The sequence below is a fragment of the Peromyscus maniculatus genome, chromosome 1 (assembly GCF_049852395.1).
Source record: "Peromyscus maniculatus bairdii isolate BWxNUB_F1_BW_parent chromosome 1, HU_Pman_BW_mat_3.1, whole genome shotgun sequence".
Lineage (NCBI taxonomy): Eukaryota > Metazoa > Chordata > Mammalia > Rodentia > Cricetidae > Peromyscus > Peromyscus maniculatus.
The window spans coordinates 7,638,897-7,699,844 of NC_134852.1; the positions used below are offsets into that span (position 1 = coordinate 7,638,897).

General features: G+C 41.0%; 1 protein-coding gene across 2 annotated transcripts; it reads left to right on the forward strand.

Annotated features, from left to right (window-relative positions):
- Window positions 1–20,155: 20,155 nt before the first annotated feature.
- Window positions 20,156–60,746, forward strand: LOC102926513 (leukocyte immunoglobulin-like receptor subfamily A member 6). Of its 2 annotated transcripts, none has more exons than XM_076568905.1 (12): window positions 20,156–20,348; window positions 20,512–20,547; window positions 20,756–21,040; window positions 21,182–21,484; window positions 21,793–22,077; window positions 22,219–22,521; window positions 22,801–23,085; window positions 23,573–23,872; window positions 26,122–26,418; window positions 26,643–26,945; window positions 28,230–28,280; window positions 60,164–60,746. In XM_076568905.1, exons 1-12 carry the CDS (start codon window positions 20,315–20,317, stop codon window positions 60,301–60,303), a joined length of 2,622 nt encoding a protein of 873 aa, XP_076425020.1. In that variant the 5' UTR covers window positions 20,156–20,314; the 3' UTR covers window positions 60,304–60,746. The 2 variants fall into 2 exon arrangements, with proteins under 2 accessions (XP_076425020.1, XP_076425022.1); XM_076568907.1 differs by lacking the exon at window positions 60,164–60,746 and adding an exon at window positions 28,383–28,712.
- The last annotated feature ends 202 nt before the right edge of the window (window positions 60,747–60,948 follow it).

Genomic DNA, 60,948 nt, shown 5'->3' on the forward strand with positions numbered 1-60,948 from the left:
ATGAAATTCCTTACTGGTTGAGCATTATTATAACTAGGAACTGTAAAAGCAAATTTTCTCTAATGCTCTTGTAAAGGAATAGTAAAGAAGCAGTCTTGTAGATCAATAAATATAATAGACCAGTCTTTAGGAAATAAAGAAGGTAATGGGATTCCAGGCTACAATGTTCCCATGAGTTGTATTACCTTATTTATTGCTGTTTTTAAGTCAATTGACACTCTCCATTTTCCAGATTTAATTTTTATAAGAAACACAGGAGAATTCCAATAACTAGTTGTTTCCTCTAAGTGCTTAGCATCTAACTGGTGCTTCAGTAGTTCAAGTGCCTGCAAATTTTTTTTTTGTTTAAGGGTTACTGCTCTATCCATACAGGCTTCTTAGTTAGCCATTTTTAAAAGTAGAACAGTTGGGCTATGGGAATTGGCCCCTATTGAAATTTGGACAGCCAATTCCTGTCCTATCCTGCTTTTGTACAACCTGCATAGCCTGTGACCTTCCCTTAAATTTCTACCTGATGCTCTTTCCAGGAATATATCCCACATTAAACATCAACTTGTGAGCTGTTTCTGAAACTGTAGTAATATTAATTTGAGCTCCCCATTGTTGTAACAAGACTCTTCCCCATAAATCAAGGCTATATCAGTCATAAAAGACTTTAATATCCCTTCAGGTCCTGGTCCTATGCATTTAGCCCACTCTACACTCTGTTTTACTTCAGATAAGGTTTCAATGCCTAAATTGAGTGGTGCATTTGTGTAAAGCCCACATGGTATCCCAGGATTCTTGTGATGTTATAGATACATCAGGACCAGAATCCAATAATCCTTGAGGATAATGATTATTTGTAAGCATTTGCTTTATAGTTACTGGGGACACCTGTGGGGGTGTTCTTATAACCTTAGCCAACCATTCCTGAAATCCATCATAAGTTGGTGCCATAGTTCCATAATTTTTCCCTTTTTCCTAGAAGGAAAATTCCTTTTCTTTCCCCATTTCCTATAGGGAATATTTTTTCTTTTAATTCTTTCTCTTGTCCTTCATAATACTGGGAAGATTTCTTTTTTATCTCCCTTCTTTACCATTCCTCTACTGGGAAGTTTCGTTTTTCCCTTTTTAATTCTTTGTCTCAGATGCTCTTGTAGTTGTAAATATGCAGTTATCCTTTCAGCCGTTCTTATTTCTGAGTGTTTCATCTGATGGAGGAGGAGGAGAGTCATCTCCACAGTCTTGTCTTTCTCAATTTCAATATCCTCTTAAACAGCCTTCCTATCATCCTGTGAAGGAAAATTCTCTTCATCTGACTGACAATTTCCAGCCTGAATGTATTCCTTTTTACTTCATTGTTCTACTTTAGATACAGGTTTAAGTGACTCCTCACTCTGCAATGGCATCAGGTCATTTGAAATTAAATTACATAAAGATCAACTTTTTAACAGTATATATCTCCTTTTTAAGACATTCTATACATGAATTTCTAAACAGTCTTATTAAATAAGAAACACAGAGCCAAATACGGGGGTGAAAGCCATAGTGATCAGAGAAATAGTGGTGGCCACCACCTAACCTCACTCACCATGCCACTGTAGCTTCCCCAGAGAGAACCAGCTTCTTCCTCTCTGACCTGTGCCTTTATTGCCTTGATGCTCTGCCTTCTCATTGGCTCTTTGCCCAGCCACCTCACTTCCTCATCATTGCCTCTCTGTACAGACGTCCAGGTCTCTGTGGTTGGTACTGGAATTAAAGGTATGTTTTACCACACTTGGCTGTGTAGTTGAACACACAGAGACTCTGCCTGCCATGTGATTGGATTAAAGGCATGTGCTACCACTGCATGACTTCTGTTTATGGCTGGCTATGACCTCTGATCTCCAGGCAAACTTTTTTTTTTTTCATTTCTTTTTTTTTTGTAGTTTTTTTTTAATTTATTTTTTATTTTACAACAACATTCAGTTCCACATAATAGCCACAGATTCCCATGCTCTCCCCCCCCCCCCCCGCCCCCCTCTCCCGCTCCCCAGCCCAACCCCCATTCCCACCTCCTCCAGATCAAGGTCTCCCCCGAGGATCGGGATCGACCTTATAGACTCAGTCCAGTCAGGTCCAGTCCTCCCCTCCCAGACCGAGCCAAGCGTCTCCAGTCAAACTTTATTCACATACAAATAAAATATCACCACATTTCAGCACAAATAAAATATCACCGCAACATTCTCTACACAAGTTTATTTCATTATAAAGAAACAATTTGCCTAAATTAATTTTTTTATTTAATATTTTTCCTCATACAACTTCATTCTTTTTTTAAATAAAATATTTTCTGTTCATTCTACATATCAACCACAGATTCCCCTGTCCTCCCTCCTACCACACCCCAGCCTTCCCGCACAGCCCACACCTTATTCACACCTCCTCCAAGGCAAGGTCTCATATGGGGAGTCAGCAGAGCCTGGTATATTCAGTTGAGGCAGGTCCATGGCACTCCTCCCTCCACTGAGGCTGCATAAAATGTCTCAGCATAGGCACTAGGTTCAAACAGCCAGCTCATGAACTAGAAACAGGACCTTGTCCCAATGCCTGGGGACCCCCTACCCAGTTCAAGCTAAACTACTGTATTTCTTGGCCAGAATACCTAGTCTAGTACCATAGGGGCTCCTCAGCTACTGGTCCACAGTTTATGTGCTTCTACTAGTTTGGCTAGTTGTCTATGTAATTTTTAAAATCATGGTCTAAATATCTCTGGCTCATAAATCCCTCCTCTCTCTTGTCAATTGGACTCCTGGAGCTCTGCCTGGGACCCAGCCATGGATCTCTGCATCTGCTTCCATTAGTCACTGGATGAGGGTTCTGTGATGACAGGTAGGATATTCAGCCATTTGATCAACAGAGTAAGTCAGCTCAGGCACCCTCTTATCCATTGCCAGCAGTCCATGGTGGACTTATCTTTGTGGATTTCTGGGGATCTCCCTAGCACTCTGCTTCTCCCTATTCCCATGGTGCCTTCATTTATCATGGTATCTCTTCCCTTGTCCTCCCATTCTGTTCCTGATCCAGCTAGGACCTCCCTCTCCCCTAAACTCTCATTCCCCCATCCCTTGACTCCATTACCCCTCCCCATCTTCCTCAGTTTGCTCATGTAGATCTCATCCATTTTTCCATCACTGGGCCATCCCTGTGTCTTTCCTGAGGTCCTACTTACTAGCTAGCCTCTCTGGAGCTGTGGGTTGTAATCTAGTTATCATTTGCTTTCCATCTAGTGTCCACTTATGAATGAGTACCTACCATGATTGTACTTCTGAATCTAGGTTAGCTCACCCAGGATGATATTTTCTAAGTCCATCCATTTGCCTGCAAACCTCATGATGTCATTGTTATTCTCCACTGTGTAGTACTCCATTGTGTGTGTGTGTGTGTGTGTGTGTGTGTGTGTGTGTGTGTGTGTGTGTATCACATTTTCTTTATCCATTCTTCAGTTGAGGAGCATCTAGGTTGTTTCCAGGTTCTGGATATTACAAATAATGCTGAAATGAACATAGTTGAGCATGTGTCCTTGTGGTATGATTGAGCATTCCTTGGATATTTGCCCAAGAGTGGTAGAGCTGGGTATTGAGAGAGATTGAGTTCCAATTTTCTGAGAAATCGCCATACTGATTTCTAAAGTTTCTGTATAATCTTGCATTCCCACCAACAGTAGAGGAGTATTCCCCTTGCTCCACATCCTCTCCAACCTAAGCTGTCTTCAGTGTTTTTGATCTTAGTCATTGTTACATGTGTAAGATGGTTTCTCAGAGTTGTTTTGATTTGCATTTCCCTGATGATTAATTTGATTATTTATTTAAGAAAATTTTTTTATTGATTTTACATACCAACCACAGATCCCTCATTCATTCCTTCCCACTCTCCCACAACCTTCACCAGTGACCTACTCCATCCCCTCCTCCAAAAGGGTAAGGCTTCCAAAGGCAAAGCCTGGTACATTCAGAAGAGCCAGGACCAAGTTCCTCCCTCCTGCATCAGGACTGAGTGAGGCATCTCACCCTAGGCATTGGGGCCCAAAAAGTCACATCATGCACCAGCAATAGATACTGATTCCACTGCCAGGGTCCCCTCAAGACCAAGCTACACAACTGTGTCCCAAGTGCAGAGGGTATGGTCATGTTCTATGCAGGCTTCACAGCTGCAGAACTAAAGTTCATGAGTTCCACAAGCTGGTTTCAGTTCTCTCTGTAGATTTCCCCTCATGATCTTGACCCTGTTGTTCATAAAATCACTCCTCCCTCTTATCAACTGGACTCTAAAGCTCAGCCTGGTATTTGGCTGTGGATGTCTGCATCTGCTTCCATCAGTTACTCAATTAAGTCTCTATGATGACAGTTAGGGTATTCACCAATCTGATAACTAGGGTAGGCCAGTTCAGGCACCATCTTCACTATTGCTAGTGGTCTATACTGGGGTCATCCTTGTGGATTCCTGGGAATTTGCCTAGCACCAGATTTCTCCCTAACCCAATAATGTCTCCCTCCTTCAGGATATCTCTTTTCATTCCTCTCCCACTCCATCCCTCCCCCAGCTCAACCATCACATTCCCTCTTGTTTTCACCCCCTACTCTCTATTGTCCTCCTGACCCCCAGTTTACTCAGGATATTTCATCTATTTCCCCTTCCCAGGATGACCCATGCATACCTCATAGAGTCCTCTTTGTTAGTTAGTTTCTTTGGAAATGTGAGATGTAGTCTGGTTATTTTTAGCTTTACCTCTAGTATCCACGTATGAGTGAGTACATATAATGTTTGTCTTTGTGAATCTGGGTTACCTCATTCAGGATGATATTTTCTAGTTCCATCTATTTGTCTGCAAATTTAATGATGTCATTCTTTATTTACAGCTGAGTCATACTCGACTATGTATATATACCACATTATCTTCATTCATTCTTTGATTGAGGATCATCTAGGTTGCTGCCATATTCTGGCTATTATGAATCATGCTGCTATGAAAATTGTTGAGCAAATGTTCTTCTGGTATGATTGAGCATGGCATGGATATATGCCCAAACATTGTATCCTTGGGTCTTGAGGTATATTGTTAACCAATTTTCTGAGAAGTCACCATACTGATTTCCAAAGTAGCTGTACAAGTTTACACTCCCCCTAGTAGTGTAGGAGTGTTCCCCTGACTCCACGTCTTCTCCAACATAAGCTGTCTTCAGTGTTTTTAATCTTAACCGTTCTGACATTTGTAAGATAGTATTTCAGAGTCCTTTTATTTTCATTTCCCTGGTTACTGAGGATGTTGAACAATTCCTTAAATGTCTTTCAGCCATTTGGGATTCTTTTGAAGAGAATTTTCTGTCTAGATCTTTAGCCAATTTTTTAAATTTGATTGTTTGGTATTTTGATGTTTAGTTTTGTGAGTTCTTTATGTATTTGGATGTCAACCCTCTGTTGGATGTGGGGTTGGTGAAGAACTTTGCCTATTCTGTAGGCTATCATTTTGCCATATTTATCATGTCTGTTCCCTTACAGAATCTTCTCAGTTTCAGGAGCTTCCATTTATTAACTGATGCTGTCAGTGCTTGCGCTACTGGTGTTATATTTAGGAAGTGTACCTCAAAAGAACAATATCCAACTTCATATGGAAAAACAACACAAAACAACAACAACAACAAAAAACAACCCAAGGATAGCTCAAACAATCCTATATAATAAAGCAACTTCAGGAAGTATCACCATGCCTGACTTCTATCTCTACTACAGCATAGTATTGGTTTTTCCTTCTAAAGAGCTCTCCTCAAAGTTTACAATACTTGCTTCCATATCTTCAGTTATAACGGAACATGAGGAATTACCTGAAATTAATGGGCAGTGCTGTTTAATTAATAACAAAAGGCCTGTGAGCTGCTTTTTTCTTCCCTGTCACTCCATTTCCTTTTAAAGGACATTTTAATAATTGCAATACTGTTGTTCCCCAAAAGGGAAGTTTCCCATGAATCCCTGCCAATCCTGGAGTCCTCTTACAGTGAGAATGATTTCCTTCAGTCCTCAGAGATGTCTGGAATCCTTTGTCCTTCTTTAAGCTATGGGCCCTGGCCCTCCACTGTGAGTGGCTGCTGCCTTGCTTATGACCTTGACCAGATGTCCTCCCTATGCTGCTTCCCTGCTGGTTTCCTTCTTACTGAATGCTCACTGCAGATTCTTTGTTCCTGTATCCTGCATTTGGTGTAAACAGCTTAGATGCAAGAATGTAGAACATTGGGTAGGGAACTTCTGCCCTCCAGGGATCCTCCATTGTGCTGTAAGCCTATATTTAAGGTTTCCTCCCTCCTTCAATAAATGGCATTTGGCATTTGGCATTCTGCTGTGGTGAATGACTCCCTGTCTCTTGTCTGTTATTTTTTAATCCACCGCCCCTCCCTTGGACATGGTGAATGGGTGGTGGTAGAGCGGGTGTTACCGCAACAAATTGAGGTTCTTACTGAGATCTGAGAAAGAATGGAAAAGCTGATGGACACTCTTGGAAGGCTGGCCAGTATTTTAAAGAAAAAAGAAAAGGTAAGAATGAATTGTCATGGGTGCAAATAAGGTTAAGAAAGGGCAAGATAACTAAAGATTCAAAAAAAAAAGAAAAAGAAAATTTTCCCAACAGAAAAGTGGAAAGGAAAGGAACTTTCCTGTTAGAAAATTAGAAAATATCTAGACAGGAATTCCGGGGCAGGATGGGCACTCTTGTGCAGAAGGGAAGTCCAGGGCAGGATGGGTGCTCTTGTCCAGAAGGGAACTCCGAGCTTCCATGCTGCCCCATTTGTTCCCATTTGGACAAAAGAACTCCCATCTGGACAAGAGAGAGGGACTTCCAGAATCTGCCAACTCTGTCTGAACCAAGTACACTGATAAGACCAAGAACAAACTACAAGGAGATGAGCAGACATCAAGGCAGAAGTGCATACAACAAAATGAAGAGCAATACAGCATCACCAGAACCTAGCCTGCCTCCAACATCTAGACCTGAACATCAAAAATTGGAAGAAGCAGAAGAAAACAGCCTTATGAATAACATCATGAAGAAGGTAGAGGCTTGTGTAGAGGAAAAGACAAAAAAAAAAAAAAAACGGGCACTATGCTATAAACAACCAGAGAAAATGGCAAACAAATTAGAAGAAAACAATAAAGTCCTGGAAGAAAACAATAAAGTACTGAAAGAAAATCATGAAAAAGCAATGAAACAAATGAAGGATACAGTCCAAGACTTGAAAAGGGAAATAGAAAAACATGAAGAAGACACAAACAGAGGGAAGGCTAGAAATAGAAAATCGGAGTAAATGAACAGGAATTTCAGATGAAAGAATAACCAACAGAATGCAAGAGATGGAAGAGAGAATCTCTGGTGTTGATGATACAATAGAAGAAACAGATTCATCAGTCAAAGAAAACACTAAAGCCAACAAAGTCATGAACCAAAATGTCCAAGAAATTTGGGACACCATGAAAAGACCAAACCTACAAATAATAGGCATAGAAGAAGGAGAAGAATACCAAATCAAAGGCACAGAAAATATATTCAACAAAATCATAGAAGAAAACTTCCCCAACTTAAAGAAGGAAATACCTATGAAGATACAAGAAGCCTATAGAACACTAAACAGACTAGAACCCCCAAAAGTCCCCTTTCCACATAACAATTAAACAAATAAATGTACAGAATAAAGAAAGAATATTAAGAGCAGCAAAGTAAAATGGCCAAGTGAATTATAAAGGCAAACCAATCAGAATAACACCAGACTTCTCAATGGAGACTTTGAAAGCCAGAAGGACCTGGACAGATGTAATGTAGACACTAAGAGACCATGGATGCCAGCCCAGACTAATAAACCCAGCAAAATTTTCAATCATCATAGACGGAATGAACAAGACATTCTAAGAAAAAGCCAGATTTAAACAATACTTATCCACAAACCCAGCCCTACAGAAAGCACTAGAAGGAAAATTCCAACCAAAGGAAGTCAGATTCACACTCGAAAACACAGGCAATAGATAAAGCCACAGCAGTAAACCCCAAAGAAGAGAAGTACAAACACAATACCACCAAAAAATAACAGGGATGAACAGTCATGGGTAATTAATATCACTTAATATCAATGGACTTAATCCACGTATAAAAAGACATAGGCTTACAGAATGGATACAAAAGCAGGACCCATCTTTCTGCTGCATACAAGAAACACATCTCAAATTCAAAGACAGACACTACCGAAGAATAAAAGGCTGGAAAAGACTTTCCAATCAAACGGTCTTAAGAAACAAGTGGGTGTAGCCATCCTGATATCCAACAAAATAGACTTCAAACTAAAATCAATCAAAAGACATCAAGAAGGGCATTACATACTCATCACAGGAAAGATCCACCAAGATGAAGTTTCAATGCTGAACATTTATGCCCCAAACACAAGAGCACCCATATATTTAAAAGAAACATTACTAAAGCTTAAACCACATATAAAACCCCACACATTAATAGTGGGAGATCTCAATAGCCCACTTTCACCACTGGACAGATCTCCCAAATCGAAACATAATAGAGAAATAAGGGACTCAACTGATGTCATGACCCAAATGGACCTAATAGATATCTACAGAACATTTCAACCTAAAAAAGGAGAATACAACTTTTTCTTAGCACCTCATAGAACTTACTCTAAAATCGACCACATACTTGGTCACAAAGCAAATCTCAACAAATACAAAACAATTGGAATGACCTCCTGTGTTCTATCAGACCATCATGGTTTAAAGTTAGATTTCAACAACAACAAAAACTACAGAAAACCTACAATTTCATGGAAACTGAATAATGCTCAACTGAATCACCAACAGGTTAAGGAAGAAATAAAGAAAGAAATTAAAGACTTCCTAGAGATGAACGAAAATGAAGACACCACATACCCAAACTTATGGGACACTATGAAAGCAGTGCTAAGAGGAAAATTCATAGCACTAAATGCCCACATAAAGAAGTTGGAGAAATCTCACACTAGTGACTTAACAGCACACATGAAAGCTCTACAACAAGAAAAAGCAAAGTCTACCAGGAAGAATAGATGCCAGGAAATTATCAAAGTGAGAGGGGGAATCAATAAAATAGAAACTAAGAGAACAATTCAAAAAATTAATGAAACAAAGAGTTGGTTCTTTGAGAAAATCAACAAGATAGACATCCCTTATCCAAACTAACCAAAACACACACAGAACGAATACAAATTAACGAAATCAGAAATGAAAAGGGTGACATAACAACAGACATTGAGGAAATCCACAGAATTATCAGGTTATATTTCAAAATCCTCTACTCCACAAAACTGGAAAACCTAAAAGAAATGGACATTTTTCTGGATAGGTACCACATACCTAAGTTAAATCAAGACCAGATAAACTATTTAAATAGCCCAATAACCCCTAAGGAAATAGAAACAATCATTAAAAGTTTCCCAACCAAAAAAAGCCCAGGACCAGATGGTTTCAGCACAGAATTCTACAAGATCTTCAAAGAAGAGTTAATACCAATACTCTCTAAATTGTTCCTCACAATAGAAACAGAAGGAACATTACCAATCTCCTTCTATGAGGCTACAATTATCCTGATTCCTAAACCAAACAAGGATACAACAAAGAAAGAGAACTACAGACTGATCTCCCTCATGAACATTGATGCAAAAAATCTCAATAAAATACTGGCAAACAGACTCCAAGAACACATCAAAACAATTATCCACCATGATCAAGTAGGCTTCATCCCAGGGATGCAAGGGTGGTTCAACATAATAAAGTCCGTAAATGTAATACACCATATAAACAAACTCAAAGAAAAAAAAAAACACATGATCATCTCACTAGATGCAGAAAAGGCATTTGACAAAAACCAACACCCCTTCATGATAAAAGTGTTGGTGCTATCAGGAATACAGGGAACATACCTAAACATAATAAAGGCAATTTACAGCAAGCCAACAGCCAACATCAAATTAAATGGAGAGAAACTCAAAGCAATTCCACTAAAATCAGGAACAAGGCAAGGATGTCCACTCTCCCCATACGTATTCAATATAGTACTTGAAGTTCTAGCCAAAGCAAGAAGACAACATAAGGAGATTAAGGGGATACAAATTGGAAAGGAAGAAGTAAAGCTTTCCCTATTTGCAGATGACATGATAGTATACTCGAGTGACCCAAAAGATTCCACCCAGGAACTGATAAACTTATAAACACCTTCAGCAACATAGCAGGATACAAGATCAACTCAAAAAAAAAAAATCAGTAGCCCTCCTATATACAATGGACAAATAAGCTGAGAAGGGAATCAGAGGTATGTCACCCTGTACAATAGCCACAAATGACATAAAATAACTTGGGGTAGCACTAACCAAGGAAGTGAAGGACCTATATGATAAGAACTTGAAGTCCCTGAAAAAAGAAATTGAAGAAGATGTCAGAAAATGGAAAGAACTTCCATGCTCATGGATAGGCAGGATTAACATAGTAAAAATGGAAATCTTACAAAAAGCAATCTACAGATTCAATGCAATCCCCATCAAAATACCAACACAATTCTTCACAGACCTGGAAAGAACAATACTCAACTTCATATGGAAAAACAAAAAACCCAGTATAGCCAAAAGAATCCTGTACAATTAAACAACCTCTGGAGGCATCACGTTCCCTGACTTCAAGCTCTATTACAGAGCTAAAGTAATAAAAACAGCTTGATATTGGCATAAAAACTGACATGTGGACCAATGGAATCAATTGAAGACCCTGACATTAACCCACACACCTATGAACATATAATTTTTGACAAAGAAGCCAAAAGTGTACAATGGAAAAAAGAAAGCATCTTCAACAAATGGTGATGGCATAACTAGATATCACCGTGCAGAAGGCTATAAATCCATATCTGTCACCGGGCACAAAACTTAAGTCCAAGTGGATCAAGGACCTTGACATAAATCCAGCTACTCTGAACCTTCTAGAAGAGAAAGTAAGAAGTAGTCTTGAACGCATTGGCATAGGAGATCACTTCCTAAATATAACACCAGTAGCACAGACACTGAGAGAAACCATCAATCAATGGGACCTCTTGAAACTGAAAAGCTTTTGTAGAGCAAAGGATGTGGTCAACAAGGCAAAGCGACAGCCTACCGAATGGGAAAAGGTCTTCACCAACCCCACATCTGACAGAGGACTGATATCCAGAATATATAAGCAACTCAAGAAATTAGACATCAAAACGACCAACAATCCAATTAAGAAATGGGCTATAGAACTAAACAGAGAATTCTCAACAGAGGAAACTCAAATGGCTGAAAGACATTGAAGGAATTGCTCAACATCCCTAATTATCAGGAAAATGCAAATCAAAACAACTCTGAGATACCATCTTATGCCTGTCAGAATGGCTAAGATCAAAAACACTGAAGACACTGTAAGCTGGAGAGGATGTAGAACTTGGGGAAGTCTCCTCCACTGCTGGCAGGAATGCAAGCTTGTACAACCACTTTGGAAATCAATATGGAGCTTTCTTAGAAAATTGGGAATCAATCTTCCCCAAGATCCAGCTATACCACTGTTGGGCATATACCCAAGAAATGCTCAATCATACCACAAGAGCACTTGCTCAGCTATGTTCATATCAGCAATGTTTGTAATAGCCAAAACCTGGAAACAACCTAGATGCTCTTCAACTGAAGAATGGATAAATAAATTGTGGCATATATACACAATGGAAGAGTACTCAGGAGAGAAAAACAATGACATCATGATGTTTGCAGGCCAACAAATAGATCTAGAAAAATCATTATGAGTGAGGTAACCCAGACTCAGAAAGACAAATATGTTATGTACTCATTCATAGGAGGATACTAGATGTGGAAAAAGGATGACTGGACTGCTACTCACATCAGGGAGGCTACCTGTAAAACAGGACCCCAAGAAAGACACGAGGATCATCAAATGAAAGAGATATGGCTGAGATCTACTTGAACAACCTGGACATGAGAGCTGAGAGCCTGTGGGAGCGGGAGATCCCAGCTGGATCAAGAACAGAGATGGAGAACAAGGAATAGGAGACCATGGTAAATGAAGACCACATGAGAAAAGGAAGAAACAAAGTGCTAGAGAGGCCCACAGAAATCCACAAACATACCCCCACAATAAACTGCTGGCAATGGTCGAGAGACAGCTGGAAACTGACCTACTCTGGTAATGGGATGGCCAGACACCCTAATAGTCGTGCCAGAAACCCCATCCAGGGACTGAGGATTCTGGATGCAGAGATCCAAGGCCAGGCCCCAGGTGGAGCTCCGGGAATCTAATTAGTGAGAAAGAGAAGGGTTTATATGAGGGAGAATTGTTGAAACCAAGGTTGGATAAAGCACAGGGACAAATAGCCAAACGAATGGAAACACAGAAACTATGAACCAATGGCTGAGTTGCCCTCAACTGGATCAGACCTTCTGAATGTGTGAGCCAGTTGATTGGCTTGATCTGTTTGGGAGGCATCCAGGCAGTGGGACTGGGTTCTGTGCTCATTGCATGAGTTGACTGTTTGGAACCTGGGGCTTATGTGGGGTTGCTTGGCTCGGCCTGGGAGGAGGGGACTGGACCTGCCTGGACTGAGTCTACCAGGTTGATCTCAGTCCTTGGAGGAGGCTTTGCCCTGGAGGAGGTGGAATTGGGGGGTAGTCTGTGGGGAAGAGAGAGGGGCGGGAGGGGGGAGAACAAGGGAATCCATGGCTGATATGTAGAACTGAACTGTATTATAAAATAAAAAATAAAATAAAATAAAATAAAATAAACAAAAAAAAAGAAAAGGAAAAAATTTAATCAACAAAATAGGATTTTCCAAGTATAAAGGGGAAAATTTTTGAAACTAGGCCTAATGATTGGGGCCCTGTAGAGGTAGAGGAAGGATGAACAAAAGAGAGAAGCCTCTTCCCAGTGATAATGGAGGAAGAAAAGACTCCAATTGTAGAGTTTTCAGGATAGCTGAAACTCTGAGCTCTTTCTGCCTGCCAGTGCAGAGCAGCAGCATCTGAATTACAAAGAATCAACAGGTGGGCCTCATTGCTGCTGGCTGAGTAACAAGGGAGCCCAGAGCTTAAGGTTTGCTATCTGTTTGCTCATTTTGGTTTAAATGTTTTTTATTTTTCCCTCGGAGTGGGAATAATTCAATATTTAGGATTCCTTTGTGGGAAATGTTTTTCTGTTTTTCCGTTATGATGGGAATAACTCATTAAGTAGTCCCTTCATGGGAGTAGGAAGTTTAAACGTGAGTTTGTGTGTGCAGGATGCACACCCTGCGTGGTGGTAGAGGACAAAGGCATGCATGAGATAGCCCGGACCAGTGGGCAGAAAGGTACTTGCAGGTGGGAGGCAGAGCTGAGATGGAGTGCAGCCTGGACAGGCAAAGGCCCTAGAGCCTGAGCACTGGGCAGAGCCAAAGCTAAGCCACAGCCTCAGCTCGCTCCAAGCAAGCAGAAGCCCAAGAAGGGACTAGTGCTAAAAGTTTAAACAGGAATGTGTGTGTGTGGGGGGGGGGGGGGCGCATGTCCAGCATGGTTGTGGACAAAGTTGCATGCTGCAGAGGCAGCGAGATAGCACGGAGCAGCAGGTGGGCAGGTATGCACAGGCAGGAGGTGGTAGAGCCAGGAGGCCAACAGAAAAACACCAAGGAAAGCAGAGTCCTGGGAGAGGGACAGGCGCTAAAATTTAAAGGGGCCTAATTTCTGGTGAAAAATGGTTTCAGTCAGGACATGGAATGCTGTCAATATGTGAATAAAGGATGTTCTGTTCTTTTGATTGTCTTAATAAATGTTTGGATTTTATTGGTAGATAAACTAAAGGAACAAAATTCATAATTTTGAACTATATATTAGGTATGTTCTTGTCTGTTGATCATTACTAAAAATTTGTCTCTGCAATTTAAGTTGCTTTCTAGAAATTCTTGGTTTAATTCTATAGAAAAATAACACCTGAAATGGATTGGGTTATTAGCTTATTAAATAAATGTTGCTAAGATAAACCCATAAAAAATAATTTCTTACTGATAAAGAGGTTACAAAATTATTTTTCCAGTAGATAAAATACAGGTAAATTGTTGGTCCACATTGGTAATAATTGGCTATTTGTGCTAATGTGTTACTTGAAATCTATAAAAAAGGATCTTTCTTTTTTAAGATTTTATAAAAATACTCAAGAGTATTACCTAAAGTTAACTCTTCAAATCCTATGGAGATTGTATTTAATGCTTTTATAATCGGCATATGTAAAAAGGACCATAGAAATAGAAGCTGGTGATAGAATTGCTCAATTATTACTGCTTTCATATTTTAAATGCAAAATGGCACCTATATGTAGAACTGGAGGCTTTGGAGGTACAGGAAAAAAAGGTATTTTGACAAACAGTTATCAATGATAAGCAGCCTAAATTAAAAATAAAATTATATGGGATTGAGATTGGAATATTATTGGATTCTGTTGCTAGACATATCTATAATTTCACAAGAATCCTGAGATCCCAATTGGCCCCTTAAAAATTCTACCTCTAACCTACAAGGTATCGGCACAGCTCAGATGCCATTACAGAGCAGACTACATTTAAATTGGAAGGATGAGGAAGGTCATGCAGGAACTTTTCAACTCTTTGTGCTACCTGACATTCCAGTGAATTTGAGGGGATGGGATGTGTTAGATGGTATGAAAGTAGTGCTTACTAAACAGCCTGTACAACAGATGCTGAAGAGTCAGGGCTACTGCCCAGACAGAGGCTTAGGGAAAATGTTGCAAGGAGACCCACTACCTGTGGCAGACAAAAGCTGTGTCACTAGATGTCCTGGGGATACTAGAGGATTAGGGTCTTTTCCATAGGGCTCACCGTACAACAGCCTTCGATAATACAACCAATAAAAATCACTTGGAAAAATGATGACCCTGTATGGGTGGAACAGTGGCCCCTTACTAAGGAAAAATTGGAGGCTGCAAACACATTAGTTAAGGAACAGTTAGATGCTGGACATACCAATTCTTCCACTTCACCTTGGAACTCACCTATATTTGTTATTAAAAAGAGGTCGGGAAAATGGAGGCTATTACAGGATCTTAGAGCTGTAAATAAAACCATGCTTCTCATGGGAGCAACACAGCCTGGTTTGCCTGCCCCTGTGGCAATTCCTAAACATTGGAATTTAATTGTGATTAACTTATATTTTATTGGCTGCTAAAGATAAAATGCTTGTTTTTGATGTGTTTTCTAAATTACAAGAGGTTCTTAGCCTGGCTAATTTACAAATAGCCCCAGAAAAGGTACAGGTATCTTTTCCCTATCATTATTTAGTGTTGCTGGAGGGCTTCTCTCCAGGTTCCCCAAGCCCTGCAGTCCCACAATCCACGTATAAAATAATCACTCAGACGCTTATATCACTTATAAACTGTATGGCCGTGGCAGGCTTCTTGCTAACTGTTCTTTTATCTTAAATTAACCCATTTTTATAAATCTATACCTTGCCACATGTCCTGTGGCTTACCAGAGTCTTTACATGCTGCTTGTCCTGGCAGTGGCTGCAGTGTCTCCCCCCTCAGCCTTTTGCTTCCCAGAATTCTCCTCTCTCCTTGTCCCACCTACTTCCTGCCTGGCAACCTACTTCCTGCCTGGTCACTGGCCATCAGTGTTTTATTTATATAGAGCAATATCCACAGCAATTTAGGTCATGAATATTTGGTTTTTCTCATTCACCTACTGGAGTGTTTTGACAAACAGGTCCTATACTATGGGTACATTCCCCAGCTTCTCCAGTGAAAACCATTACTCCTTATCCTCAGGCTGTTGCTCAGATTATATTTAAGGGAATCAAGATCAGTGTTCAAACCTTTGGAAAGGAGCCAGATATTGTGGTGACCCCATACACCCAGTCTCAAATAGCATGATTGCAAGCTAATGATAATGATTGGACCATATTGACATGCTCCATGCAGGGTCAGTTTGATACTCACTACCCCTCCAATGATGTATGTCAATTTTTTAAATTGCATTCTGTTATATTTCCCAAAATAATACAGATGACTCCTATTCCTCAGGCCCATGTGGTATTTACTGATGGTACTTCACGTGGTTTTGCTGTGGTGGTTTCTGGTAACATAGTGAAGAGAATAAAAGTCCAGGGCACTTCTACCCAGATGGCAGAGGTACAGGCACTGTTGCTTGCTTTACAGATGTTTTCTGATGAGAGTGTAAATATTTATACAGATAGTCAATATGTGGCACATGCCATTATGCCTTTGGAGACAACAGCCTACATACCATCTATTTCTCCCATTCATGAATATTTATTGCAAGTGCAAGGACACACATGGTCCCGCTCACATAACCTTTATGTGGGCCACATTAGAGCTCATACCCAATTGCCTGGACCTCTAAGCGAAGGAATTCAGAGGGCTGATGCCATTACTCATATGGCTGTCACATTAATTTGTTCTGCCTTTGAAAAGGCTACTCAGTTGCATCAATGTTATCATCTTAATGCTGGATCTCTTCGTCATCACCTAGGCATAACCTGGGAAGAAGCCATCCAGATAGTTAAATCATGTCCTATTTGTGTTGAATTTTTACCTGTTCCTCATTTGAGAGTTAATCCCTGAGGACTTTTACCTAATCACACAGGTGCCTTCCTTTGGAAAATTACAATATATCCATGTGTATTGATACGTATTCTTCTCTAATGTTTGCTTCTGTCTATTCAGGGTAAAAGGTTAAGGATATCTTCATTTTTTTTGCCTATATGGGAGTGCCAAAATGCATAAAGACTGATAATGGTCCCGCCTACAGCAGTATGAGATTTTCAAAATTCTGCCAAGATTTTTCTATCATTAATAAGACTGGTATTCCTTATAATCCTCAAGGACAGGCAATAGTAGAATGCTGCCATCATACCTTAAAAACATATATTGCTAAAGTAAAAAGGGGGAGCTAGGGGCTCATCTCTCCTCTCCACATTCTATTCTTTCCCTTGTTTTATATATTTTAAAATTTTTATCAGTGGACTCTGCTGGAGTATCTGCTGCAGATAAGCACTGGAGGGCTCCTGTTACAAATCACCCTCTGGAGCAATGGAGGATCTTTCTACTGGCACTTGGAGGGGACCCTATGCAGTGTTGGTGTGGGCCCGGGGATCTGTTTGTGTCTTTCCTTGGACAATTAGGTTCCTCTTTGGGTTCCTGAGTGCTGTGTGCGCCCTGTGGCTGCTGCTGAATTCCACCATGGCAGAGACCTATTGGGCCTTCATGAAAAACTCTCCCCTTTTGATGCCAATGGGGATTGAGAGCCCAATATGGCCAGCCTTGGCAAGCATTAATGTAAGCCTAGGAACTGTAGCCATGAGGTTGGATTCTTCAGAAGGTAATGTATGGTAACTGCTTTTTCAAGTATGTTTGAGAATGTGTCACCCAGACACCTTGGTGATTAAGGATAACTCTGAAAGTCATTGACCTTCATTGGTTAACTATAGCATGCCAGCTAAGCCTTTCATATTTTGCACTCCTCTTCAAGCTGGTGTAGTACCTACTTTTCAGGAGTGGCTCTGTGAAACATTTATTGGTCTCCTTAAATACATCTAGCCTCTTTTGAAGATACCTTAAAATTTGTGAACCTGAATGTAGCCATTATGAGACCATTAGTTCTGTTCCTTGTTTGCTGTCTTTTTTTCTTTCTTTATGGTTCTTAGTTGTGCTTTTGCAGAGCTGCCACTTAAGTCATGCTGGGATCAAGAAAAATGGGCCTTGGTGGTTCATGTTCCTGGAGGTGTGTCCATGCCAGTGGACCATAGCAGTTAGACACAGATGGTGCTCATATGCTCCAGAAGAGAATCTGACATCGCTGTTGCAGTTGTTGCTATGATAGCGGTGGTGGCCATGCAGCTGCTACTGTTTCTGGGATTGCTATTTCATAATTGGTTGCTAGAGCTAGCACATTTATTTATTTTTATTATTTATTTATTTATTTTTAGGGTTAGGGTTAGGGTGTAGCATGAACCCTAATAAATTTAGGGTTAGTGTTAGGGTTAGGGCTCGTGCTCCTGCTCACAAAAGTAGCCACCACAGTTAGTTAATCTTTCATTCTATTGGGCATAATAAATTTAATTCTACAATTGTACATCTGAATTGGCTTTGAAAGTTGTAAAATTTGTAAAATTCAAGTTCCACTTGCCCATGGGATACCACCTTATGAGGACTCCAATTTGCAGTAAGGAACGTTAAGGAAGGGAATGACTCAATTGCCTTTAGCCTACTGGCTTATGGGTGGGTTAGGACTTCTGTTGGTCTTTCCTATGTTGCCCAGATTGCAAGCCCAGCGCCACTTTGAGATCTTTGGCAGCAGTTACTCTACAGCTCAAGTTGTTGAGTCTGTATGATAATGAGTATTCTGAGAAGGGTAATGCCTGGGGGGTGGTCATTGGTCATCAACCTAAGCCAGAGCACCTGTGTGGCTTAGGCAGGTGTCTCCATGACTTGTAAGGTGACCTGCTGACCTCCCACACAATCTAAGTCAGAAGCTCATTTTTAGTAAAAAGGGGGGACCTTTGGGCCATAGCCCCCCACTGTGAGTGGCTGCTGCCTTGCTTATGACCTTGACCAGATGTCCTCCCTATGCTGACTCCCTGCTGGTTTCCTTCTTACTGAAAGATCACTGGAGGTTCTTTGTTTGTGTATCCTTCATTTGGTGTAAACAGCTTAGATTCAAGAATGTAGAACATTGGGTAGGGAACTTCTGCCCTGCAGGGATCCTCCGTTGTGCTGTAAGCCTGTATTTAAGATTTTCTTCCTCTTTCTATAAACAGCATTTGGCATTCTGCTGTGGCAAATGACTCCCTGTCTCTTGTCTGTTATTTTTTAATCCACAGCCCCTCACTTGGATTTGGTGAATGGGTGGCAGTAGCACAGGCATTACCGAAACATTAAGCTCCACATTGGGCATTAATATCTTGTATATTGAGTGTGGGTATAGGTCCAGGCAGATATGAGAAAAGTTGTATGGAGGTACATTAAGGATGAATTCTTATCATTTTCTAGGTGCAGGGTGGATTCACTTCTATGAACTGAACGAGCCTTGGTGAGTAAAGGATCCTTTTATTGTTTTACAAATCACACCTTTAACAAGTCAATTCCATATACAAATGTCTTTGTTCTAAGCCCCCAAGAGAGATAATGCCAAACGCAATTCTCCTTTTTACCATAGGTTTTTTGGAGGGGCATTGGATTTTGTTACTAGTTTGCATAGGCTTTGATCCCCTAGAAAAACTCTCAGCTAAAACTTCAAACACAAGTTATGGAGACAGGGGTAACAATCACAAAAGGCAGATCAAGGCTAGATGCTAACCCTCCAGTATTAAACCAGATATAACTTGTGGGAATTCTTCCCTCAGGTTTCATGAGTCCAAGGTCCATCTGTTCTACAGAGTGAGTTCAAGAACACCCAGAGGTAAACACTGAGACCCTGTCTCAAAAAAAGAAACATATTTGAAAATGTTTGCTCATATCCCTCTAAGGATCACTTATAAAACTCATTGTTTCACCCACTTGATTTGGATAGAATCATGTCTTTGTCTCTGTCATTGATGTTCCCTCTTGGGGAAGTAGCCATTCAGTATTCATGTATCCCCAAGAAAATTTCACACAAAATACCCAAAGCATATCTAGGGCTGGGTGGGAAGCTGGACATGATAAGGAATCTACAGCATTATGAGTGTTGTCTGGCTGAAATGATAGAGAACCAAGCAGAAACGCTGACAGGAAAAGATCAGCTCTGAGCACCCTCATCTGAAGGTGTTGGCTCAGGAAGATACCAGGATTATTGCTAGTTAAGTCCTGGTCTTTGGTGAAGAGGATCATGCAAGCTAATGTACATGGGTATATGGGAGATGCTCTGCAAAAAGAGACTACAATCAGATATGGGTTTGTAAACCTAGCACACAAGAAGCTGACTGAGAAAGGGGAGGAGATTTAGACCTGCCCGATTTCAGGAGGCTTTCTGTCAGAAACCAAAACCAAAACCAAAGAAAACCACAGGAACAGAGACCACATGTTTTGGAGCCCCACCCTTCACAGCAGTGGGAAAACAAAAGCCACTTGCCTAGAAAGAGCAGTTCCTGATTTTGCAAGGACTGCCTGTATAACATACTCTCGACAAGGAGGCACCATACTGCACAGGCAATATACTTTGTGTCTGTTCCTTTTGCAAGAGGACGAACCATCTGCAAACTTTTGGCAACTGGAAGAGGCTATGATCCCAAACCTCACATTTCTGCTTTGTCTTGGTGAGAAATGAAGTTGTGGAGAGAGAATTCTGTACTGAGAAGTAGTCTACCTCATAATTGAGCAGTAGTCCATCAAGGGTGTTTCAGTAGCTCAGAAGGCATCTGGAAGTTGAGGTCCTGCTCAGGCTTCAAGGACATACACTCACAGGTAATTCTCTTGCAGGACTGAGTCTGGGCCCCAGGAACCAAGTGTTGGCAGGTGAGTGTCTTCCCAGCTTTTATAAACTGGACATTCTCAGTGGGAATCAAAGGTCACCTCTGAAGAAAAGAGATGGAGAAGAGCTGGTGTGGGCTGATGCTGGTGTAGCCTGCAAGGTCGTGAGACCAATAGCTTGGATTTAAACAGAATGTTTTCTGACCAAACTTCCATTTTTTGTTGTTGTTGTTTGTTTTTGTTTTGTTTTCAGGGGGCCTCTCCAAACCCACACTCAGAGCTGTGCCAAGTAATGTGGTAACCACTGGGGAGAAGGTAACTCTAATTTGTGAAGGCCCCTTAGATGCCCAGGAATACAAGCTCTATAAAGAAGGAAATCCAGATTTCCAGATACCAACAGCTAATGAAGACATTGAAAAAAATAACAAGATCATTATCTCCTCCATTAGAAGTCAGGATGCAGGCCAATATCGGTGTTATTATAAATGCCCTAATGGCACATCAGAACACAGTGACACCCTGGAGCTCTTGGTGACAGGTGAAAGGACCCTTCCCCAACACTAGGATTTGTCTTGAGTAAATGAGTGTATTCACCGTGGGGTCCCTTTGACAATTCTGGAACAGGGGTGACCAGGTGAGCAATATAAGTCCACTAAGAAGGCTTCCTCTTCTCTCCTAGGAGTCTACTCCAGCAAAGTCACCCTTTCATCCCTGACCAGCCCTGTGGTGACCTCAGGAAGTGATGTGACTCTTCAGTGCTCCTCACAAGAGGAATACAACAGTTTCATTCTAGTAAAGGAAGATCAAAAATTTTCTAGTGCCATGGCCTCACAGGACATATACACTGGTATATTCCAGGCCCTGTTCACAGTGGGTCCTCTGACTCCACAACAGAGATGGAGATTCACCTGTTATGGCTATTACCTGAACAGCTTACAGCTGTGGTCAGTACCCAGTAACAGCCTAGAACTCCTGGTTTCAGGTAAGGAAGCTTTAGATTTTGCTTGCAATGACAATTGGTCAGATATGAGGTCACAGGGAAGGACCTGATATGTGGTGGGTTGGTGAGCTCATGCTCCTGAGCCCAATGTCACAGAACTCAGGATACAGCTGTGATTAAGGTTCAAAAACCAGGATGGATATTAAAAGTAGAAGCCATTAGGTTCAGGAAAGAATTTGGTCTTTATGTGTCCTTCTGCTGCTGCAGATCAGCATAACTATCATCTGTAAGTGTGAACTTCTTTGTGCAACTGTCTTAGCAAAGAAACATTTTTTTCTTGTTCTTTGCAGGGTCCCTCCACAAACCCAACATCTGGGCTGAGCCAGGCACTCTGATCACATTAGGGAGTCTTGTCACCATCTGGTGTGAGGGGACCAGAGAAACCAAAATATATGTGCTACATAAAGAGGGAAGTCCAGATCCCTGGGACAGACAGACCCAAAGGGATCTCAACAATAAGGCAAAATTCACTATCCCTTCTGTGACAAAAATGCATGCAGGGAATTTTCACTGTTACTGTTACAACTCTGCTGGGTGGTCACAAAACAGTGATACCTTGGAGCTGGTGGTGACAGGTGAGAGGACTCATCCCTAATCTCAGAACCTGCTTTGAAAAAGGGACTACATTCACTTTGAGGTCCCTTTCTCAAATCCAAGAACAGGGGCAAATGTATACTTTAACGAATAAACTTCACAAGTTTCCTCTTCTCTCCTAGGAGTCTATCCCAGCAAAGTGTCCTTGTCAGCCCAGCATAGCCCTGTGGTGACCTCAGGAGGTGATGTGACCCTTAAGTGTTTCTCACAGCATGGATATAACAGGTTCATTCTAATTATGGAAGATGAGAAATTCTCCAGGCCCATGGTATCACAGTATACATACTACAGGGACTTCTGGGCTCAGTTCAAAGTGGGTCCTGTGAATCCCAAAAAGAGATGGATCTTCACATGCTATGGCTATTACTGGAACAGCCCCCAGCTGTGGTCAGTACCCAGTAACCATCTAGAGCTCCTAATCTCAGGTAAGAAAACCCTAGGCTTTTCTCTGAATAATAATTGATTTGACAAAAGATCTCAAAGAAGGATCTGATATATGGTGGGCTAATGAACTCAATCTCCTAAGTCCAATTTCACAGAATTCAGGAGACAAGGGTTGATAATAACAGTAGAACTTAGGAGTTCATGAAAAGATTGGGTCCTTATGTGTCCTTCTGGCTTTACCAATCAACTTGTGTCATTTTCAAGTTTAACGTTTGCACAAGTATCCTAAGAGATGTATCTCACTTTTTTCTACTTTGCAGGGACCCTCCACAAACCCACCATCTGGGCTGATCCAGGCACTCTGATCACATTAGAGAATCCTGTCACCATCTGGTGTGAGGGGACCAGAGAAACCCAAATGTACGTGCTACATAAAGAGGGAAGTCCAGAACCCTGGGACAGACAGACCCAAAAGAATGACAACAATAAGGCAAAATTCACCATCCCATCTGTGACAACACTGCATGCAGGGAAATATCACTGTTACTCCTACAACTCTGCTGGGTGGTCAGAGCGCAGCGATACCCTAGAGCTGGTGGTGACAGGTGAGTGTTTTTACAGTACTCAGGAATTGTATCCCAAGACATGACTCTTTTTTAAAAAAATTAATTTAATTTTATTTTGTTTTACAATACCATTCAGTTCTACATAACAGCCACAGATTCCCTTGTTCTCCCCCTTCCTGCCCCCCTCCTCTTCCCCCCAGCACACCCCCCATTCCCACCTCCTCCATGGCAAAGCCTCTCCCGAGGACTGAGATTGACCTGGTAGACTCAGTCCAGGCAGGTCCAGGCCCCTCCTCCCAGATTGAGCCAAGTGTCCCTGCATAAGTCCCAGGTTTCAAACAGCTAACTCATGCAATGAGCCCAGGATCTGGTACCACTGCCTAGATGCCTCCCAAACAGATCAAGCCAATCAACTGCAAGACATGACTCTTAAAACATCTAGTTTGAATGTATTCCCACTCATCAACATTTCAGGGGACAGTGCAGACTGTGAGCCCACTTAATTTTCCATGTTTATCTCTTCTAGGAGTCTCCATCAAACCCAGACTGACAGCCCTGAACAGCCCTGTTGTAACCGTAGGACAGTCTGTGAACCTCTCATGTACCTCAAATCAGAGATACAACGGGTTCAGTTTAATTAAGAACAAGCAGAAGTTTTCCAGCTCCATGGGCTCACAGAATGTATATACTGGGCTGTCTTCTGCCAGGTTCCAAGTGAGTCTCATGACCTCCAGCCAAAGATGGAGTTTCAGATGCTATGGCTATCACACAAGCAACCCTCAAGTGTGGTCAGAAGGGAGTGACATCCTAGATATTCTAGTCTCAGGTGAGGATATTCCAGCTCTCTGTTGAATGACACTGAAATGAGTTTGCCCTTGTGGGGCTAATATGTGATAAATACAGGGAAAGACAGGTTCTTGAGCTCACTGATACAGCAAGCATACTGTGGGAGTAAAGATACAGAACCCAATGAGGGTTGTTGTGAGAATGGAACTTGGAAACGTCAGGAGAAAGGATCCTCACATGGCTCCATGTGTCCTTCAGTTATTCAAGGGTCAATTCCAAGTTTTACTTTCCCTGTGCAACTGTTTAAAGACCCACATCTCTCTCACCTACTTCTTTGAAAGTAGCAGGGACCCTCCAGAAACCCACCATCTGGGCTGAGCCAGGCTCTGTGATCACATCAGGGAAACCTGTAACAATCTCGTGTGAGGGAACCATGGAAACCCAAATATAATTCCTGTATAAAGAAGGAAGCCCAGCACCCTTGGGCAGATTAACTGCACCAGTGCCTGATCACACAGCCAAATTTATCATCCCATCCATGACCGAGTATAATGCAGGACGATATCACTGTTACTGTTTTAACTCTGCTGGGTGGACACAGCACAGTGACCCCCTGGAGCTGGTGGTGACAGGTGAGTGGACACTAAGGGTCACAAAGTCCTCACATTTTCTGTGTGTTGGTCCCTGAAAGCCCTGCTGCTGACAGAATATGACCCACACGCAATAACAAGGAAAATATAGATAAGCCTGACATAGTTGTTTGCTGGTTCACACTTCTAAAAAGTATGACACCAGGTGGTTGATTGTAAGCAAATTTGAACACAGTACAAATTTGGACAAAAAGATTCCTGGTGTAATAGAAATTCCAGTGAACAACTAGGTCTAATTGCATCAAAACTCAACTCAGAAGTGACCATGAAGATGGGTTCTATAGCTAAACGGCCTTTAATCTAGTGTGGTCAATGACTGACATAGAGTAGATGTCAGCAGGCTATAAAGTGTATGTGACATCTTCCCTAAGAATGAGGTTCATTAACTGAGAGCTAATGATAAAGTCTAGGGAGATAGAGTCTAGAATAAATATTCTGGGGTATTCAGGTGAGGTTTAGAGCTACAGATTGATGGTCCCATGGCTATTAACAACATCTACTCCCAGGCCTCTTGATAGAAAAGAGGTATTTATTCTGTCAGTTGTTCAGAAACACTGCATGAATAACATTCCTCATTTCTACCATGTTATTTGTGAGATCAAGTACATCATGTTGTCTACATTTTCCTTCAGGAAATATATCTCCCAAATGTTTTCACCCATAGCCCAGCTTCTGGAGACAATGTATCATTTAACAGGCCACATCATCATCTCTTAGGATTCTACCATGGTAAACCTACTCTGTCAGCCTTGCCCAGCCCCGTGGTGACCTCAAGTGGGAATGTGACCCTCCAATGTGTCTCATCAAAAAGATATGATTGGTTCATTGTGACTGGGGAAGATCAGAATTTCTCCAGGCCCTTCAAGGCACAGTATACACACACAGGACAGTCCCAGGCTCTGTTTCCTGAGGTCCCTGTGAGATCCAGAAAGAGTGGGCCTTTTAGATGTTATGGATTCTTCAAAAGTAAACCACATGTCTGGTCAGAGGCCAGTAACCCTCTGGAGATATTTGTCTCAGGTCAGAAGACTTATTCAGTCATCTGGTTTTTGACTGGGAATCCTTTATCACTAGCTCTGCTGCCCCATGGTTCCAGCCATGATGGCTGAGGAATATCTCGACTGCTACAACTCAGATTATGAGAGAGCCTGACAGTATCAGAGCAGGGAAGGAGAGGTTATTGTCCTAGTTAGAATTGTATTACTGAAATGACATACCATGACAAACAGCCAGTTGTGGAGAAAGATTTTATTTGGCTTACACTTTTACTGCACTCTTTATCCTCAAAGGAAGTTAAGTGAGCAACTCTAACAGGGCAGGAATCTGGAGGCAGGAGATGATGCAGAAGCCCTGGAGGGGTGCTGCTTACTGCCTTGCTCAGCCTGCTTTCATATAGAACCCAGGACTACATGCCCAGGGATGGTACCATACACAATGGGATACGCCCTCCCCTGTGAATTCCTAATTAACAAAATTCCATACAGGACTGTGTGCAGCCTAATCTTATTGAGCCTTTTTCTCAGTTGGTGCTCCCTCTTCTCCAGTGTCTCTAGCTTGTGTCCAGCTGACTTAAACTTAGCCAGCAGAGGAATGTATAGCAAGAGCTGACCTGATGCCTTTATACATATCCTTCTTCCAGGGTCATCCAGGAAGCCCTCCCTGATAACCCAGCAAAGACCTATCTTGGCCCCTGGAGAGAAGCTGACCCTCCAGTGTTACTCAAACATGAGTTATGACAGATTTGTTCTTTCCAAGGAGGGCAGAAATGATGTCCCACAGATATCTGCCCATTTTACCCAGGCTGGAATGTCTCATGCAAACTTCACCTTACACTCTGTGGATTTCACCACTGGTGGCCGGTATAGATGCCATGGTTCATACAACACCTCTTCTGAGTGGTCAGCCCCCAGTGACCCTCTGGATATCCTGATCACAGGTGAGGAACATAGTGTATTCTTTCAGGAACCCAGACTCCGATCATGGTCAGCTTTGGGGAGGCAAGTGATTGATGGTCAAGATAATGAAAGTCTTCTCAGGATGAACAGATCTGTGGAGAGGGGAGTAGATGAATGGCATTCAGGGAAGATATAGAAGACTATGTAATACAAAAGGGTCTCAGAACAATGACTGTAGCCCCTCACTCACCCTTCTTCTCTCTAGGACATCCTCCTGTCTCACCCAACCTCTCAGTGCATCCAGGTACCACCGTGTCCTCAGGAGAGAAAGTGACCCTGTTGTGTAAATCATCAATCCCAGTGGACAGCTTCCTTCTGTTCAAGGAGGGTGCATTCCATTCCCACATGCATCAAATATCAAAGCTCCAAGATTCACAATATCAGGCAGAATTCTCCATGAGTGCTGTGACTCCATCCGTTGGGGGTATCTATATGTGTTTTGGTTCTCAAAGATCGTCTCCTTACCTGTTATCACAACCCAGTGTCTCCATGGAGATCATAGTCTCAGGTGAGATGACCTTGGTATATGTGAGATCAGAGGGGAACATTGGATACTTCACCTTGGAAGCTCTTGACTGAGTTGGTAGTAGACTTATCTTAAGCATGGCTAATCAGAAAGGGTTTAGTATTAGTCAATAATACAGAGGCAAACTGGGATTCCTCAATTAATTCCCATTCCGCCTTCTTGAGGAAAATTCAGAATGTTCCAGGTAGGCAGCTGCAAGGTTCTGTACAGGCTTCAGTGTGGATGTGAGACTGAGAAGAGCTGAGATAATTAGGCCACACTTCTCCCCATTGCCCTCTCCCATTGTCCTATTACCAACACTTTCCTGGATCCCCCCCAAAGCTCATACCAATAGAAGTGTTAGGTTTTCCTGTCTAGGGAGTTTGTTCCATCCCAGAGTGTGAAAACTCTGAGGTCCTGGAAGTCTTTATTTCTGTATCTGCCTGCATGATGACCAGGATGCTGGGATTCAAGCAGTATGCTCAACATGGCCCCTCTCCTGTGTGATTCCCAGTTTCTATAAGGGTAAACAGAAGAGCCCTGGCCTAAATCTTAAGGTGCTTTTAGTTCCAACTTTATCTCTGTCTTTCTCATAGAGGGGAATTCTCTAGAAACCACTTCTGCAATTGTCTTGACACATGCCACACTGCAATGGTGACATCGTGTAGGAGAATGTGACAGGATCTGGGCAGGGCATTCAGGCTCTTTCCTTCTAGGACATGCAGTGTAGTTCCAGAACAGGGAAAAAGCATAAAAGCTGGATTATTTGGGTTTAATCCTCAGCAACATGCCTTCCTGCTGGGTTACCAGCAGCTAAAATACCTGAGAGTGATGAGAGTCATTTTCACATTGCCTGGCTAAGAGTGTAAAAGGTACTGAATAAAAAGACTCAGTATGGGCCTCATACACAATTTCTCATTCATGAATTAGCTTCCATGTTCCTGTGCTCCAGACTGGCCAGAAAGCATAGAAGGGCTTTATTAATTCTGAACTGGAAATGGGAGATTATTTTCTTCACCAACCCTTAGTTCTCTACATTGAAGTAAACTTCATGCTCAACTGTTTTAGCTCAAAGCATGAACTCAATCAGCTTGATGCATGTGAATAATCCAATAAGAAGATCAGAAGGAATCAGGCAAACTAGGGAAAAAAGGATTATACTGTATCTCTCTGAAGTTATATGATTTGCTTCATATGTAATTACAGGAAATATGATTGTTGAACTTGAGAAGACACTCAACTCTCTTAAGTACTTTATAAACTGTGTACATTCTCTTCTGTTCCTAGGATCTATTGGGAATATCACTGCATCACAAAACATGTCCAAACCAAAGACAGGTGAGTAGGAATATTCTCACTCACAGAGCATGCCCAAGGGTTTGGTATCTGATCTTTCTCAGGTGATTTTTACAACTCTGCCTTCTTTGTCCACAACCATAGCCTCAGAGTCACAGGATCATCACATGGTGGAGAATCTCCTCAGAATGGGGATGGCTGGCTTGGTCCTTGTGGTCCTTGGAATACTGGTGTTTGAGGCTTGTCACAAGCAGATGTGAATGAGAGCTACAGCAATGCATCTTTTGCAGTGCCATGGACTGGAAAATAGATATAAGGACTGAGTGTGGTTTTGTAAGAAAATACAGCACTCATGTGAAAGAACTGCTGTCATAAATATACCCAGGGCTAGTGGGAATTGAGTTTAAAGGGTAAGTCTGTTTGTTGGGGTGGAGAGGTATTTCCCCATAAATTAAACTTATCCTCTTACATTTGGCTATGGAGTTTTGCTGACCAGTTCCCCCTTTCCCCTCACCTAATGGTCTTGGAGAACACCCTACACTATCAGTCATGGTTGGGCCCCCATCTTTATACATATTATGCTTTGGCTTACTTTCATGTATCCTTTTCTATTATTTTAAATCACTATTTTCCCATTTACCGTATGAACTTATTATTTTCTGCTGAAAACACAGCATTTTGCTCGATTACAATGAAAGTCTGAAGAAATAATACTCTAGGATGAAAAATTAGCATCTTAATTACAGTGATGCTTTCATGATTTATTTAAAAGGGGGAGTGGAGGTTATGTGTATGTATGTGCATATGCCATACTTGCATGTGGAAGTCAGAAGAGTCAAATCTCTCCTTCCCTCGTGTAAGATCCTTGAAACATTTCTAGGCTTGGTAGTAAGCTCTTTTATCCACAAAGCTGTCTTTAATGACTAAATGTTCTTAATGCCAATGAAATATCACATAAATGAAGTTCAGAAGAGACATGTAAAGCTGGTAATAGATGTAGAGGTAGTATCACGGATCTCTGATTTTATACTGCCTTGGTCAGAGCCCCCACTGCTAGACATGAATTTGGAGATGACCTTAGACTTTCCCATTCAGGAAAAAATTCATTTCAACTCTTAATTCATGGCCTCAAAGCTCTGTCTGCCCAGCATCATCACATAGATCTCTGTGGTACATGGGTCTCAGTAAAAATCCCAAGTTTATGTCCCTGTGCAGAGAAGATTGTAGTGATAAATAAACCTTGTCTGAAGATCAGAGAATAGAACAAGCCACTAGATTAAACATAGAGGCAAGACAGTGATGGCACACAACTTTAATCCTAGCACTTGGGAGGCAGAGATCCACCTGGATCTCTGTGAGTTCAAAGCCACCCTGGATTACATGAGATTGACTCAGTTAGGAGAGAAACAGAGCCAGGCAGTGGTAGCACACACCTTTAATCCCAGCACTTGTGATCTCATGCCTTTGCTTGATTTTAGAGAAGGAGAAAGCCACATTGGCTCTGTCCTCTGATCCTCAGGGAAGCTTTATTGGGGTACATAATGTAACACTACAGAAGATAAATCCACTCAACTCTTTCAAGTAAAATTCCAAGTACACTCAAGCCACACAAGCTTTAACCTCCACCATCAAACCAGAGTTCAACAATGCCACCCAGTATCATTGCCCACCGACAATTTTTATAAAGGTCAGTATCACTGATCTTTATTGTCTTTGTTCCCATGTTACCTCAGAAGTGAACGTATGGAATATGAAATGATGCGTTTCATTATGACATATTCAAGGAAGTATGTATGTGACAATAATAATTATCAAAGATGTCATAAATTTGGAAGGGAATGGGAGGTGCATTGGAGGAGTTGGAGGGGAGAGGAAGGGATAGAAATTATATATATATATATATATATATATATATATATATATATATACAGTGTTCACCTATGAAATGCTCCAAAAAATATAATAAAAATTTATTTAAAGATATTGCATTTAGAGATTTACTTTACATTATATATTTTTGTTAAAAAACTTAGAAATTATACATGTTAGCATTGAGGCATATATATATATATATATATATATATATATATATATATATATATATATGTGTGTGTGTGTGTGTGTGTGTGGTGTGTGTGTGTGTTGGTGTGTATATCTATAAACATATATGTGGGCATATATATTATTTTATAATAATGATTAATATTCAATGTTCAATTAGTTCTTTAAGAATTTTAGTTATGTATTTTGATCATGTTCATCCTTCTCCCTCATGTCCTCCCAGATCCAAATCCTATTTCATAATCACCCTATTATGTGTTCTCATTACTTAAAAAAATCACTTAAGACTGCATGCTTCAAAGCTTCTCACATTCTGTGTATTGTCCAGTAGTGGATCTCTTTGTTACTTCACATCTACTGCAAGAATAAGCTTCTCTGATCATAGTTGAGTGATGCACTGATCTATGAATATTTATTTGATAGTTCAATGGTGAAAGGTGACCTTAGTGTGTTGGAACCAAGGGGCACCACCATAAAGTCATACCATGCAACAGAGCTCACATAGGAGGTTTATTGGGGGTGAGGTGCAGAGGAGGCCCTTGAGGGAGAGCAAAAAGAAAAGAGAGACAGGCAGGAAGGGCTGGCCTTTTATAATTGGATATAGTGCATGCACATAGGGAGTGTGCTCTACTTGGTGGCTGTGATAGCTACAGTGTCACATACTGGCTGCTGCTGCTGCTGAAAGGTCCTGCTAGGTCTCCAAGAGCAGGCCTCTGTAAATGTCTGAATGCTAACATTCTTTCCTTTTGTTTATTATAAAAAAAGGTGAGGAAATAGAAAAGGGTAGCTGGTGAGGTGGCAATGGGGGCTCCATGTTCTCAAGACTGCTTCTTGTTTTCTGGAGGTGTTGTATCTTTGGGGGATGTGATTAAACTGGGATGCTGGCCAAGTCATGGGATAGCTGGATGTTTCACTGCTGTTCAGCTTCTGTGGGGTCATCCAGCACTAGAGCAGTGCAGAGCTGGGTAAAGCAGTTTGTGAGGTTGGGCCACTTGGGGCTAACTACTTTAAAGCTGTGCAGGAGTGCAGACTTTGAGATGACATGGCAGAATGCTGGCAGAGCAAAAGATAAAGTTAAAAAGTTTAGTGGGGAAATTTTTGCTTAGGTCTGGGTAATTAAGGTAGGGGAGTCCCAAAACTGGAGGAAGATTGGGGAGTTCCCCCTAAGGAACAGGTTGTAGGTTGAGAAAGAGGTTGTTGATTGACAGTACTTATCTGAGGTGCATTTGACAGTGCATCTGACTTGTTTGTGGTGGATCCAAGTTGATGCCCTGGAGCTCACATGAATGTTTTGAGTTTACAAAAAGAGATAAGTTTTAGAAACATTATCATTCCTACAATTTATAATCTGTAATGAAATCTACATTGTAGAAAAGGCAGTATACTCATTCCTTTGAGTCAAAGGGACCCAAAAATAATTCTTGTTCAAAGCATTAACAGTCTTTCTCCTATCCAGAAAACTGGATGAATATAGGTTAGACATACGTTTGTAGCACAATGATAAGCACTTTTAGCACAATGATAAGCACTTTTAAAACCATACTTAGAAAACAAACAAAAGGAATTTACAATCCCGTGCATGTGGCTATGGTAACAGTAATGGTACTGTGACAGAGCTAGATCAAGAGCTTATCAGAATCCCATCAATTAATGTTAAGACTATATATTTTTGAAATATTAATAAAACATTAGCATAGCAAGAGAAAGAAATCTAAAACATGTTTCATTCTTCTACACATAAATCAGTTTCTTCTTATCACCGTTAAACTTTTTCTTTCTCAGACTTGCATTAATAAGACTTAAGTCACCCTAAAGCATTCTTGGATCCTCACATCTTAAGCTTTCATATCTTTGCATAAACTTACACCTTAAAACATCCTCTTCCTATCTAATTTACCAGGAGACACTGGTGTTTGATTACTGAAGGGAGTCATTGTAAATTGAGTTCCTTTTAATAAAGGAATGGTAAAAAGTTACATTGAAATCTGTTCTGTGAGTTCATCTCTTTTCTGAGTCTGGTAATGAGGTAAACTTTGTCTAGACTTAGTAGTAGCTATAGGAGAGAGTTATCTGAATTTTCCCCATAAGTTATCTGAAAAGGCAGTTGAAGCTTTCCTTGCTGTTGTTAAACTGGTGGAGCTATCAATAGCCTAGTCATCATATATCATCAGAGGTCTGAGGAAGAAGTTTTTACCTGAGTTAGCAAGTAAAAATGATAGAGACTTAGTTATTGACTAGTCCAACAACACAGCTGCCCCAGCATCCTCTGTAATTGTCGGGTCAGAGGTCTCAGGGAAGAATCAGTCTTTGGCTGCCAGGCCCAGAAGATTGGAGACTTTCCTGTGGGGTAGGAACTTGTGGGAGGACCAGCCCACCTTGTCTATGCAAAGTGAGGCATTCAATTTCCAGTGTCGTCTTTTTCAACTCATCCATGAAAGAGTATAATGCAGGACAATACCACTGTTACTGTTGGAATTCTTCTGGGTGGACTAAACACAGTGTCTCCCTGGAAACTGGTGGCATCTGGTGAGTGGACAAGAAGGGTCACAGTCTTCACCATTTCTTGTGTGGGCTCCTTAAAGCTCTGCTGCTGGCAGGGAAATGATCCACATGCAGTAATAAGGAAAACTCAGGTCAGACTGACATAGTAGTTGCTGGTTCACACTTCTAAAATGTCTGAAACCAGGTGGCTTTCTGTAAGCATATTTAAACACAGTACAATTTTGAGAAAAAATTATTTTGGGTGTAGTAGAAACTCCAGTGAACAACTAGGTGTAAGTGCATCAAAACTCAATTCAAAGTACATCAGAACATGAAGCTTGGTTTCACAGGGGAGGAATGTAGTTCATTTAGTGCAGACCCATCTCAGCACAGGCCTTGTTTGGTGGACATCTGAGACTCATCAACAAAATGATGATGAGCATCTCAGAGTAGAATAGGTCTAGAAAAAAGAGAGTAAATGAGAGACTGTCTGTTAATATACAGATACTAGGTTCTGAAAAGGAGGCTCAGAAATGGCTGTAGTTCTTCACTCATTTTCTTTTCTTTTCTTTAGAACATCCTCATGTCACACATGATCTCCCAGTAGATCCAAGTGTATTCAGGAGAATATGTGACTGTGATATGTCAATCATCAATCCTAATGGACACTTTCATTCAGTTTAAGGAAGGTGGAGCCCATCCTTATATGCATCAATGATCAAAGTCTCAAGATCCACAACATGAGGCAAAATTCTCCAAAACTGTTGTGATCTCAGCCCTGAGTGGCTCCTATATATGCTTTGATTCTGAAAGCTCATTGCCTTACCTGATGTCACACTATCGTTTCTCCATGGAGATCCTAGTCTCAGGTGAGGTGATCCAGACCTATGTGAGCTCAGAGGGTAACCCAGTATAATAGACCTAGGAAGCTCCTGGTTTGGATAGGAATAAATTTATCCTAGGGAGGGCTAGTGAAGAAAAGTTTCACTATTCATAGAAGAAGAAGTAAACTGAGGTTTTTCAATTAATGACCAACCCACCCTCTTCATGGGAATCTAGAAGATTCCAGGTTGGAAGCTAGGAGGTTCTGGAGAGGATGCATTTTAGTTGTAAGACTGAGATGAAATTAGAGCAGCATTTCACACTTCATTTCCCCAATCAATTGCCCAGAGTCTCCTGGGATTCCAAAGCCCATTCCAATAGAAGGTTTAGATTTCCCTGTCTGGGGAGCTTGTTTCATCCTAGATTGTATGGATACTGTCTCTGTGAGTCTTCATTCCTTTCTCAGCTAGGATGGTTACCACATAATTGTCAGTCAGAGAGCCCAAGATGGTCCCCAGAAACTCAGAGGCTCATAGGTTCGGCTGCAATGGAGGCATCCTGATGCAGGATATTATTGTTGATGTGTCCTAGGGTGAAGCACATAAAATGAGAGGAGGTGCCAGTTACCCTTATCTCCCCATGCAGTTACCAGGTGTGAAAAACCTGTCTTCAGCCCTTTTGGGTCTGACTACAGAAGTCTAAGCAAGAACGCTGTTGCAGGGTGGGTCCATGGCGTGTCAAGCTTGTTATAGGGTTGTTGACTGGAGAGGGTGACATGGACTAGCCACTCTCCTGTTTGGTTTTTAGTTTCCACAACTGTAAATGGGAGAGCCCTAGCACACACATTAAGTTCTTTTTAGTGATGATCTTATGTTTCATCTACTTACAGGAAAAGACTCTAGAACCCTGTTCTGCATTGGTCTTGCCCTATTTGCCACTGTGTTGTTGACACTGTCTAGGGGTGTGGTTCAGGGCTAGGGCAGGGCATTCAGGATCCTTCCTTACACTTCATGTGGTATAACTTCAGTGGAGGGAATAAAGTGGGAAGCTATATATCCTGGAAATGATCCTTATCAATGCACCTTCCTTCTGGGTGTTCTGGAATACCCAGAAAGAAAGTAATGTAAGTGTTCAGAGATGCTTCATATTGCATGGCTATGAGAATGATAGGTAGTAAATACAAAGACTCAACATGGGTCATTCACACAGTAGGTTCTCTATTTTTAAAAATTTATTTATTCTTCTTCCATACTTTACAACCCAACTGCAGTGTTCCTTCCCTCTAGTTTTCCCAGTCCCCCAACTTTCATTGTCTACCAGTACCACTCCCATTCCCCATATTCCTCAGAAAAGAGTAGTCCACCCTTGTGGTCAGGAGGCATCAATTAAACATGGTACAATATAATCAGGTACAACGCCTCATATCAAAATATTGGGGAGGCCACTCAGTAGCAGGAATAGTGTTGCAAGAACAGGCAAAAGTGTCAGAGACATTCCCACAATCATTGTCAAAAGTCCACCCCCTCCAAACACCAAGCCAACTCCCATAACTTATGTGCAGAGGACTAATGCAGACCCATACAAGCTCTGTGATTGCCTCTTTAGTCTCACACAGTATATTGTTCTTCACAATTAATCATTCATGATGTCACCTTTTTCCTAGAGCTGAAAAGGTACCAAAAAGCTGTGATTGGGGTCTCTGTGGACTTCTTCCTCCTGTTCTTGCTACTCAGCCTCTTTCTGCTCAGACTCAGGCATCAGAACAAAGACAGGAAGGTAGATGAGTAGGGTGTGTGAGGCCTGGGTCTCAGGGGCCATTGGGGTGAGCTGTGGCTTATCCAAGCAGGAGCACAGCACATCAGCCACACAGAAATCCCTGACTGGGACACATCAGCTTAGAATCACTTCTGCAGAATATGAACACAAAACATGATTTGGAAATGAGTACAATGCTCTGTATTGTGTGGACTTTTCAATCTCCTGGAAGATTTTAACACATACGCAGCGAGTTGTAAAGGTTCCTTCCTTTCCCGAAGGTGCTTGGTAAGTAGCTCCATCCTCCTGGTCATGCCTCCTTCCTCTCTTGCAGTCCAAATAAAGACTGACTTTCAACATCCTGCACAGGCATTGAACAGGAACAAAAGCCTCCAGAAGAGATAACTCATGACCAGAATTAAAGATCCCACATGCCTGACTTGGATCACAGACACTTCACACACTTTCCCCCCATTTCTAACCCAGCTCCTGCCATCCAGGAAGAAATCTCATATGAGAAAAAGCAGGTCTGAGGGGGTGATGTCTGAGGTCTCAGCATCACTGGGGTGGTGGAGCATCTGGGACATTGAATCCTCTCTATGTACCTTTATCCTTTTCTTCTCTTTCCCTATCTAGGATAGAGCAGGGATCTAGGGAAATGAGATGTCCTAGAAATCTGGTCAGGGGGAAAACCTGCATGTTTTGTTATGATGGATGTTAATGTGAATGCCACACGTCATGAAGAGAGCATGGAATTGGACATTCTGGAGAGAATATTGCTTATCCACAATGCTAAGAATTTATGACTGACTATATCCAGGGAGCAATCTCTGTCCTCCCTTCCATAAGCACATAGTATCATTCACAGCTGACTCTTAGCTTCTAGAAGCACCTGTATTCTGTGTGCTATGATCTCATTCTTTATTTATTTACTTTTGAAAATATGGATTCTATTTTCTGACTGCTCAACATCTATCTGGTTTGTAGAATGACTTAGGGTCTCAGAAGGAATATGAGGGCCATAATTTGTACTTCAATGGTAAAGTCATTACTTTAGATGTATAAAGGCTTGGGTTTAAATTTTAGTGATAAAACTTAAAAACAAATGAACAGAAAACACAAGTAAATGAGAACCATGTATCTGAGAATGTGTGCACATGTGTGTGAGCACAAGCTGAAAACAGGGTTCAACATCTAATGTCTGCTTCTATTTTTCTCCAACTCGTTTTCTCTGACAGGCTCTCTTAATGTCTCTGGTGCTATTAATATGGGTGGGTTGGTGCCACTAAGCACTGGGCACCATTCTCTGCTTCAACATGCCTTAGGTCCCAGACATGTGCATTCTTGCTTGGCCTTTTTTTAAAAGTGGGTACTGGGGATCAAACTCAACTGCTCATGTTTGTGTAGCAACCACTCTGCTGCTTGACTCGACTCCCCACTTCCTGCATCTCCCTCTTAACCCTGTTTCTGTAAGGGCTAGAGATACAGCAGAACACAGAACTCCCTACCCATTGTGATAAGCTCAGTTGGCAGATGATATGGAAATAAACTCTTAGAATGAGCAGTGCCAAGTGCATAAGGGAACTAAAGTAGAGGATGTGGGTTGAGTTTATGTGAGTCAGAGATGATCAGTGTGAATTTAAGGGAACTTGAAAGAAGCCTTCTTACTTGCCTGAGATCCAGGAGTCCTCCAGAAGAAAGGGAAGAGGGATTGTACAAGCAAGGGGGCTCAAAGTCATGATGGGGGAGCAAATAGGGGCACCTTTCCTGCGTTCCTGGGAGCTCATGGAATCTGGTACAAAAGTTAGGGATACTGCTTGGGACTAACCTAAGCCCTCTGTGTGTGCATGTGACACCTGTGTAGCTTGGCCTGTTTGTAAGACTCCTAGCAATGCAATCAGGACCTGTCCCTGACACTTAGCTGGCTTTTGGGAACCTGTTCCTCATCCTGGATTACTTTGATCAGCCTTTATGCAGGGGTAGGAGCTAGGTCCTACTGCAACTTGGTGTGCCATGCTTTGTTCAAGCTGATGGGAGGCCTGCATCTTTCTGAATGGAGATGGAGGAGGCATGGATGGGGAAGTGGGTAGATGGGAGTTGGAGGGAGGGGATGAGAAAAGAGAAGGTAGGAGAAACTTAAGTTGGAATGTAAAATAAATGAATGATGTTAATAAAATAATAACAAATTTAAAAAGAAGAAAGAAGCCTTCTGAGCCAAAGGCTGAGTAGGGAGGCTCATACAAGCCTGTGATGAACTGGCACATCTAGGTATGGTACACGACAGAACCAAGTATTCAGAGGGCAGGAATATCCTCTTTTCATAAGATAGAGGCCCTTGAGAGGACATAAAAGTGTCAGGATAATAGGACAGAATCACAGAGAAGTAACTGACAGAAACTCCAAGTCCCCAGGAAATCCTAGAAGACTCCTTGAGCAATGGCTTAGTTTGATATAAATACCTGAACTATCATTCTTGCACTCTATGGAAATACTGTGGATGGGCTCTTTGTAACCAATATGACTCCATTTGTTTCATCGTCTTTCTGATAAAAAGACAGTGTGAGGAAGACCCCTCCAAAGACTTATATGCCCAGGTGAAACACTCCAGAAGCAGAAGGGCAGAGATCACATCTTCTTCCCTCATGCCAAAGAATTACTGGCTTCAAATGACACAGAAGCAGGAGACAAAGGGATAGATGAGCAGGTGTGTCCTGACTTCTCCAGCCTTCCAGGATCCCAGGGCCCAATATAAACCTTCTTGTACTCTTTCTCACCCCAAGATGATACAGCAGCGGACTCATATGATGTGTTATGTGCCCAGCTGAACATCATGACACCAAGACAGGGCCAGGTGAACCTCCCATCTTCCAAGTGGAAATGTCCCACCTGAAAACTTACTCTGGCATCTACCAGTTCAGTAAGATCCAATCTCTCTACCTTTTGTGTGGGAGGGTAGACTCAGGAGTGTCAGAAAACTAGATCTTTCTGCACAGCCATTGTACAGACATAACTAGTCTCTAGGAGATTCTGAGAACTTTGTGGATTTCCCTGATTATATAGTCAGAGATAAGTAATGTCCCTCCATTTTATTAAGAGGGCAAATTCTTTGTCAATAACCAATGGATAAAACAGGAAAGAGGAGATGAGTGAAAAATGATATTTCATGTTTTCCTTTGTTTTTGTTTATTATGTTTGAGGTTATAACATAATTATAACATTTTCCTCTTCCCTTTTCTCCCTTCAGACATTTCCATAGATCCCTTTTCCATTCTCTTAAAATTTCATGGCCTCATTTTTCATTAAATGTTATCACATGTACATATGAGAATTCATATTAAAAGATTTAAACATAAAAATGTAAACTATGAATATACTTATGTCAATCATATCTCAAAAAAGCTGAAAATAAAGTGATAAAGTAACCTTAATATTTTGCAGTATGAAACTGAAAAATTCAGAACTGATCTGAACCCACAGTAATACAGATACCGAACATCATGGGGAGAACCTAGGATAAGAAGTAAAGAAGATAAAAACAATAGTTAGTTGAAAAGTATCACAGAAGATGATGCCTTATGCTAAGCAAATTTATTAAGAAATATACAATCTTATATACTATTTACTGGGTGTAAAGGACAAAGTTTATCAGAGAGACAAGTCAGGCAATGTTAAGAAACAGAACATTGGAAACATAAGATAGATTCATCAGGAAGTTAACCACAGCCCAGGAAGCAATGTCCTGTCCCCAGAAGCTTCAATCTAGACATCTGTAAGGCACTGGCTCCAGCATCAATCTGGCTTCATGTCTGATCCAGGACAAGGATACAGATAAGTTCCCTTTGTCCTTTCATTAGAGCCTTCTAAAGAGTCTTTGCTTGTTATGAATTTCTGGACAGAACCATCAATAAACACATCTAAATCAATGATCTCACCATCACATTAAGAATATATACAGAGAACAACTGCATATCTCATGTTAGGAATCAGGATGGAAATGATTCAGGAAGAAGTTACAAGATAAGAACACAGGAAGTCCCTGCTGAGTAGAAGATAGGGGCAGGGGAAACACACATTTTGGGCCTCCCTGGGCTACATAGATTTTTCAATGCCAGCTTGAGTGAGAAAATGACATGTTGACATTGATTGCACGACTTAAATGGATTCTTGTGCAGTTCTATAGTATGTTTATTTTTAAAATTTCTTTGGTTCTTTGACAATGTATTATAATGTCCTACTTGTATACAATGAATGTTGACTATGCTCTCCAAAACCATTTTTATATACCTCTCACACCTATGAAAACCCATCCCTTTGCAATTACTAAAGAAACTACTCCATTTTATGCTCTGCATCCATCTCATTACCCCCTAGTTGCTTGTCTCTGACTGCAATTCCTGTAAGACAATTTCCCAGTAACCCTCACCCAGTGACCCGACTCAGAAATGTACATTTTGACTATCTACTTCTTACAATATTAGTACCTTCTTTTTGGCTTTTTTCATGCTTATGCAGACAGACAAAGATGATTTGGATGTTGCTTTGACTACCTAATTTTGGCAGAAAAAAACATCTGTCTAGATTGTACAGATACTGAAGCTCTTCTTGTGGTTTTTGCCTTTAAAAATCCTTCCCTTATCCTCCTTTTCATGGCAATCTGTAGTTTCATGGCAATCAGAGATCATTACCCTGCTAGCAGTCATAAATAATATTTTTATTCGTAATTGGATTGTCATGGACTTTCCCAGGTATCAGGAACTCTATGACACCCTCTTTTCTTATATTCATGAATTTGGGCAGTGATGTGTGACACATTTAATCAAAACCACATGTGTGACAGGTGGATTGTGACTATGATCTTGAGCCTGAAGGGTACAAAATAGAGCAAATGGCTTCTTCCTTCTGTGAGTCTATAACTATAATGTGGTTGATCAGTGAGGGATAATCTGTGACACTTCTCCATTGATTCCTGGCTGAGAGTTTGTGATGATCATGGCTGTGTTTTACTCAGAACATGATATTGCAGATAGTCAGTGATGGTGAATTCCTTTAATTCCAGCACTTGGAAAGCAGAGGCAGGAAGATCTTTGTGAGTTTGAGGCCAGACTCTTCCAGTGATTGAGTTCCATGACAGTCGGGACTGTTACACAGAAAAGCCCTGTGTCAAAAAACAACAACAAAAGAAAATGAATTTCACAGCCAGGTTAATTTTGCTTCCCCTAAGCTGGAAGCTAAGGATAAGTAGGCCCTGACATATGAATTTGGACTTTTATAGCTGAGATTCTGTGACCATAGTTCTGTAACATCTGTAGCAGTTCCTCAGTGGCATTTTTATAATCTATTTCTCTGGGAATCCTCTGATGCAAGGGTAGAAGATCAAACAGGGTTGAGGAATTTTTAAATCCTGAGGAGTCCTGATCCAGGGAAGTTGCCTGCTGAAAACTCCATCTTTGCCTGTCCATTTACAATCAAAGATGTATTGACTCACCTCTTCCAATGGGAGGTTGAAGAATGCATCATTCAGGTCAAAGACAGTATACGTATGTTTCCTTGGAAGTATTAGGTTTATGAGTTTCGGAGACACTGGGTTCCTTCTCAGACAAGAGATGTGTTTTCCAGAGTGAGTCACCTGGCATTAGGATTCCTGGCTGTACAAGATAACCAGTATGGAATGCAATTTCTCTTTTTCCAGAGTCATTAGATATATTTTAATTTGAATGGGGGTAACTGCACTAGTTAGTTAAGTAATTATGGTCCATAGATTTGGATCAGTCCTGGGGGGTTGGTTTTTGCCCATACCCCTGGGAATCTTTGTTTTCAATCTGAGAGATAGTTCAACTATATATTTTGATAAGAGGCAGAACTTTTCGATAGAACATATTCTTCTGACAGAGGGTAACGCGTCATGATTGTGTTGATTATCTATTAATCTAGCTATCTCATCATTATGGAAGGTGACAGTGGCTATCTGTTTTATTTCCCTTTCTGAAGGAGTTCTGTTATTCCCTCTAGTACATTCCTACTCTTTGTAGTTCTATAAACTGTATCTTGGTGGTCAATGACTTCACAGCTAGTATTCACACATAAGCAAATGCATGCCATGTTCATCTTTCTGAGTCTGTCATACAGTAATAAGAATTTATTTCAAGTTTCATACATTTGTCTGAAAATTTTATTATGTTGTCTTTTTAATGGCTGAGCAATACTTCATTGTGTAAATGTATCCCATTGTGTTTGTTCATTCTTCTCATGAGGGAGAATTCCAATTAGGTGGAGTAGAGGTGTAACATGATTTGCTAAATGGTGTTTTTAATAGAAAACCTGGAGCCAGACTTTGGGGTGAAAGTTGATAAATCAGAGAAAGTAGAGCTAGTCAGCAACAAGATCTTACCTCTATAAAATCTTCAGTCTAAAGAGAGCAAGTTCATGTTTCTTCACACCTTTTATAACTTTTTGTGTCCTGCCGTATTACTTCCTGGGATTAAAGGCACATGTGTTTCCCAGGCTAAGGCATGAGATCTCAAGTGCAAGGATGAAAGGTGTGTGTCGCCACTGCCTGGCTCTGTTTCCAATGATGCCTTGAACTCACAGAGGTTCACATGGATCTCTGCCTCCCAAGTGATAGGATTAAATGTGTGTGCTACCACTGCCTGACCTCCATGCCGCATTTAGTGGCTGGCTCTGTCCTTTGATCTCCAAATAAGCTTTTTAGGGGTACACAATATATCACCAAATTTCCCCCTTTTTGTCTAAAATAATTAATAAAATGTTATAACTAATATAAGAAAACTATATACAATAAGTACAATAAATATATACAATATATAGAGTCAAGAATTACATTAACAATGTCTTGTCCATTATTATTTGACAAATTCAAACAAAAACTCCATTATTTTTCCTATCTTCGTGAGTCCAAAATGTTTACCTATTCACTTTCTATCCTAATTTGTAATGCCAAACTTATAAACTTTACTCCTTTTTAGTGAGTTTCTTTACTGAATTTGTTAGCAAGGAAAACTATACCTATAACTATCTAATCTTCAACTCCCTCAGAGACCCAAGAAGGAAATAATATTAACTGACAAGCAGGAAGTGTAAACAAATGACATTCAAAAAAACTGTGAGAAATGACAGAAATAGGGGGCTGCCTGCACAGCCACACAAGATTTCTCTGCAACGTTGGGGCATCCATCTTTGGCCTACAGGCTTAGCTCTAGCATATCTGACAGACTTATTTGTGAAGCAGGATTTTCTGAAGGTCCTTTCTAACTTGTCTTGACAAGGTTCAGCAGTCCTTTCTTGTTTTTATATGACAGATATTTATTTTCTTTTATTTAATAATTTAATTTAATTTTACATATCAGCCACAGCTTCCCTTGTCTCCCTCTTCTTGCCCCCCACCTTCCCTCCAGCCCACCCCCCATTTGCATCTAATCCAGGGCAAAGACTCCCCTTGGGATTCAGCTCAACCTGGTAGATTAAGTCCAGGCAGGTCCAGACCCCTCCTCCAAGGCTGAGCAAAGTATCCCTGCATAAGCCCCAGGTTCCAAACAGCCATCTCATGTACTAAGGACAGGTCCTGGTCCCACTGCCTGGGTGCCTCCCAAAGAGTTCAAACTAATCAACTGTCTCACTTATCCGGAGGGTCTGATCCAGTTGGGGGTTCCTCAGCTATTAGTTCATAGTTCATGTGTTTCCAAAAGTTTGGTTATTTGTCCCTGTGTTTTTTTCCAATCTTTGCCTCAACAATTCTCACTCATACACTCCCTCCTCTTTCTTACCAACTGGACTCCTGGAGCTCCACATGGGGCCTGGCCATGGATCTTTGCATCCCCTTCCTTCAGTCATTGGATGAGATTTCTAGCATGACAGTTAAGGTGTTTGGCTATCCTATCACCAGAGTAGGTCAGTTCGGGCTGTCTCTTGACCATTGCCAGTAGTCTATTGTGGAGATTATCTTTGTGGATTTCTGAGGACTTCTATAGTGCTTTGCTTCTTCCTGTTCTCATGTGGTATTCATTTATCATGGTCTCTTATTCCTTGTTCTCCCTCTCTGTTCTTGATCCAGCTGGGATCTCCCATTTTTCTAGATCCATCCATTTGCCTGCAAACCTCATGATGTCATTGTTTTTCTCTTCTGAGTAGTACTCTATTGTGTATATGTACCATATTTTATTTATCCATTCTTCAGTTGAAGGGCATCTAGGTTGTTTCCAGGTTCTGGCTATTATAAAGAATGCCGATATGAACATAGCTGAGCAAGTGCTCTTGTGGTATGAATGAGCATTTCTTGGGTATATGCCCAAGAGTGGTATAGCTGGATCTTGGGGGAGATTGATTCCCAATTCTCTAAGAAAGTGCCATATTGATTTCCAAAGTGACTGTACAAGCTTGCATTTGCACCAGCAGTGGAGGAGGGTTCCCCTTCCTCCACATCCTCTCCATCATAAGTTGTCTTCAGTGTTTTGGATCTTACCCATTCTGACAGGTGTAAGATGGTATCTCAGAGTCATTTTGATTTGCATTTCCCTGATGATTAGGGATTTTGAGCAAATCCTTAAATGTCTCAGCCATTTGAACTTCCTCTGTTGAGAATTCTGTTTAGTTCTATAACCCATTTCTTAATTGAACTGTTTGACATTTTGATCTAATTTCTTGAGAGTTCTTTATATATTGTTGATATTAGCCCTCTGTCAGATGTGGGTTTGGTGAAGACCTTTTCCCCTTCTGTAGACTGTCGCTTTGTCTTGTTGACCATATCCTTTGATCAACAAAAGCTTCTCAGTTACAGGAGGTCCCATTGATTGATTGTTCTCTCAGTGTCTGTGCTACTGGGGTTATATTTAAGAAGTGATCTCCTATGCCAATGCATTCAAGACTACTTCCTATTTTTTCTTCTATCAGGTTCAGAGTAACTAGATTTATGTTGAGGTTTGATCCATGTGGATTTAAGTTTTGTGCATGGTGACAGATATGGATCTATTTGCAGCTTTCTACACGTTGATATCTAGTTATGCCAGCACCATTTGTTGAAGATGCTTTCTTTTTTCCATGGCTTCTTTGTCAAAAATTATATATTCATAGGTGTGCGGATTAATGTCAGGGTCTTCAATTCGATTCCATTAGTCCATATGTCAGTTTTTATTCCAGTACCAAGCTGTTTTTATTACTGCAGCTCTATAGTAGAGCTTGAGGTCAGGGAACACGATGCCTCCAGAGGTTGTTTTATTGTACAGGATTCTTTTGGCTATCCTGGGTTTTTTGTTTTTCCATATGAAGCTGAGTATTATTCTTTACAGGTCTGTGAAGAATTGTGTTGGTATATATATAGGGATTGCATTGAATCTGTAGATTGCTTTAGGTAAGATTGCCATTTTTACTATGTTAATCCTGCCTATCCATGAGCATGGGAGATCTTTCCATTTTCTGACATCTTCAATTACTTTTTTCAGGGACTTAAAATTCTTTTCATACAGGTCCTTCACTTGCTTAGTTAGTATTATTTTATATTTTATATCATTTGTGACTATTGTAAAGGGTGATGTATATCTGAATTCCTTCTCTCCCTGTTTGTCAATTGTATATAGGAGGGCTACTGATTTTTTTGAGTTGATCTTATATCCTGCTATGTTGCTGATGGCGTTTATAAGCTTTATCAGTTCCTTTTTGAATTTTTGGGGTCACTCATGTATACTATCATGTCATCTACAAATAGGGAAAGCTTGACTTCTTCCTTTCCAATTTGTATCCCCTTAATTTCCTTATGTTGTCTAATTGCTCTGGCTAAAACTTCAAGTACTATATTGAATAAGTATGGGGAAAGCAGATAGCCTTGCCTTGTTCCTGATTTTAGTGGAATTGCTTTGAGTTTCTCTCCATTTAATTTGATGTTGGCTGTTGGCATGCTGTAAATTGCCTTTATTATGTTTAGGTATGTTCCTTATATTCCTGATTGCTCCAAAACCTTTATCATGAAGGGGTGCTGGATTTTGTCAAATGCCTTTTCAGCATCTAGTGAGATGATCATGTGTTTTTTTTTTCTTTGAGTTTGTTTATATGGTATATTACATTGAGGGACCTTCATGTGTTGAACCACTCTTGCATCCCTGGGACAAAGCCTACTTACTCATGGTGGATAATTGTTTTGATTTGTTCTTGGAGTCTGTTTGCCAGTATTTTATTGAATAATTTTGCATCAATGTTCATGAGGGAGATCGGTCTGTAGTTCTCTTTCTTTGTTGTATCCTTGTTTGGTTTAGGAATCAGGATAATTGTAGCCTCATAGAAGGAGTTTGGTAATGTTCCTTCTGTTTCTATTGTGTGGAACAATTTAGAGAGTATTGGTATTAACTCTTCTTTGAAGATCTGGTAGAATTCTGCACTGAAACCAACTCGTGCTGGGCTTATTTTTCCCCATTGAGAGGCTTTTATTGACCGATTCTATTACCTTAAGGGTATTGGACTATTTAAATAGTTTGTCTGGTCTAGATTTAACTTAGGTATGTGGTACCCACCCAAACAATTATCCATTTCTTTTAGATTTTCCAGTTTTGTGGAGTAGAGGTTTTTAAAGTATGACCTGATGATTCTCTGAATTTCCTCATTGTCTATTGTTATGTCCCCCTTTTCATTTCTGATTTTGTTAATTTGGATGCTCTCTCTCTCTGTTTTGGTTAGTTTGGATTAGGGCTTGTCTATCTTGTTGATTTTCTCAAAGAACCAACTCTTTGTTTCATTAATTTTTGTATTGTTCTCTTTGTTTCTATTTTATTGATTTCAGCTCTCAATTTGATAATTTCCTGGCATCTATTCTTCCTGGGTGACTTTGCTTCTTCTTGTTCTAGAGCTTTCGGGTGTGCTGTTAAGTCATTAGTGTGAGATTTCTCCAACTTCTTTATGTGGGCATTTAGTGCTATGGAATTCCCTCTAAGCACTGCTTTCATACTGTCCCATAATTTTGGGTATGTGGTGTCTTCATTTTCGTTCATGTCTAGGAAGTCTTTAATTTCTTTCTTTATTTCTTCCTTAACACATTGGTGATTCAATTGAGCATTATTCAGTTTCCATGAGATTGTAGGTTTTCTGTAGTTTTTGAAATCTAACTTTAAACCATGGTGGTCTGATTGAACACAGGAGGTTATTCTAATTGTTTTGTGTCTGTTGAGATTTGCTTTGTGGCCAAGTATGTGGTCAATTTTAGAGAAAGTTCTATGGGGTGCTGAGGAGAAGGTATATTCTTTCTTGTTAGGATGGAATGATCTGTAGATATCTAGTAGGCCCATTTGGGTCATGCCATCAGTTAAGTCCTTTACTTCTCTCTTAAGTTTCGATTTGGAAAATCTGTCCAGTGGTGAAAGTGGGGTGTTGAGGTCTCTCACTATTAATGTGTGGGGTTTTATATGTGGTTTAAGCTTTAGTAATGTTTCTTTTACATATGTGCCCTTGTATTTGGGGCATAAATGTTCAGAATTGCAACTTCTTCTTGGTGGATCTTTCCTGTGATGAGTATGTAATGCCCCTTTTGATCTCTTTTGATTGATTTCAGTTTGAAGTCTATTTTGCTGGACATCAGGATGGCTACACCTGCTTGTTTCTTAAGACAGTTTGATTGGAAAGTCTTTTCCCAGCCTTTTATTTTTAGGTAGTGTCTATCTTTGAATTTGAGATGGGTTTCTTGTATGTAGCAGAAAGGTGGGTCCTGCTTTTGTATCCATTCTGTATGCCTATATCTTTTTATTGGTGAATTAAGTCCAATGATATTAAGAGATATTAATGACCAGTGATTGTTCATTCCTGTTATTTTTTGGTCGTAGTGTGTGTGTACTTCTCTTCTTTGGGGTTTACTGCTGTGGTTTTATCTGTTGCCTGTGTTTTCGAGTGTGTATCTGACTTCCTTAGGTTGGAATTTTCCTTCAAGTGGTTTCTGCAGGGCTGGGTTTGTGGATAAGTATTTTTTTAATCTGGCTTTGTCTTGGAATGTCTTGTTTACTAGTTCTACGATGATTGAGAGTTTTGCTGGGTATATCAGTCTGGGGTGGCATCCATGGTCTCCTAATGTCTGCATTATATCTGTCCATGTCCTTCTGGCTTTCAAGTCTCCATTGAGAAATTGGGTGTTATTCTGATGGGTTTGCCTTTATAAGTCACTTGGACTTTTTCCTTTGCTGCTCTAAATATTCTTTCTTTATTATGTATGTGTATTTGTTTAATTATTATGTGGCAAGGGGACCTTTTTTGGGGGGGTCTATCCTGTTTGGTGTTCTTGTATCTTCATAGGCATTTCCTTCTTAAGTTGGGAAAGTTTTCTTCTATGATCTTGTTGAAAATATTTTCTGTGCCTTTGAGTTGGTATTCTCCTTCTTCTATCCCTATTATTTGTAGGTTTGGTCTTTTCATGGTGTCCCAAATTTTTTGGACATTTTGGGTCATGACTTTGTTGGCTTTAGTGTTTTCTTTGATGATGAGTCTATTTCTTCTACCGTATCTTCAATGCCAGAGATCCTCTCTTCCATCTCTTGCACTCTGTTGGTTATACTTGCATCTGAAGTTCAGATCATTTACTCAGATTTTCTATTTCCAGCATTCCCTCTGTTTGTGTCTACTTCATTTTATCTATTTCCCTTTTCAGGTCTTGGACTGTTTCCTTCATTTGTTTCATTGCTTTTTCATGATTTTCTTTCAGTGCTTCATTGTTTCCTTCCAGGACTTTATTGGTTTCTTCTACTTTGTCTTTTCCTCTAGTTTTTATAGCATTCTTCCCATTTTTTTTCTTTTCCTCTATACAAGCCTCTACCTTCTTCATGATGTTATTCACAAGGGTGTTTTCTTCTGCTTCTTCCAATTTTTTATGTTCAGGTCTAGATATTGGAGGAGGGCTAGGTTCTGGTGATACTGTATTGCTCTTCATTTTGTTATATGTATTTCTGCCTTGACGTCTGCCCATCTCCTTGTGGTTTCTTCTTGGTCTTATCAGCGCATTTGATTCATACAACACTGACAAATTCAGGAAGTCTCTCTCTCTTGTCCAGATGAGAGCTCTCTTGTCCAAATGGGAAGTCTGGGGCAGGATCAGAGCTCTTGTCCAGACAGGAAGTTTGGGGCAGAATGGCCACTCTTTTCCTGAAGGGAAGTCCGGGGCAGGATGGGAGCTGGGGGCCTGTCTCTAAGTCTCAGGAAGTGGCTGGGATCTCTGCTTTCATATTTTAAATGCAAAATGGCACCTATATGTAGAACTTGAAGCTTTGGAGGTACAGGAAAAAATGTGTTTTGACAAACAGTTAGTTATCAATGATAAGCAGCCTAAATAAAAATAAAATTATATGGGTGTGAGATTGGAAGATTATTGGATTCTGGTACTGGATATATCTATAATTTCACAAGAATCCTGAGATCCCAATTTGCCCCTTAAAAATTCTACCTCTAAGCTGGGCGGTGGTGTTGCATGCCTTTTTATCCCAGCACTCGGGAGGCAGAGCCAGGCGGATCTCTGAGTTCGAGGCCAGCCTTATCTCCAAAGCGAGTTCCAGGAAAGGCACAAAGCTACACAGAGAAAACCTGTCTCGAAAAACCAAAAAAAAAAAAAAAAAAAAAAAAAATTCTACCTCTAACCTACAAGATATCGGCACAGGTCAGATGCCATTACAGAGCAGGCTACTTTTAAATTGGAAGAATGAGGAAGGTCATGCAGCAACTTTTCAACACTTTGTGCTACCTGACATTCCCGTGAACTTGTGGGGATGGGATGTGTTAGAAGGTATGGGAGCAGTGCTTACTACACAGCCTGTACAACAGATGCTGAAGAGTCAGGGCTACTGCCTGGGCAAAGACTTAGGGAAAATACTTCAAGGAGACCCACTACCTGTGCCAGACAAAAGCTGTGTCACTAGATGTCCTAGGGATACAAGAGGATTAGGGTCTTTTCCATAGGGGTCACTGCACAGCAGCCTTTGATTATACAACCGATTAAAAAGCACTTGGAAAAGTGATGACCCTGTATGGGTGGAAAAGTGACCCCTTACTAAAGATAAATTGGAGACTGTGAACACATTAGTTAAGTAACAGTTAGATGCTGGACATACCATTCCTTCCACTTCACCTTGGAACTCATCTATATTTGTTATTAAAAAGAAGTCAGGAAAATGGAGGCTATTACAGAGTCTTTGAGTTGTAAATAAAACCATGCTTCTCATGGGAGCAACACAGCCTGGTTTGCCTGCCCCTGTGGCAATTCCTAAACATTGGTGTTTAATTGTGATTGACTTATATTTTATTGGCTGCTAAAGATAAAATACTAGTTTTTGATGCATTTTCTAAATTACAAGAGGTTCTTAGCCTGGCTAATTTACAAATAGCCCCAGAAAAGATACAGGTATCATTATTTAGGTCATGAATATTTGGTTTTTCTCATTCAACTACTGGAATGTTTTGACAAACAGGTCCTATATTATGGGTACATTCCTCAGCTTCTCCAGCAAAAATCATTACTCCTTATCCACAGGCTGTTGCTCAGATTATATTTAAGGTAATCAAGATCAGTGTTCAAACCTTTGGAAAGGAGCCAGATATTGTGGTGACCCCATACACCCAGTCTCAAATAGCATGGTTGCAAGCTAATGATAATGATTGGGCCATATTGACATGCTGCATGCAGGGTCATTTTGATATTCACTACCCCTCCAATGACGTGTGTCAGTTTTTTAAAATTGCATTCTGTTATATTTCCCAAGATAGTACAGATGATTCCTATTCCTCAGGCCCGTATGGTATTTACTGATGGTACTTCACGTGGTTTTGCTATGGTGGATTCTGGTAACATAATGAAGAGAATAAAAGTCCAGGGCACTTCTACCCAGATGGCAGAGGTACAGGCACTGTTGCTTGCTTTACAGATGTTTTCTGATGAGAGTGTAAATATTTATACAGATAGTCAATATGTGGCACATGCCATTATGCCTTTGGAGACAACAGCCTACATACCATCTATTTTCTCCCATTCATGAATCTTTATTGCAAGTGCAAGGACTCACATGGTCCCGCTCACATAACCTTTATGTGGGCCATATTAAAGCTCATACCCAATTGCTTGGACCTCTAAGAGAAGGTAATCAAAGGGCTGATGCCATTACTCGTATGGCTGTCACATTAATTTGTTCTGCCTTTGAAAAGGCTACTCAGTTGCATTAATGTTATCATCTTAATGCTGGATCTCTTCATCATCACCTAGGCATAACCTGGGAAGAAGCCATCCAGATAGTTAAATCATGTCCTATTTGTGTTGAATTTTCACCTGTTCCTCATTTGGGAGTTAATCCCCAAGGACTTTTACCTAATCATGTGTGGCAGATGGACGTCATACACGTGCCTTCCTTAGAAAATTACAATATGTCCATGTGTGTTGGTACATATTCTTCTCTAATTTTTGCTTCTGTCCATTCAGGGGGAAAGGTTAAGGATGTAAAGAATCATTGTCTTCATTCTTTTGCCTATATGGGAGTGCCAAAATGCATAAAGACTGATAATGGTCCTGCCTACAGCAGTATGACATTTTCAAAATTCTGCCAAGACTTTTTTATTGTTAATAAGACTGGTATTCCTTATAATCCTCATGGACAGGCTATAGTAGAACGCTGCCATCATACCTTAAAAACATATTTTGGTAAAGTAAAAAGGGGGGAGGTAGGGGCTCATCTCTCCTCTCCACATTCTATTCTTTCCCTTGTTTTATATATTTTAAATTTTTATCTGTGGATTCTGCTGGATTTTCTGCTGCAGATAAGCACTGAAGGGCTCCTGTTGCAAATCATCCTCTGGTGTGATGGAAGGATCTTTCCACTGGCACTTGGAGGGGACCCGATCTGTTGTTGGTGTGGGTCCAGGGATCTGTTTGTGTCTTTCCACAGGACAATGAGGTGCCTCTTTGGGTTCCTGAGCACTGTGTGCACCCTGTGGCTGCTGCTGAATCCCAACATAGCAGAGACCTATTGGGCCTTTGTGAAAAACTCTCCCTTTCTGACCCCAATTGGGATTGAGAGCCCAATATGGCCAGCCTTGGTAAGCATTAACTCAAGCTTAGGAACTGTAGCCATGTAGTTGGCTTCTTCAGAAGGTAATGTATGGTAACTGCTTTTTCAAAACTGTTGAGAATGTGTCATTCAGACACCTTGGAAATTAAGGATAACTCTGAAGGTCACTGACCTCCATTTGTTAACTATAGCAAGCCAGCTAAGCCTTTCACATTTTGCAATCCTCTTCGAGCTGGTGTAGTACCTACTTTTCAGGAGTGGCTCTGTGCAACATTTATTGGCCTCCTGAAATTCATCTAGCCTTTTTTGAAGATACCTTAAAATTTGAGTCTGAATGTAGCCATTATGAGACCATTAGTTCTGCCCCCTGTTTGCTGTCTTTTTCTCTTTCTTTATGGTTCTTAGTTGTTCTTTTGCAGAGCTGCCAGCTTAAGTCATGCTGAGATCAAGAAAAATGGCGGTTTATGTTCCTGGAGTTGTGTCCATGCCAGTGGACTGTGGCAGTTAGACACAGATGATGCTCACACACTCCAGAAAAGAATCTGACATCACTGTTGCCATTGTTGCTGTTATAGCAGTGATGTCCACGCTGCTGCTACTGTTTCTGGGATTGCTATTTCATAATTGGTTACTACAGCTAGCACAGTGGAAACCCTGGCAGCAAAAGCAGCTACCACAGTAAGTTAACCTTTCATTTTATTGGGCATGATGAATTTAATTCTACAATTATATATTTGAATTGGCTTTGAAAGTTGTAAAATTTATAAAACTCAAGTTCTACTTGCCTATGGGATACCACCTTATGAGGACTCCAATTTGCAGTAAGGCTCGTTAAGGAAGGGAATGGCTCAATTGCCTTTAGCCTACTGACTTATGGGTAGGTTAGGACTATTGTTGGTCTTCTATGTGTTGCACAGATTGCAAGCCCAGCACCACTTTGAGATCTTTGGCAGCAGTTACCCTACAGCTCATGTGGTTGAGTCTGTATGATAATGAGTATTCAGAGATGGGTAATGCCTGGGGGGCAGTCATCAAACTAAGCCAGAGTGCCTGTGTGGCCTGGTAAGGTATCTTCATAATGGGTAAGGTGACCTGCTGATGTCCCATGCAACCTAAGTCAGAAGCTCATTTTTTAGTAAAAAGGGACCTGTGAGCCCTGCCCCCCCACTGTGAGTGACTACCGCCTTGCTTGCCAACCTGGACCAGATATCCTCCCTATGCTGATTCCCTTCCAGTTTCCTTCTTACTGAAAAATCACTGGAGGTTCTTTGTTTGTGTATCCTGCATTTGGTGTAAACAGCTTAGATGCAAGAATGTAGAACATTGGGTAGTGAACTTCTGCACACACACACACACCCCAGGGATCCTCCATTGTGCTGTATGCCTGGATTTAAGGTTTCCTCTCTCTTTCAATAAACAGCATTAGGCATTCTGCTGTGGTGAATCACTCGCTGTCTCTTGTCTCTATTTTTTAATCCACAGCCACTTGCTCAGACATGGTGAATGGGTGCAGTAGCACAGGAATTACCACAACATTAAGCTCCATATTGGGCATTAATATCTTGTATATTGAGTGTGGGTATAGGTTCAGGCAGATATGAGAAAAGTTGTATGGAGGTACATCAAGGATGAATTCTTATCCTTTTCTAGCTGTAGGGTGGATTCACTTCTATGGACTAAAACACCCTTGGTGAGTAAAGGATTCACTTATTGTTTTACAAATCACACCTTTAACAAGTCAATTCCATATACCAAAGTCTTTGTTCTAAGCCCCCAAGACAGATAATGCCAAATGCAAATTCTCCTTTTTATCATAGGTTTTTTGGAGGGGGGTTGGATTTTGTTACTAAGTTTTCATAGGCTTTAATGCCCTAGGAAAACTCTCAGCTAAAACTTCAAACACAAATTGTGGAGACAAGGGTAACAAATACAAAAGGCAGATCAAGGCTAGATGCTAACCCTCCAGTGTTAAACCGGATATAACTTGTGGGAATTCTTCCTTCAGGTTTCATGAGTCCAAGGTCCATCTTTTCTACAAAGTGAGTTCAAAAACATCCAGAGGTAAACACTGAGACACGGTCTCAAAAGAAACAAACATATTTGAAAATGTTTGCTCATATCCCTCTAAGGATCACTTGTAAAACTCATTGTATCACCCACTAGATTTGGATAGAATCATGTCTTTGTCTCTGTCATTGATGTACCTGCTTGGGGAAGTAGCCATTCAGTATTCATGTATCCCCAAGAAAACTTCACACAAAATACCCAAAGCATATCTAGGGCTGAGTAGGAAGCTGGCCATGATAAGGAACCTACAGCTTTATGAGTGTGGTCTGGCTGAACTGATAGAGAAACAAACAAACGTGGACAGGAAAAGCACCCTGAGCTGAAGGTGTTGGTTCCGGAAGATACCAGGATTATTTCTAGTTAAGTCAATTCTTTGGTGAAGAGGACCATGCAAGCTAATGTAGATGGGTATATGGAAGATGCTCTGCAAAAACAGACTGCAATCAGATATGGGTTTGTAAACCTAGCACGCAAGAAGCTGACTGAGAAAGGGGAGGAGATTTAGACCTGGCAATTTCAGGAGACTTCCTGTCAGAAACCAAAACCAAAACCAAAGAAACCCACAGGAACAGAGACCACATGTTTTGCAGCCCTTCACAGCAGTGGGAAAAAGAGGCACTTGCCTAGAAAGAGCAGTTCCGGTTTTTGAAAGGACTGTCTGTATAACATACTCTCGACAAGGAGGCACCATACTGAGCAGGCAATATACTTTGTGTCTGTTCTTTTTGCAAGAGGACAAACCATCTGCAAACTTTTGGCAATTGGAAGATGCTATGATCCCCACCGTCATAATTCTGCTTTGTCTTGGTGAGAAATGAAGTTGTGGAGAGAGAATTCTGTTCTAAGAAGTAGTCTACCTCACAGTTGAGCAGTAATCCATCAGGATCTCTCAGTACCTCAGAAGGGATCTGGAAGTGGTAGTCCTGCTCAGGATTCAAGTACATACACTCACAGGTAACTCTCTTGCAGGACTGAGTCTGGGCCCCAGGAACCCAGTGCTGGCAGGTGAGTGTCTTCCCAGCTTTTCTAGGGTGTGCACAGTCAGTGGGAATCAATGGTCAACTCTGAAGAAAAGAGATAGAGAAGAGCTGGTGTGGGCTGATGCTGGTGTTGCCTGAAAGTTCCTGAGATTGAGAGATTGCAGTTAAGCAGGATGTCCTCTGAGCTAGCTCCCATTTTTTGTTGCTATTGTTGTTTGTTTGCTTTGCTTTGTTTTGTTTTTTGTTTTTCCTTTGTTTTGTTTTGTTTTGTTTTCAGGGGGCCTCTCAAAACCCACACTCAGAGCTGTGCCAAGTAATGTGGTAACCATTGGGAAGCAGGTAACTCTACTTTGTGAAGGCCTCTTAGATGCCCAGGAATACCATTTCTATAAAAAAGGTTAACCCAGATTCCCAGGTACCAACAGCTGATGAAGAAACTGAAAAAAACGACAAGATCTATATCTCATCCATTAAAAGTCATGAAGCAGGCCAGTATTGGTGTTATTATAAAAGCCCTGATGGAACATCAGAACACAGTGACACCCTGGAACTGGTGGTGACAGGTGAGTGGAGACTCAGGAATAATATGAATCCCCGGATGTGACTCTTTAGAAAAGTTTTCTCTGAATGTATCCCGACTTATTACTCAGGCCTGGGGGACAATCCAGACTGTATGAACCCATTTAATATTCCATATGTACCTCTCTTAAGTGTCTACAACAAACCTACCCTGTCTGCACTGCCATACCCTGTTGTAACCTTAGGAGGATCTGTGACCCTCTCATGTACCTCAAATCAGAAATATGATGGGTTAATTTTAATTAAGAATGAGCAGTTCTACAGCTCCATGGACTCACAATATGTATATGATGGGCTGTCTCCAGCCAGATTCCAAGTGGGTCCCATCACTCTCACTGAAAAATGGAGTTTCAGATGCTTTGGCTATTACTCAAGCAGCCCTCAAGTGTGGTCAGAAGGCAGTGACATCCTGGAGCTCCTAGTCTCAGGCAAGAAAGTTTTATCCTCTCTATTGGAAGATACTGAACTTGAAACAGATTTCCAAAGGAGACCCTAATGTGTGATGAACACAGGGAAGGACATGTTCCTGAGTCCACAACACAAAATACAGATTATGAGAGTCAGTATAGAGAATGCACTGATGGGGGATCTGAGATGGGAACCTGGTAGGGTCAGCAGAGAGATGGATGTTCACATGATCCCCCGTGTCCTTCTGTTATACAAGTGTGAACGGCAAGTTTCTTATTCTCCATGCAACTGGTAAAATCCCATATTCCTCCCACCTACTTGTTTTCAGGAACCCTCCAGAAACCCAGAATGTGGGCTGAGCAAGGCTCTGTGATCACCTCAGGGAATCCTGTGACAATCTGGTGTGAGGGAACCATGGAAACCCAAATATATTTCTTGTATAAAGAAGGAAGCCCAGCACCCAGAAACATTAACTGCACCAGTGCCTGATCACAGGGCCAAGTTTATCATCCCATCCATGAGAGAGAATAATGCAGGGCGATATCACTGTTACTGTTATAACTCTGCTGGGTGGACTGAGAAGAGTGACGCCTTGGGGCTTTTGGTGACAGTTGAGTAGATATTCAGGAATTATATGAATCCCCAGTTGTGACTCTTTAGAAAAGTCTGCTCTGGATGTATCCCCACTCATTACTCAGGTATGGGGACAATCCAGACTGTGTGAACTCATTTAAAATTCCATATGTATCTCTTCCAGGTGTCTACAACAAACCCACCCTGTCTGCCCTTCCAAACCCTGTTGTAACCTTAGGAGGATCTGTGACCCTCTCATGTACCTCAAATCAGAAATACGACAGGTTCATTTTAATTAAGGACAAGCAGTTCTACAGCTCCATGGACTCACAATATGTATATACTGGCTTGTCTCCAGCCAGGTTCCAAGTGGGTCCCATCACACTAAGTGAAAGATGGAGTTTCAGATGCTATGGTTATTATGCAAGCAATCCTCAAGTGTGGTCAGAAGGGAGTGACATCCTGGAGCTTCTAGTCTTAGGTGAGGAAGCCCCAGGCTCCCTATTGAATGACATTGAACTTGAAACAGGTTTCCCCAGGAGACCCTAATGTGTGATAAGTACAGTGAAGAACAGGTTCCTGAGCCCATGTACACAGCATGCAGATTAGGGAGTAAAAATACAGAAAGTGCTGAGGGGTGCTCTGAGAACGGAACCTGGCAGGGTCAGCAGAGAGATGATTTTCAGATGGTCCTGTGTGTCCTTCTGTTATACAAGGGTCAACTGTTTCTCTAGGAGACCCTAATGTGTGATAAGTACAGTGAAGGACAGGCTCCTGGACCCATATATTCAGTATGCAGACTATGGGGGCCAAGATACAGAAAGTACTGAGGGGTGTTCTGAGAACGGAACTTGGTACAGTGAGGAGAGAGACAGGTCTTCAGAGGTCTCTATGTGTCCCTGTGGTGAGCACAGGGAAGGACATGTGTATTAGCACACAGATACAGTTGCAGAACTGAGAGTCAAGATACAGAAACTAATGAGAGGTGTTGTGATAATAGAACATGGGAGGGTCAGCAAAGATATGGATCTTCAGATGGTTCCATGTGTCCTTCAGTTATTCAAGGGTCAAGTCTGAGATTCACATTCACTGTACAACTATTTAAAGTCCCACATCCCTCTCACTTACCTCTTTTCAGAGACCCTCCAGAAACCCAGCATCTGGGCTGAGCTGGGCTCTGTGATCATTTAATGGAATCCTGTGACAATCTGGTGTGAGAGAACTAAGGAAACAGAAATATATTTCCCTTATAAAGAAGGAAGCCCAGAACCCTGGGGTAGATTTAGTGCACCAGTACCTGATCACAGGGCCAAGTTTATCATCCCATTCGTGACAAAGTATAATGCAGGAGGATATCACTGTTACCGTTATACCTCTGCTGGGTGGACACAGCACAGTGACACCCTGGAGCTGGTGGTGATGGTGACAGGTCTGTGGAAACTGAGCTTCAGAGTCTTCACATTTTTCTATGTGTGGGTCCCTGAAAGCTATGTTGCCTGGGAGAATAGGACCCGCATGCAATAACAAGGAAAAGTTTGATCACACTAACATTATACTTGCTGCTTCACACTTCTAAAATGTATGACACCATGTGGTTGATTGTAAGCAAGTTTAAACACAGTACAAATTTGGAAAAAAGTTTCCTACTGTAATAGAAAATCCAGTGAACAACTAGGATCAATTGCATCAAAACTCAACTCAAGGCCGGGCAGTGGTTGTGCATGCCTTTAATCCCAGCACTTGGGAAGCAGAGCCAGGAAGATCTGTGTGAGTTCAAAGGCCAGCCTGGGCTAACAAGTGAGTTCCAGGAAAGGCACAAAGCTACACAGAGAAACCCTGTCTCGAAAAACCAAAAAAAAAAAAAAAAAAAAAAAAAAAAAAACTCAACTCAAATGTGACCATGAAGATGGGTTCTATAGCTAAAGGGCCTTTAATCTAGTGTGGTCAATGACTGACATACTGTACATGTCAGCAGGCTGTAAAGTGTATAGCACATCTTCCCTAAGATGGACTTTATTAACTGAGAGCTAGTGAAAAAGTCTAGGGAGACAGAGTCTGGGATAAACATTCTGGGGTATTCAGGTGATGTCTGGAGCTACAGATACATGGTCCCCTGGTTATTAACAACATCCACTCCCAGCTCTCTTGATAGAAAACAGGTATTTATCAGTTGAGGAGACACACTTCGTGGATAACTTTCCTGATATCTCCCATGTTACTTGTGAGATCAAGCACATCATGTGCTCAACATTTTTCCTCAGGAAATATATCTTCCAAATGCTTTTACATACAGTCCAACTGCTGGTGCCAATGTATCATTTAACAGACTGTGTCCTCTTTTTACTAAGGGTCATTGAAGGTAAAACTACTCTGTCATCATGGCCCAGCCCTGTTGATACCTCAGGTGGGAGGGTGAACCTCCAATGTGTCTCATCAAAAAGATATGATTGACTCATTGAAACTGGGGAAGAACAGAATTTCTCCAGGTCCCCCAATGCTCAGTAACCCACACACTGGATAGTCCCAGGCTCTGTTTCCAAAGATCCCTGTGACATCCAACAAGAGTGGGCCCTTTAGATATTATGGATACTTGAAAAGTAGACCACATATGTGGTCAGTGGCCAGTAACCCTCTGGAGATATTTGTCTCAGATGAGGACCTCTTGTTTGCTCAACTGTTTTTGATAGGAGAACTCTTTATCACTAGATCTGCTGCCCCGAGGATGGTTCCAGTCATGATGGCTGAAGGTAGCCCTTGGCATCTATTGCTCAGATGGGAGAGCCCATGATTTTGACCTAGAAAGAATAGAAGAATGCATTATCTTAGTTAGGGTTTCTAGTGTTGAAATGAAATATCACCATCAAAAAGTAAGTTATGGATGAAAGGTTTATTTGGTTTACAATTTCACAGCACTGTTAATATTTAAAGGAAGTCAGGGCTGGAACTCAAACAGGTCAGGACGCTGGAGGCAGGTGTCATTACAGAGGTTTAGATGGGTGCTGCTCACTGGTTTGCTCTTCATGGCTTCCTTAGCCTGCTTTCATATAAAATCCAGGATGAACACCTCAAGGATGGTATCACCCACAGTGGGTTAGACTCTCCCTTCACCCCCTGGAGTCTGACCATAGAGGTCTAAACTAGAACTCTGTTGAGGATTGGTCCAGGGACTCAATATAAAGATGGATAGATGGAGTCTCTTCAGAGAGGGACAGGCACATGTAAAAGCCGCTCTCCTTTCGATTTCTCAGTTTCCACAACTGTAAATTGAAAAGCACTGGCCTAGATGTTAAGTTCTTTTTAATTCTGACCTTATCTGTGTCTTCGTCATACAGAGAAAACACTTCCAAAATTGTTGTGCCGTATCTGACACTGTGATGGTGACACTGTGTATGGGTATGCAACAGAGCCAGGACAAGGCATTCAGGCTCCTTCCTTTCAGTTCATGCATTTTATCTTCAGAGTAGGGAACACAGCTGAAGTTTGGATTTCTTGCATTTAATCCTCCACATTGTGCCTTCCTGCTGGGTGACCAGTAGGTAAAATGTCTAAAAGTGATAGGAGTCAGTCTTACATTGCATGGTTATGTGAGTAAGAGGTGGTGAATACAAAAAAATGATATGGACCTCACACACAATTTCTCCTTCATAAATTTAGTTGCATGTTCCCATACCCTAGACTGAACAGAAAGGATAGGAAGGCTTCCTAAATTCTGAATTGGAAATGGGAGGTGATTTTCTTCACCAATTCTTAGATCTTGTCTTGATAAAAAAAAAAAAAAAACATCAAATTCAAGTGTCTTAGTCTGAAGTGTGAACTCAAACAAATTCATGTCTGTGAAGGATCCAGAAGGAATCATGGCACCCTAGGGAAGGGATTGATACTGGATCCTTCTGAAGTTTTGTGATTAGCCTAATATGCAATTATAAGAAATGAAAATTACTGGAAATATGAATGCTGACTTCAGAGAAGACTCTCAGCTGTCTTATGTACTTCATTAATTGTGTACATTCTCTTCTGTATTTAGGATCTGCTGAGAACATCACTATATCACAAAACATGTCCAAACCAAACACTGGTGAGTACAAATTCTCACTCATACAGCTTTTCTGAGGGTTTTGATATCTGATCTTCCTCAGTTGATTTTCTTCTTCCGTTCATTCTTTCTCCACAACCACAGACTCAGAGACACAGGATCACCACACAGTGGAGAATCTGCTCAGAATGGGGATGGCAGCCTTGGTCCTTGTGGTCCTTGGAATACTGGTGTTTGATGCTTGTCACAGCTCTAGACATGATCAACACAGAAATGGACTATGAATGGGAAGTACAGCAACACATCTTTTGCAGTGTCATGGACTAGACACTAAGTATGGGGATTCAGGGTGGATTTGTAAGAAAATACAGTTGCTCATGTTGGAGAACTGACTAAGGGTAATGTGAATTGAGTACAAGGGAAATAAATGTCTGTTTATCGGGATGGAGAGTACTTTCTCCACCAATCCTAATTATTCCCTTACATCTTGCTGTGGAATTTGCTGACCAGTGCCTCTTTTCTTCTCACCTAATGACTTGGGGAAACATTCTGTACTATCAACTAGGGTTGTCTCCTAATCTATACACTTATTCTGCTTTGTCTTACTTTCATGTAACTTTCTATTATTTTAGATTACTATGTTCCCATCAACATTACAAACTTCAGGTTCTTTTCTACTGAGAGCAAAGTACTAATCTCAATTACAATAAACATCAGCAGAAATAAACCACCAGGATAAAAAATAAGTTACTTTATTCAAATGATATTCTGAGACTCTTCTTGCAAGCTTTGGGACCTTCAGTTTTCACCATTTGATAATTCTTTTAATAGGGAAAAGATTGCCACTGATATACCATTGCTGGAAGAACTCATTGGCAGGATATTATTCACATGGTGTGGTGGTATTGTGTTCCCCAAAATATTGTGTA

Coding starts and splice junctions, on each gene's coding strand:
- LOC102926513 (XM_076568905.1), top strand. CDS start 20,315: ATGATCCCAAACCTCACATTTCTGCTTTGTCTTG. Junction 23,873..26,121: donor CCTAGATATTCTAGTCTCAG/GTGAGGATATTC, acceptor TCCTTCTTCCAG/GGTCATCCAGGAAGCCCTCC. Junction 28,281..60,163: donor CATGTCCAAACCAAAGACAG/GTGAGTAGGAAT, acceptor CCACAACCACAG/ACTCAGAGACACAGGATCAC.